This window comes from Neophocaena asiaeorientalis, unplaced genomic scaffold, assembly GCF_003031525.2.
Source record: "Neophocaena asiaeorientalis asiaeorientalis breed wild unplaced genomic scaffold, Neophocaena_asiaeorientalis_V1.1 scaffold76, whole genome shotgun sequence".
NCBI classification, from domain to species: Eukaryota; Metazoa; Chordata; class Mammalia; order Artiodactyla; family Phocoenidae; genus Neophocaena; species Neophocaena asiaeorientalis.
This window is the reverse complement of record NW_020173668.1, coordinates 171718-242227: the sequence shown is the minus strand read 5'-3', so window position 1 is coordinate 242227 and position 70510 is coordinate 171718. Positions and strand designations below refer to the sequence as shown.

General features: G+C 46.8%; 2 protein-coding genes across 5 annotated transcripts; both read right to left on the bottom strand.

Moving 5' to 3' along the window:
• Positions 1 to 23940: 23940 nt before the first annotated feature.
• ETV3L (ETS variant transcription factor 3 like) lies at positions 23941 to 29339 on the bottom strand. 2 transcript variants are annotated; one of them, XM_024748306.1, is made up of 5 exons: positions 29276 to 29339; positions 28945 to 29182; positions 28500 to 28689; positions 27977 to 28097; positions 23941 to 24410 (listed from the first exon to the last, which is right to left on the bottom strand). In XM_024748306.1, the coding sequence occupies exons 1-5, from the start codon at positions 29337 to 29339 to the stop codon at positions 23941 to 23943; spliced, it is 1083 nt and encodes a 360-aa protein (XP_024604074.1). The 2 variants fall into 2 exon arrangements, with proteins under 2 accessions (XP_024604074.1, XP_024604073.1); XM_024748305.1 differs by having other exon boundaries at positions 28945 to 29339.
• A 19764-nt stretch (positions 29340 to 49103) lies between these two features.
• Positions 49104 to 63164, bottom strand: ETV3 (ETS variant transcription factor 3). 3 transcript variants are annotated; one of them, XM_024748219.1, is made up of 5 exons: positions 63093 to 63164; positions 61072 to 61130; positions 60242 to 60479; positions 58865 to 58980; positions 49104 to 53293 (listed from the first exon to the last, which is right to left on the bottom strand). In XM_024748219.1, the coding sequence occupies exons 2-5, from the start codon at positions 61115 to 61117 to the stop codon at positions 52158 to 52160; spliced, it is 1536 nt and encodes a 511-aa protein (XP_024603987.1). In that variant the 5' UTR covers positions 61118 to 61130; positions 63093 to 63164; the 3' UTR covers positions 49104 to 52157. The 3 variants fall into 3 exon arrangements, with proteins under 3 accessions (XP_024603987.1, XP_024603988.1, XP_024603986.1); XM_024748220.1 differs by having other exon boundaries at positions 61072 to 61127; positions 63093 to 63131; XM_024748218.1 differs by lacking the exon at positions 63093 to 63164 and having other exon boundaries at positions 61072 to 61150.
• Between the last annotated feature and the right edge of the window lie 7346 nt (positions 63165 to 70510).

Here is a 70510-nt window from a genome sequence, read left to right as displayed (position 1 = left end):
CGCATACCGCAAAAAAAAAAAAAAAAAAGAATACATGTTGTATTATATCAAATTCTTTTTCTGCATTGACTGAGATGATCATATGGTTTTTCTTCTGTATTCTGTTGATATGGTGAGTTTTCAGTGTTGAACCAACCTTGAATTTCTGGGATAGACTCCACCTGGTTATGATTTTATATATTGTTTGATTGGATTTGCTAAAATTTTAAGAATTATTACATCTATATTCATGAAAGATATTAGACTGTAGCTTTATTTCCTTGTAATGTTTTGTCTGGTTTTGAGTAATGATGACTTCATGGAATAAACTGGGAAGAGTTTCCCTTCTCTTCAATTTTCTGGAACAGTTTATGTGGAATTGACATTATTTCTTCTTTAAACATTTCATAGAATACCCCAATGAAGCCATTTGGGCCTGGAATTTTCTTTGTGGGAATGTTTTAAGTTACAACTTCAGTCTTTTTAATACGTATAAGGCCATCTGGATTGTCTATTTTTTTTGACTGAGCTTGAATAGACTCAGTTTTGTAAAGAACTTATTCATTTCATCTAAGTTTTTGAATATATGGGCATAAAGTTGTTAATAATATTCCTATATTATCTTAAAAAGATGTATAAAATCTGTAGTGATGTCTACTTTCTTTTTTTTTTTTTTGCGGTACTTGGGCCTCTCACTGTTGTGGCCTTTCCTGTTGCGGAGCACAGGCTCCGGACGCGCAAGCTCTGTGGCCATGGCTCACGGGCCCAGCCGTTCCGTGGCATGTGGGATCCTCCCGGACCGGGTCACGAACCCGTGTCCCCTGCATTGGCAGGCAGACTCTCAACCACTGCGCCACCAGGGAATCCCGTGATGTCTACTTTCTTATTCCTGATGTTTGTAACTTCTTTTTCCCAGCCAATCTGAGTACAGGTGTATAAATTTTATTAGTCTTCTCAAATAACCAGCTTTTCGGTTTCATTGATTTTTTTCCCTATTGTTTTTGTTTTATTGATTTCTGCTCTGATCTTTATTGTTTCCTTTCTTCTGCTTACTTTGGATTTCATTTGCTCTTCTTTTTCTAGTTTCTTACAGTTGAAGTTGAGATCATTGATTTGAGATCTCTCACAGAACCTGACTATACTGGTACTCTGATTTTGGATTTCTTGCCTCTGGAATTGTTAGAAATAAATTTTTGTTGTTGGTCTTCCCTGTTGGCGCAGTGGTTGAGAATCTGCCTGCCAATGCAGGGGACACGGGTTCGAGCCCTGGTCTGGGAAGATCCCACATGCTGCGGAGCAACTAGGCCCGTGAGCCACAACTACTGAGCCTTCGCGTCTGGAGCCTGTGCTCCACAACAAGAGAGGCCGTGATAGCGAGAGGCCCGCGCACCGCGATGAAGAGGGGCCCCTGCTTGCCGCAACTAGAGAAAACCCTTGCAAAGAAACAAAGACCCAACACAGCCAAAAATAAATAAATAAATAAATAAATAATAAAAATAAAGGAATTCCTTAAAAAAATTTTTTTTGTTGTTGTTTAAGCCAGTCTATGGTAATTTTTATAGCAGCCCAAATTGACTAAGACAGTTTCATTGACTTTTTCAAATTCTCTGTTTTATTTATCGCCACTCTTTTGTTTTTTCTTTCCTTTCGCTAGCTTTGTGTTTAGTTTGCTCTTTGTTTTCTAGTTCCTTACAATGTACAGGTGTATATTTATGATTTCTTTTTATCTCTCTTACTGGCTTATTAACTATAACTTTTTGTTGTGCTATTATAGTATAATTCTTAATTTTTATCGTTGACTAACTTCAAATGATATTATACCACCTCACATATAATAATCTCCCAGGTTTTATGCTATTGTTAGCATACATACACTTTACTTCTACATGTGTTGTAAATCCTGTAATATGTTGTAAAACAGTGAATTGTCTTTTAAACTTATTTAAATAATAAAAATGGAAGTTTTTGTATTTATCTACATAGTGACAATTTCTGGTGCTCTTCATTCCTTTGTGTAAATTGAAATTTTATCTGGTATCATTCCTTCTGTCTGAAACACTTCCTTTAACATTTCTTGTTGCTGGTGTAGGTGATGTGCTTGGTGTAATTATTTTCTACTTTCTTGTGCTTGGGGTTCATTGAGCTTCTTAGATATGTGGGTTATGGTTTTAGTTAACTTTGGAAATCTATTGATTAATTATTTCTTCAGATATTTTTGTCTGTTCCCCATCTCTTTCTTCTCCTTGGAGACTGTATATTAGGCCACTGAGATGTCTCACAGCTCACTGATACTCTGTCTTTTTTCTTTTCATGTTTCATTTTGGATGGTATCTAGTGCTATTCTACAAATTCATTAATCTTTCTTTCTGCTATGTCTAATTTACTGTTAATCATATACAGTGTATTTTTCATCTCAAACATTGTAGTTTTTTTTGCAAGAAGTTCAGTTACATTCTTTTTAAAATTCCTCGTATACCTATACTTAATATGCCCAGTCTTTCTTCTAGCTTCTTGAAATATGAGATGCAGTCATAATAACTATTTTTGTGTGTTAATTCTATCATATGTGTCATTTCCGGGTCAGGTTCAGTTGATTGATATTTTTCCTCATTATGGGCCTTAATGTCCTACTTCTTTGCATGCCTGGTAATTTTTAATTGGGTGCTGGATATTTTTGTATTCCTATATATATTCTTAAATTTTGTTATAGAACACATTTAAGCTTCTTGGAAGCAGTTTAACCCTTTCAGGTCTTGCATTTAAGCTTTGTTAGGTGGAACAAGGACAGTATTTAGTCTAAAGTTGATTCCCTCCCCCTATCCACAGCTACTGAGGTTAGGTCTTCTGTGTACTCTGTACGACGGCCTAGGAACTATGAGATCTTTCACTTTGGCTGGTAGGAACAGGCACCTTTCCTGGCCTTGTGTGAGTTTCAAGGATTCCTCTTTCTAATCCTTTCAAGTAGTTCTGTCTTCAATCTAGGATATTATCCTCCCACACATGCACTGATCTAAACTCAGCTGAATACTTAGGGGGGGCCCAGTGCAGCTCTCCGGAGTCCTCTCTTTGTGCAGCATTCGCCTTCTGATATTCTGGCCTCTGGCCTCTAGCCACCTTGCCCTCCAGGACTCTCAGCTTTGTCTCCTCAGCTCTGGGGCACTACTGCACTCCACCTGGGCTCCCCCTCCCTGTGCTTTGGCCTGGAAACTTTGTCCGGGAAGTAAGCTGGAGCAACTAACTAAAGGACTCACCTCATTTGTTTCCCATTTCCCAGGAATCACTGTCCTGCATTGCCTGGTCGCCAGTGTCTTGAGAACTGTTGTTTTATATATTTTGTCTATTTTTTTAGTTGTTTCAGTTGAAACAATGGAATTCAGTCCCTATTATACTTTCTTAGCCGGATGCGGAAATTCTGGCTTGCCTTTTATTTTCAAACTTAAACCCCGACTCTATACTTAAAATTTGAAAAATTTTCTCATTGGTGGAATTAAATTTTAAAGGAAGGCTTGTCATGCTACCATTTTTTTTTTTTTTTTTGGCAGTACGCGGGCCTCTCACTGTTGTGGCCTCTCCCGTTGCGGAGCACAGGCTCCGGACGCGCAGGCTCAGTGGCCGTGGCTCACGGGCCCAGCCGTTCTGTGGCATGTGGGATCTTCCTGGACCGGGGCATGAACCCATGTCACCTGCATCGGCAGGCGGACTCTCAACCACTGCGCCACCAGGGAAGCCCCATGCTACCATTTTAGAAGGGAGGATTTTCAGCCTGTTATGGGCTCTTGAGCCAACTCTCTGGCTTTGAATTTTGGATCCTGCAAGATTCAAGATTCAGGCTGTGTGGCCTAGGGAATGTTAATTAATTTATTTATGGCTTATTTACTTATACACATTTTAAAATGTGTATAATAATAATACCTTCCTTATAAGGTTGTTATGAGATTTAAATGAGTTAATACTGCAAAGCACTGTGCATTGCCTAACACGTAGCAGGTGATTATCACATGTTAGCTAGTCATATGTATGAAGAGTGCAATCAGATAAGCTTGGCTAGTGTGGGCTATAGATTGGTGGGAAGTCATGAGAAGTGAGGTTGGTAAGGTGGATGGGTGCAGCGGAAGAAGGCTGCAAGATTGAGCTATTGGGTTTAGGTGAGATAGAATAGACCTATAAGCACATGAAAAAATGTACAACTCCTAGTAAGGGGTATAAATTAAAATAAGATTATGGGAATTCCCTGGCAGTCCAGTGGTTAGGACTCCGTGCTTCTACTGCAGGGGGCACGGGTTCAATCCCCAGTCGGGGAAATAAGATCCCACGTGCCATGATGAGGCCACCCCCCAAAACCAAACAAACAAAACAAAACACAAATACAATAAGTCTGTTTACCTATAAATATCAAATTGGCAAAGCATTAGAAAGATGAAATTATCTATTGTGGGCAGGAAGGATTCCATGAAATAAAAACTCATATTGAGTGAGTGAAGTAAAAATTAATTTTAACTTTTTGGGGGACAATTTGGTAGAATGAATAAAAAGCCTTAAAGTGGACATATCTTTTTTCCTCAAAGTTATTGAGGTATAATTTACATATAACCCTGTGTACAATGTGATGACTTGATACACATATATAGAGTGAAACGTTTACCACAGCAAGGTCAGTTAATGCACCCTTACCTCACACAATTACCATTTCATTGTTGTTGTTACGGTGGCGAGAACATAAAAGTTCTACTATTGTAGCATTGTCAAGTATACAATACACTATTGTTAACTATATCACCATGCTATACATTAGATCCTTGGAACTTATTTATCTTATATCTGAAAGTTTGTACCCTTTGATCAACATCTACCCATTTCCCCCACCCCCCAGCCCCTGGTAACCACCATTCTACTCTCTGTGTCTATGAGTTCAGTGTTTTTAGATTCCATATGTAAGTGGAATCATACAGTTTTTGTCTTTCTCTGTCTGACTTATTTCACTTAACATAATGCCCTCGAGTTTCATCCATGTTGTCGCAAATGGCAGGATTTCCCTCTTTTTAATGACTGAATAATATTCCATTGTATTGCTCATATCTTTTGATCCAGTAATTCCTCAAGGATGTTCATGGCAGCAGCATTGTTTATAGCAAGGAACAGTTGGAAAAATGCCTGACGATACGAAACAATTAATTGAGTTACAGCCCAGCTATATCCTGGAATAGTATTAGGTATCCTAACTGTGTAAAACAAAACAAGAAACAGAAAAATATTTCTACACACACACACACACACGACTGTTAGGCAACACTCCAAAATATTAATAATATTATTTCTGGGAGATGGAATGACAGGTTATCTTTCTGTCACCCAATTCCAAAGTGGGAGGTGGGAGTGGTTGGGTTCTACACACCAAGTAATTATCTGACACCAGCTGAGTGTCCCATAATTCATTTCAATTCCGATACTATCTATCTGGAGATAGCATCAGATTCCACAGGTTAAGGGCTCAGTCCCACAAGACTGCCCTCCACTTTAGATGCAAATTGCAAGTCTGGGTTGTCACCTGTGCTTCTGATCAACTGGCTATAAGTCAGAGGTTCCCGTGACCCCCTCCTTGGGTGTTACTAACCTGCTAGAGCAACTCACAGAACTCAGGAAAACAAGTTACTTACTAGATAACAGCCAGATGGAGGAGATGTAGAGGGCAAGGTGTGTGGGAAGGACCTTGGAGCTTCCATGCTCTCTGAATGCCACTCTCCCCACACCTCCACGTGTTCACAAACCCAGAAGCTCTTTAAACCCTGTCTTTTCAGGGTTTTATGGAGGCTTTATTACATAGGCATGATTGATTAAGTCATTGGCCGTTGATGCTTGAACTCAATCTCCAGCCCCTCTCCTCTCCCTGGAGGTAGTGGGAGCTAAATGGGGAGACTGAAAGTTCCAACCCTCTAGTCACATGGTTGGGTCCACTGGCAACTAGCAGCCATCCTTAAGTGTGGTCCAAAAGTCACTTCATTAACATAACAAAATACATATTTGTTGCTCTTATCACTTAGGAAATTCCAAGGGTTTTAGGAGCTCTGTTCCAGAAACCGGACAAAGACCAAATATATGTCATTATAAATCAGAATATCACACAGGTGATTTATATCTTCTTCTTTATACTTCTCTGTTTTTTCAAAGTTTTCAGCAATAGCCTGTAGTAATTTAATAATTAAAAAATCTAATATATTTAAAAAATGATTTTAATTTTAATATAGGACAGCAGGGAGCCAGCAAGATCATCTGGTGGAGAAGGAAAAGGGTAAATACAGTATTTAATTCTAGCAGCAGTATGGAAAGTAGGATGGTTAAGACACAGATATTCTGATGACCACTTCTTTATATACTTGAGTGAGTTTCACTGGAAGCTTTTGGGGAGTCCTGCACAAGGACCTGCACACAGAATGACCCTTCCCGCCTGCATTTTGAGAGGGACGTCACAAGGAGCTGCTGCTGCCTGCAGCTCTCTGCTGGCAGGATGGGCTCCCTGCTTGGTGGTTTCTGAGAAGCGTGCATGGCAGCTTCAGGGAGAGCCCAGCATGGCTGCCAAACTATTCTGATGCCTCCCTGATCCTCACAGCTGGTAAGCACATAGCAGTCAAACTGGAGAGATTCTCCACCAAGATTGCAAAGACTCCAAGAGGGGGAAAGACCTGGCCTTTTCTGAAAAGTGGGTTAACATGAAGGATAGAAGTGAGAGGCTGGAGGGGTGTGTCGTGAGATAGGCTGAAGGCTGAAGCTGGAAATGGGAGTCCCAGAATGAATGTGTGGGGCAGGCAAAAATTCAGTTCTGAGATGAATGAAGATGGAGGAGCAGAAATTAACTGGAGTAAAATGAGCATTGGATGAAGGGGGCAACTTTAATCAAATAAGAGGTAGTACTTGGAGAAGCCCTTGGAAGCGTCGAACTTTCCTTATGGTGTTACAAATCTTCAAGGTGGTGGTACCTAAATAAATAAAACAAATACCCCTCTCCCCCAATAAAAAGGGACTTCCCTGGCGGTCCAGTGGTTAGGGCTCCGCGCTTCTACTGCAGGGGGCACGGGTTTGATCCCTGATCAGGGAACTGGGACCCCGCATGCCTAGCTCTATAGAAAGGAGTCAGCAAAGAACCAGTTATCTGAGCAGAGGTGAGTGAGTGAGGGATATGGAGGCTATGGGTACAAAGATGGACTGTTAATAAAGAGAGCCACTTATGTGCTAAGCAGATGGACCAAGCTAGGTAAGCCAGGTTAGCACAGACAGCAAGGAGCACCCAGGTCGAGTCCATGGAGTTTAGGTAGTAGAGCTCAGCCCACGAGCCAGGGAAACACCTGGTTATGACTGAGGAGTGCAGAAAAGCTGAGCATTGATATGCGGGAATCCCAGCAGAGTGCTGACAGCAAAGGTAGGGAGTACTGTACTGGGAGGTGGGGAGCCACCTCTAGGCTGTCATCTTCTAGACAGGGGTTCACAGAGTTCTAGAGCTGTGAAATTTCTTGGAGACGACCCAATTTAATCCCTCCCCCTTTTTTTCCTAGAAGAGAAAATGGAAGCCCAAAGAGATGATCATGTCTTCCATCCTCTTGGAGACTCTTATCGTCTAACTACACGACTATCTACTCCTATTTGTTATATAGGGACTTGACATATAAGGAACTGGTCATATCTAAGATTCTGGAATCTTGCTCATAGTCTTTCTGTAACTTGTGGATACTACCATCATCTTGCACAGTTCCAGGGTCAAAATAAATGACTGTCCAATGTTCAAGCTCTTTACCTTCTAATGTTCAACTCCTTTTACTTTTGCTCTATACCATCCAGTTACTCTTATGGCCATATCATGGGCCTTATTATCACCCGATTCTTTACTTTGAGTTCAATATCCTTGGCTACAACTTCCTACCCTACCCATCCTCCAATTTCTCTAGTTAATCGGCCTAGATCTATGACCTATCACTTCAATAACTCACTTATCGACGCTCTCAAATGCATTGCTCTCTTGTAAACTTTAACCCAAGAGCAGCATATCTGTCCCCCTTTTCTGACCCTACGTCTGTTCCGCTGAGGACTGTGGGGAGTCGCCCAACCATGGAATTTAACACTAGTACAAATTCATGGTCTTTTACCATGAATTCCTGTGATCCTGTGTATTTCTGAGTGGTATCAACTCCTCCCCTCTTCTCCATAGCAACTCTTGTAAATCTCCCCACTTGCCTCAAGTGTTCCCCACCATATCCCTTCTCACTCTTGTTTTATGAGGGGGGGAAAAAAAAGATGGTTGATTTCTGGTTTCCAGTCTGGCACGTAAGGAGCTTAGAGTTAACATTCCATCTTAAATTTTAAAAAAGTAAAATCTGAACAAAATGCAAAACCAACAATTCTTAGATTTACCAAATAAGTGAAGTCACAGGGCAAACTGCTGCTCTCCCAAGTTGGAGAAATAGATACACAGATACAGAGACTCACATCTGACCAGAGCAGAAACCCATGAGCAGAAACTTCCATTGGAACCAGAGCTGGGGTAGGAAAACCTGATCTGTAATTGACAAATTGCTTGAGGCTCAGTGTGGACAAGTCTGAAAGTTAAAAACTGCAGGGTGACCCAGTCATGGGTGGGTGGGAGGCACCCATTTCTGTGAGTTTTGCCTCTAGGAGCCCTACCAGGACTTCACAGTGAGTAATGGAGAAAAATCCCTTTGTGTTCTGGCAGAGGGTTGGGGGTTGGTGGGTGGGGGGGAGGAGAAATACATTAGAGGAGTCTGTCCATCTTAATAAGGTGTGCCCTCAGGAGAAACTACTTTACCGGGGCTTAAGCTGCTAGGGTTTTAACAGAGCCTAACCTATCTGGGGGAAGGGAAAATATCCAACTCCAGCCCCCTTTAGGGGAGGGAAAACTTGAGAAGCCCTGGTGAAGTTCACAGTCCAGGGGCACAGGCTCACTAAAAGACGGAGACCAAATCATAGATCTATAGAAAAACTCCCCTCCCACCAGACCTTACCACTACGTTACTAAAGGCCTGTTTACCTCAGTTCCTTTTACCCAGGGCATCATGTCTACCTTTCAACAAAAAATTACAAGGCATACTAAAAGGCAAAAAACACAGTTTGAAGAGACCAAATAAGCATGAGAACCAGAGTCAGATATGGCAGGAACGTTGGAATTATCAAACCAGGAATTTGAAAACAAGTTATGGTTAAGATGCTAAGGGCTTTAATGGAAAAAGTAGAAAACATGAAAGAACAGATGGATAATGTAAGCTGTAAGATGGAAATTCTAAGAAAGAATCAAAAAAGAAATGCTAAAGATCAAAAACACTATAACAGAAATGAAGAAGGCCTTTGATGGGCTCATTAGCAGATTGGACACAGCTGAGGAAAGAATCCCCACGCTTGAGGATACAACAATAGAAAAGCAAAAATAAAGAAGACTGAAAAAGGTGGAACAGAATGTCCAAGAGCTGTGGGAAAAAATATAAATACGTAACATGCATGTAATGGGAGTATTAGAAAGAGAAGAAAGAAAGGAACAGAAGCAATGTTTGAAGTAATAATGACTGAGAATTTCTCCAAATTTATGTCAGACACGAAACCACAGATCTAGGAAGCTCAGAGAACACCAAACAGGAAAAATGCCAAAAAAGACTATACCTAGGCATATAATATTAAACTTCATAAAATCAAAGATAAAGAAAAAATCTTGAAAGAAGCTGAAGCTGGGATTGGGGTGGTGGAGAACACCTTACCTATAGAGGAGCAAAGATAAGGATGACATCTAACTTTTCCTCAGAAACCATGCAAGCAAGAAGAGAATGGAGTAAAATATTTAAAGTGTTAAGAGAAAAAACCCACCTGCCTAGAATTTTATACACTGCAAAATATCCTTTAAAAATGAAGGAGAAAAAAAATGAAGGAGAAATAAAGACTTTTTCAGACAAGCAAAAATTGAGGAAATTTTTTTCACTAGACCTGCCTTAGAAGAAATGTTTTAAAAAGCTCATCAGAGAGAAGGAAAATAATATAGGTCAGAAACCTTAATCTACATAAAGAAAGAAGAGCACTGGAGAATGAATAAGCAAAGGTAAAATAAAACCTTTTATTTTTCTTATCTTAATTGATCTAAAAAGTAGCCTTTTGTTCAAAATAATAATAATAGCAACAATATATTTGATTATGTATTCATGTATATATATACACACACACAAATATGTATATATGTGCTTATGTATAAGTGAGATGAATGACAGCAGTGATACAAGGGACAAGAGAGAGAAATTAGGAATATCTTATGATTATGAGGTATTGCACTACCTGTGAAGCAGTTTTTTGTTTGTTTGTTTATTTATTTATGTATTTATTTATGGCCGCACTATGCGGCATGTGGGATCTTAGTTCCACAACCAGGGATCGAACTCATGCCTCCGGCAGTGGAAGCGTGGAGTCTTAATCACTGGACCGCCAGAAAGTGGACTTGAATTAGTTGTAAGTATTACATTATAAACTCTAGGGCAGCCATTAAGAAAAGTAAAAAAAAGAAATACAATTGATATGCTAAGAGAAGAGAGAAAATGGACTGATATAAAATGTTTAATTAAAACCACAAAAGGCAGAAAAAGTGTGGAAGACAAAAATAGGAACAAAGAACAAGGGCAACAAATAGAAAATATGGTAGCTATTAATCCAACTATATTAATAATCACTTTAAATGTCAACGACTTAAATACACTAATTAAAAGACAAAGATTGTCAGAGTGGATCAAAAAACAAGACCCGGGCTTCCCTCGTGGCACAGTGGTTGGGGGTCCGCCTGCCGATGCAGGGGATGCGGGTTCGTGCCCCGGTCCGGGAGGATCCCACGTGCCTCGGAGCGGCTGGGCCCGTGGGCCATGGCCGCTGGGCCTGCGCGTCCGGAGCCTGTGCTCCGCAACGGGAGGGGCCGCGGCTGTGAGAGGCCCGCGTACCGCAAAAAAAAAAAAACAAAAAATAAACACAAGACCCAACTATGTGTTATATAAAAGAAACCCACTTTTTTTTTTTTTCTTTTTTTTCTGCACCATGCAGCTTGCAGGATCTTAGTTCCCTGACCAGGGATTGAACCTGGGCCATAGCAGTGAAAGCACTGAATCCTAACCACTACACCACCAGGGAACTCCCAAGAAACCCACTTTAAATATAAAGAAATATATAAGTTAAAAGTAAATGAAAAAGATTCACCTATTTTCCTGTTGTATATGTCTCCTTTGTTGACAATAAATTATTTTTTATTAAAAAAATTAATGGTTGGAGAAAGATATACCATGTTAATACTAGTCAAAAGAAAGTAGAAGTGGCTATATTAATTTCAGACAAAGCCAACTTCAGAGCAAGGAAAGTTGTCAGGGCTAAAGGGGGTCACTACAAAGTGATAAAGGGGTCAATATTCCAAGAAGCCATAACGATCTTTATATGTATGTACGCATCTAACAACATAAAGTAAAAAATACATCAGGCAAAAACTAATAGAACTGCAAAGAGAAATATATGAATCCACTATTATAGTTGAAGACTTTAACTCCCCTCTATCAGAAATGCCCAGATCCAGCAGGCAGAAAATCAGTAAGGACATACTTTAACTCAACACCATCATCAATCAACTGGATATAATTGACACCTGTAGACTACTCCACCTAACAGTAGCAGATTATATCTTCTTCTCTAGCTCACATGGAACATCCACTAAGGTAGACCACATTCTGGGCCATAAGACCCACCTTAACAAGTTGAAAAGAGTAGAAATCATACAGTATCTGCTCTCATATCCCCATGGGATTAAACTAGAAATCAATAACAGAAAGATAGCTGGAAAATCCCAAAATACTTGGAAATTTAACAACATACTTCTAAATAACACATAGGTCAAAGGAGAAATCTCAAGGTAAATTAAAAAATATTCTGGGGACTTCCCGGGTGCTCCAGTGGGTAAGACTCTGTACTCCCAATGCAGGGGGCCTGGGTTCGATCCCTGGTTGGGGAACTAGATCCTGCATGCATGCTGCAACTAAGAGTTCAAGTGCTGCAACTAAAAAGATCCCACATGCCAAGACGAAGATCCTGCACGCTGCAACTAAGACCCGGCACAGCCAAAATAAATAAATAAATATTTAAAAAACATATTCTGAACTAAATAAAAATACAGTTTATCAAAATTTGTGGGATGAAGTGAAAGCAGTGCTTAAAGAAAAATTTATAGCGTTGAATACATTTATTAGAAAAGACAAAAGATCTAAAATCAATAACCTAATCTTCCACCTTAGGAAACTAGAAAAAGAAGAGCAAATTAAATTCAAAATAAGAAGGAAAGAAATAAAAATTAGAGCAGAAATCAAAGAAATTAAAAACAAGAAATCAATAGAGAAAATCAATGAAATGAAAATCTGTTTCTTTGAAATGACCAATAAAATTGACAAGCCTCTAGTAAGGCTAACTAAGAAAAAAAGCGAGATGTGGGCTTCCCTGGTGGCGCAGTGGTTGAGAGTCTGCCTGCAGATGCAGGGGACATGGGTTTGTGCCCTGGTCCGGGAAGATCCCACGTGCCACGGAGCGGCTGGGCCCGTGAGCCATGGCCACAGAGCCTGCGCGTCCGGAGCCTGTGCTCCGCAACAGGACAGGCCACAACAGTGAGAGGCCCGCGTACCGCAAAAAAAAAAAAAAAATGAAAAAAAAAAAAAAAAAAAAAAAAAGCGAGATGACACACATTACTAATATCAGAAATGAAAGAGGGGACATCACCTCAGAACTCATGGACATTAAAAGGATAATAAAGGAGTATTATGAATGGCTCTATGCCAACAAATTTGATAACCTAGATGAAATATACAAGTTCCTTGAAAGGTACAATCTGTCAAAACTCACACAAGAAGAAATACACAATCTGAATAGTCCTATATCTTTTAAAAAATATTGAACCTTATAGGGTTTTGGTAATAATTTAATGGTTTATAACTTTAAAGTTATTAGAATATTAGCTGGCATATAGTAAGCACTCAACAAATGTTAGTTATTGTTATACTATTAGTATAAGCTCATGAACGTAGGGTCTGTATGTATCATGTTCATTGTCCAGTGGTGTGCTGGAGCCAGCTTGTACCAATTGTGCCCATTTCTTTCCAGTTCCACATTCAGAGATGTCACAGAGCTTGATATTGACTATGGTGGCAGTATTTACACCCTGGTAATTGGCTAATGCTTCAAATCAGGGATTTTTTCAGTTTGTTTTTGGAGAGCTGGTTTACTAGTATGCCATTATCTAGTCCAGTGCCTAGCACTTAGTATGCACTCAGTAAATATTTGTTGAATGAATAAACATATGACCACAGTCCATATGTTTAACTATTTCATTAGGCTCTCTTCAGTCATACCTTTAACTGAATAAGGCTCAGTGTGGAATTTCTTATCATAGGAGACCTTTGCTGTGTGCATTACTGGGGTGTTACTTGGGTGGTACCTGGCTGCTCTCTGAAAGCAAACCTTGGCATTCTTTCCTTCCAGTTCTGGTTTCTTTGAGACATTTGACAAAGGGGAAGAGGAACAGGAGGCAGAAGACCATCAGAAGTGACTCATCCTGATAAGCTGGGCTGGTCGAGGGTCTCAGGAGTCAGCATCCAGTATGTGTGTGTGGAGCCTGCTGTAAGGCTGCTACAGCCTTGGGTTTTGCAGCCTTGAGATTTCTGTGAGGATGTCAGAGTGAGTGAGAGAAGGTCATGAGACTCAGTGTGTGTACTAGGCCAACAAGAAAATGATGTGTGGAACTGATGGTAGATGTTTGAGACCAGCTGCAGAAGAGCCCCGGATTATGTGAGGGCCATGAGAAGGTAGGGGTAGGGCGTGGAAAGGGAAGGTAGGAAGGAGGCAGGCTCTTGTTGAAGAGGATGCCTTTAGAAGGCTTTTGGGGGGAGGGTTCAGATGTGGGACCCTCCTTATTACAAGCAGGTATAAGATCATGTTTCAGTCTAATTGTCATTTTCCTTTTTTCAGTCTCCTTTCTTCTGTCAAATGATGGTAAAACTTCATCCTCCCCCAGTGAGTATGTATTGGGGGGATGTGGGTTTGGGGAAGGGAAGGTATGTGACATATTTGTCATTATAATTATTAGTAGTACTATAGGATGTTAGCTTCACCACAAAAATGACATTATTGCTTTACACCTTACAATAATAGCACATGCTTTTACAGTTTTTATTTGATCTTCCTACTTGATCCTACGATGTAGTTATGGCAGATATTATTTACTTTAAAAATTTATTTAACTTTAATATAAATAATACAATCTTGTAGTTTAAAAATCTTAAGTATAAAATATTTGCAGTGAGAAATCTATTTTCACATCTGTCCTTTAGCCACGCATTTCCTTCTCCCCAATAGGTAACCTTTGTTATTAGTTCTGTTTATTTTTCCAGACGTTTAAATGAGTTGACCTAAAACAAATAGACTGCTAGATATCTGGCCAGCAAAGATGGGTTTATTCAGGTTCAGCAGAGAATGGCCACCTTGGCAAGCCATCTGCAAGTCCCGCCAACCGCAAGGGAAGGAGAACAATTTTTATAGAGAGGAAAAGGAAGTTGAGAGGGCTATTGTAAACAAAAACTCCATGGCTTTTCATTGGCTAAGTTATTTCCAGGAAAGAAGAGGGGTCTTTCTTCTTCCTATTGGGCTCTGCTGTTATCACAGGGAGTAAGAGCTCCCCCTTCTGGTCTCCCCACTCCATTTAATTGAGGTTTCTGTTTATCAATTTTTTACAAATGCCTAATCAAGTAAACATGAATATGTTTCCCCCTTTCTAGACAAATGATAACAACCCATGCATACTGCTATGTACCTACTTTTCCTCTTAAAACAAATCTTAGAGGTATTTCGACATCAGTACACAAGGGGCTTCTTTTTTCTTTTTGTCTGTGCACTGTGTTCCATTTTATGGATATACTATAATTTGTTTAACGCTGCGGGTGGACATTTTGGTTGCTTCCACTATTTTGCTTTTGAAACCATGCTGCATCAAAGTCCCTTGTAATTTTGCACCTGTGCGAGTTTATCTGTATGGTCCCTGTTTCATAGATGGGCCAGCTGAGACTCAAGGTGATGCAATGACAAGTCCAAGGTCACAAATGATCACTGAAGCAAATTCTACGGCCCAGCCACTGTGAGAGTTTCCCACTACTACAACATGGAACCTGGGTTTTAGTTCAGCAGCAGTTGTTTCATGCTGCCATGGCCAGGTCCTGCCTAGGTGCTAGCCCTGTAGAGATGGGGAGGGACCTATTTGACCCTGCCTACGGGATAAAAAAGAGCCTCTGCAGAAAGGTTAACTTTTGTGTTTTACTTTTAATAATATGAAAAACAAATGCGACGATCGTTTAGGATCAACTGGGTGGTGTTTTATAACCTAAATTTGCCAAATGACTTCAGTGTCTGCATTTGCCTTTGTCTTTGTGGTGGGTTGGCACCAGGTAGCGCTGCTTTAATTGTCTCAGCTAATGAGAAGAGAACAGAAGAGGACTCAATATGTAAATGAAACATTTGTGCCTCCGGGAGGCCAAATGTCTCCCAGCAGGCTGAGAGAACAAAGGGTTAGCAGAAGTTCCAACAGAGAAAAGTGGTAGGAGAAGTGAGTCATTGCACGCCTGCCAAACTCCAGGGACCCTGCGCTGGAGGGATCAGTTCCACAATCACATTTTGGGCAGCAATTAGTTTCAGCAAACATCATCTGTCACAATAAATTAATGTTATTATTTTTAAATGTGTTGGTTTTTATAGTTTTGTTTCTATTTAATTGGTAAATTGCTATTGCTTTTATAGTTTTATGTACTGTAAGTATAAATTTATATCTAGTTTTATGCCTATATCTATTTAAATGGCATTATAATACAGATAAATTACCGATGCTGGGGGTACAAAGACCTTTTTTTCCTTTGAGGGGAGCTACTGAAGGGTTTTGAGTCTCATGATCAGACTGGCTTTTTAAACAGAACGTCCTGGCAGTATGGATTATGGATTGGAAAGGGACAAGCTTAGGCTCTCCAAGAGGCTGGTGGGGGCCTAAACTAGGTCAGTGTAGCATTGTCCAGAAAAGAATAGATTCGAGAAATGTGTAGGGGGTGAAACTGGTAGGATTTGGTGACTGACCAGGTGTAGGAAGTGAGGGAGAAAAAAGCTTGGCCTGACACTCTAGTTTCTACTTGGTTGTAATAGGCTAAATTGTGGTGTCATTAACTAAAGTTAGAAACTGAGAGAAAAGGGGAGTGAGGAGCAGCGCTGGATGATAAGACAAAGAATTCCATTTGGGACGTGATACAATTGAGCTGCCTATGGGACAATGAGGCAGAGATGCTCGGTGGGCAGCTGGACCAATAAGTCTGAAGCTTGAGTCAGAGGTCAGTGCCTGCTGTGCAGATGTTGTGGTAGTTAAGAGAAGACGAAACTAGAACCGTCTAGGAAGCATGTGTAGGATAAGCAGAGCAGTGGCCAGTGTTTTGCAGAACACTGGAGATGGGGGAGCAAAGGGGAGCCCAGAAAGGAGTTTGAAAAGGAACAGTCTTAGGAATGGGAGAGTTGAGAGGGGATGGATCTTAGCAACTAATGGAACAAAGGGTTTTCAACAGTGTTGCATGCAGAGGAGAGGTTGAATAAGTTAAGGACCAAAATGCGGTCACTGGATTTAGTAATATGGAAGTCACAGAAAAACATGGCACCAGGTCCCTTCCTAAGCCCCAACACAACCTTGGAATCCTTCTCAACGATGTGCTGCCTAATTGTGGCCCCAGACAGTTAACTGGAGTTGGCACAAGAGTTGACACCTGCCTGACCTTCCTTGTTTGGTACCGGTGGGAGGGGTTACATCACTGGGGAGACAATCCATTCCTAGGACTGGAAAAAAGGACCGGGGGCAGGGGAGGGAAGCCTCGAGCGGGAAGTGGAGTAGACCGAGAGGAAGGGAGTGGGATATAGGTAAGAGAAGATTTAGAACAGATGCTAAGAGCTGACCTGGGATCAGAAAAAGACTTGTGAGGACCCAGATGAGGGCAGCTACATGGTAGCACCTTGTCCTGCAGTTGTGGGATTTCCTCCATCAATCCATGGCAAGCTGGGGTAGGAAAAGTGAATGGGATTGATTATATAGGGATTGATACCCAGGATTTGCTGTTCCAAGTGACCCAGGACAACTTATTCTTGGGGACCTTGGAACCTTCAACTGAAAAACAGATGGGTTGGACGCATGATCTCTCTGGCTTCATTTCTAAGTTCCTGGCAATGGTCCACGGTAATCGTGTTGTTTGGGTCTCATTCCATTTGGATGCAAAACCTCTGGCCCAGAAACCAAACCTTACCCATTGCTTGCTTTCCTCAGGCTGAACTTTCCAGGTAATTACTGCTATGTTCACTCAATTTTCCCCTGGTGGGTTGCTCTGACTGGTCTGAGTCTCTGAATGGTTAAGGACAAAGCAATGAAAGAATTATAAACAGTATTAATTGTGATAGTATTAACATTTCAAATGGAATGAATAGCTCCCAGTCACGTGACCAGATACATTACTTTTATAGGTAATTATGATAAGTAATTAACACTAAATAAGTGATTCCTAACCTGGTGCCTGGAACATTTTCTTCTTCCCTTTCCTCAAAACCTTCTGAAAAGTTCTCCTTTTGACTAACCCTACTTCCTACCTTTATCCTTAACGGGCCATAATATGAATTTAAACTATCTTTCAAATATTGTATTAGTGAGGTAGCCTTTGTTCCCAATTTTTTTTTTTTTTTTGGTACACGGGCCTCTCACTGTTGTGGCCTCTCCCGTTGTGGAGCACAGGCTCCGGAGGCGCAGGCTCAGCGGTCATGGCTCACGGGCCCAGCCGCTCCGCGGCACGTGGGATCTTCCCGGATCGTGGCACGAACCCGTGTCCCCTGCATCGGCAGGCGGACTCTCAACCACTGCGCCACTAGGGAAGCCCTGTTCCCAGTTTTAAAGCGGGAGAGTCTAAGTTATAAATGGCATACGAGCATAAAAATGTTCAGTTGCCCTCACCGTTTGAGACAAACTGAAGACGACAGTAATGACGTAACAGTTTACTCTTATTAATAAAGGTGGGGGAAGGTGGGGAGAGGTCATAGCTGCTGAGGGTCCAGGGGAGCTCATCGTTTTCATTTGGCATCATAGGCCAGCACTTGAAGCAGGACTATGGAGCCAGGTGGCTTGGATTTGAGTCTGGCTCTGCCACTTGCCAGGAAAGTGACCTTGAACAGGTTGTTTTACCTCTCTACTGGTGTCCTTATCTGTAAAATGGGATGATAATAGAGTCTACCTCCAAAAGCTGTTGTGGATTTTGGATGAGCTGACGTATCTGAAGCACTTATGACACAGCTGGCTCGTGGTAAGCGGTGTGTAAATGTGGCTGCTTGAAATATTATCATCTTTTTGGAGGACAGTTGAGCAATATGTATCTAAAGCCATTGAAATGTCATAATTTTTGACCCAGTTATCTCACTCCTGGGAACGAACCTCAAAGAATTAATTTAAGGAAAGACAAAGATTGTAACTATGGACAAAAGTTTTGAAAACATTTTATTTACAAAACAAATAACAAGAAACAACCGAAAAAAACCCACCGAAAGGGTAATGGTAAAATCTATGTTGTATGAACCTGATGGAATAGTCTGCCCTAGTTAGTAAGGCAGACTACAACTAGTAGTAGTCTACTACTACTACCAGGCCACTAATAGTCTGGTTAAGATGATCAGCATTAATTACAGGGACTTCTCTGGTTGTCCAGTGGTTAAGAATCTTCCTCCTAATGCAGGGGATGCAGGTTCTATCCCTGGTCAGGAACTAAGATCCCACATGCCATGGGGCAACTAAGCTGGCATGCCTTAGCTAGAGAGAAGCCTTCGTGACTCAACAAAGAGCCTGAGTAGTGCAACTAAGACCCAACGCAGCTAAAAAAAACAAAAACAAACAAACAAACAAAAATTAATTACAAATACATAACGAAGTGTTTAATGTTGGATGAAACAAGAGATCACAAAATTGTGTATCTGTTTTGATAACTTTATAAACAATTGGCACATGTTGCTTGGCTTTCTGTGTTTGATAATTAGAAAGGACTTCTTGAGATTTACTTTTAGGTATTCTATTTTATTTATCTTATTTTATTGGAAGCAAGTTTATTTAAAGAGACACATTCCATACGGATAACACAGTTCATCTCAGAAGGTAAGAGCGGCCTACTTTTAGGTATTTTCCCTGGTGGCGCAGTGGTTGAGAGTCCGCCTGCCGATGCAGGGGACACGGGTTCGTGCCCCGGTCCGGGAAGATCCCACATGCCTCGGAGCAGCTGGGCCCGTGAGCCATGGCCGCTGAGCCTGTGCGTCTGGAGCCTGTGCTCCGCAACGGGAGAGGCCACAACAGTGAGAGGCCCGCGTATCGCAAAAAAAAAAAAAAAAAAAAAGTAGGTTGATTACTAAACAAAATTCACGTTTAAATTATGTGTTGCGCATGTATGCAGAAACCTTGCCTCTCCAGTGCTTGGTACTCAGTCGTCTGCTGTGACTGCCGGAGCCCTGACCCGGGCACACCCCACCCTCCTCTCCCCGGCCAAGTCACCTATGTTCCATGCAAGGCACTGGCTCCTCCCACGCTGTCTGTGACCCTTCACAGATGAGAGTGTCTCAGGGGCACCTCAGAACCTGGCAACACAGTGTTTGGCACGTAGCTCTCACTTAAGAAATGCTTGTTGAATTATATATACGTGTGTGTGTGTTCATATCTGTGTGTATGGGTGTATAAAGCATATACGGTACTTGAATTTTTTCTCCCCTCTTGGTCAGAGTCTTCATTAGGGGGAAAAAGGGAGAGGATAGGGATTCTCCTCATTGCCAGCAATGATTCAGGGCAGCAAATGCTTTGCTTCTGTTTTTGTTTTGAAATGTCCGAGGCCTCTTCCACATGCTAATCAAGTGTTCCAATGACAAAACACCTTCCATTTAACTATTGTGTGTTGCACCACCCTAAGAAAACCAGCCTTTATGGGGACACCATATTAATGCAAATCAGACAATTAGAGGACAGCACTAGACAATATGTAATCAAGCGACAAAATGTACACAAAAAGGAAAATGTTTGCTACTATGGTCATATTAAAAATTAAACAAGACTAATTTATAAAACAGAAATAGACTCACAGACATAGAGAATAAACTTATGGTTACCAAAGGGGAAAGGGGGCAGGGAGGGATAAATTAGGAGTTTGGGATTAACAGATACATACTACTATATATAAAATAGATAAACAACAAGGTCCTACTGTATAGCACAGGGAACTATATTCAATATCCTGTGATAAACCGTAATGGAAAAGAATATAAAAAATAATATATATAAATAATATACAAATAATATATAATACATATAAATAAATAAAGAATATATATATATATATATAAAACTGAATCACCTGAAAGTGACACAACATTGTAAATCAACTATACTTCAATTAAAAATAAAAAGAGGGGCTTCCTTGGTGGTGCAGTGGTTCAGAATCCACCTGCCAATGCAGGGGACACAAGTTCGAGCCCTGGTCTGGGAAGATCCCACATGCCGCAGAGCAACTAAGCCCGCGAGCCACAACTACTGAGCCTGCACTCTAGAGCCCGCGAGCCACAACTATTGAAGCCCGTGCGCCTAGAGCCCGTGCTCCTCAACAAGAGAAGCCACCGCAGTGAGAAGCCCGCGCACCACAACGAAGAGTAGCCCCTGCTCACAGCAACTAGAGGAAGCCCGCGTGCAGCAACGAAGACCCAACGCAGCCAAACATAAATAAATAAAATAAATAAATTTATTGAAAAAGAAGAAAAAATCACACAGGAATAACTTTTAACATTTCCCTCTCAGTAGATAATTTGCTCTTATTTCTAAGGAATTTTAAGGGCCTCTTGAAGTCTCAATCCATGTGATTATGGTGAGATGGAAAGAACATTAACTGATAATTAGGAAATTTATGTTCTGAATTTGGCTCTTCTGCATGTATGATTTTGAACAAGTCCCTTCTCTCTGGGCCTGTAAAATTAGGAGGTTGAACTTGATGATCTCAAAGGTCCCTTATGGCTACTAATGTCTGGTTCATGAAGCCTGGGAGTTCTGACGCCCTAAAACTCTGCTGGAACCCAAGTGTTCTTCTGTCCCTGCCTTTGGTGCAACAGAGTCCAGGGCCTGGGAGCAGGGGTTGGTGAGCTGGATTTGCTGTGTCTTGCCCTGGTTCCCACCCCTCCTAGAAGAAGGCTGAGCATCTGCTCCATACTCTTCTCAGAGGACGCTGATGGCCCCAGCGGGCTAGAGGGTGTGATGTCCAGGGTTGATGGCTGCACCCGACTGTACCAGAGGAACTGACAATCTGCCCTCTGTTTTCCCACTAGACCTGTGGATCCTGTGGTGAATAGTCCATGATTTGCAAATGGGGTTTGAAGTAGGAGAGTTCTTATAAAATATTTTTATCCTGCAACTCCCTTCCTCCCCTCGGAAGACTCGAAGGTGCCCATCACCCCTTCACCTCAAACAGCGCCCCCCATGGTTTCTACCCACCCAGCCTGGTCCCGAGCTCTGAACTCTTCGGATCACTGGTGTTGACTCTGGCCACCAGAGGGCACTCTTGCAACGTGTAAACCAACAGTTCTCTTCGCGTTGGTGGAGCCTGGGTCGCATCTTTGCCAGAACATCTGGACTTGCTGAAGCCTTTCTTAAGTGATTCTCAACCAGGCACGGTTTCTTCCCCTGGGGGGAACATTTCACCAGGTCTAGAAGAGGAGGCTGGGGGAGGGTGCTACTCGTATCTAGAGGCCAGGGATATACTAAACATCCTGCAATGCATAGGATAGCTCCGCACAGCTAAGAATTTTGCAGCCCAAAATGGTAATAGTGCCGAGGTTGAGAAACTCTGCTCTCCTTGAATCTGTTGTCTAAAGCACAGAGTGCACCACCTGGAAATTTATGTCCTCTGAAGCTGAGCTTTCAGTCTCCTGGGTTCACCTACTCTAAAAAGAAATTTTAGAAAAGTGACCACAAAGCATTTTTCATTGCCTGAAACGTGGGGGTCACAGCAACCACGAACTTCTGAAGAGGAGGAGGGGTCAGGCAGAGGACACATGGGGGTCCTTGTTATGGGACCCTGTTCCCGAGGCTGGCCTCTCTGAACAGGACCCAAACCCTATGACAGTGTGATCCAGTTCTTTGTGCCACAGCAGACAACACTAGCTCTTTGTCTCCCCAAACTGGACAGGATGATGGGAAAGCCCCAGGCTGGGTGTTCGTCCTTCTTGTAGGGCTGGGGATGGGCCTGGGCCTGTGACTTTGGGAGCAAGTGAGAAGCAGTTTTCACTATAGCTCCTAGGATCTCCTGGGAGCGACACCCTGAGGTCCCCTTTTTTGGCATCTGGGGTAAGGGAGGGAGACTGTGATGAAGCCCACTCACAGATCCTTTCTCCTGGCCTATACCCCGCTTGGAAGCCTGGGAGCTGGGTTCCTTTCTCATCTTAACCTTTCTGTGCGGTGAGGGCTTAGCCCTGCCTTACTCTGGGTCTCTCCTTCCCCAGTCCATCCATGAGAACATGCGCCTGCCCCAAAGGACTGAGAGGCAGTGGGTAGCAGAATGAATAGGGAGCTCTGAGAGAGGGATGCACCCCTACTCTTTGGATGAGGGCCAGGGACAAATGATGGGCAAAGGGACCCTCTGTGCCTCCTTAGTTTCTGCTCTCCATCATGGGAAGAAAGTGGAGACAAATCCTAAACCTGTAATTGGCAGCCTAGAGATAAGAGAGCAATATGGTTCCATTGCCTTGGCTCCTGGAACATCCTTTTCTTTGGGCCTTTCCTTGGTTGAGCAAAAGACCCCTCTCTATGTATCCCCTCCTCCCCCAGCCACCTGATGCTTCAGTTGGCTCTCCTTGTCATTCTTAGGACCTGGGGTGCAGAGGGAGAGGGACCCCTTCCAACTCCCTCCTTCATCTCCAGCCCTTAAAACTCTGCTCAGAGGTCCATGGCAGGGATCTGGGGGTCATTCTGTGAAGACCCGTGCTCTGCTCTTAGGTTCCTTCCTTGAGGTTGGTTTCTCACTGGCCAGGGCAGCTCCTCGGGCTACAGCTTCAGCCTTTCTTTCTGGGACATGATGGCAGCAGAAGGGAGGAGAGTGGCTGGCTTGATTCCTACCCTTCCTCCCAACCCCCTCTACCCCCTTCCCATCAGGAATCTTGGGTGCTGTTTAACTCCATACCAGATCAGAGGGCAGCAGGAACGCAGCAGGGGGTGGTCAGCCAAGAGGGAGGTTTGCCAAGGGCATTTTATTCATGGTCTGCCGTGGAGTATTACAGAGCTGAGAGGCCCGTCCCTCCTGACCCCACTTGCTTGGGTCTTGGGGAAAGGAGGGGATAGGAGCTCCCAATGTCGCAGAAATCAGAGGGATCGGAGAGAGCTGCATGGAGGGGCAGGAGAGAGAGGGGAGACCTTAGCCTGATGAGGGACAAGGGCCCCAGCGAAGAAAGGGGTTGCCCTGAGACTCGGAGAACAAAACAACTCCTGACCCTTCCCCAGCTTAGACTCTTAATTTCCCGTCTCATGTGAGCAGGGATAGGGTCTTTCAAATGATGGAAACCTATGGAAACCCCATTCCCTTTCTCCCTCAAAAAAAGTTGAGATTAAGAATGTCTCCTTCATCTGATTAGCAGTTTGGTGGGGGGGGCACTCTGCCTCAGTTTTCCCCTTCCCCACATTCACTTTTTCCCTGCGATGCCCCCCACCTCCTTGGGTGCAACTCCGTTCCTTCCGATCGTTCTACAATTTAAAGCTGTTTCCAGCCAGGGGAAGGAGCAAAGCCAGAAGGGAGGTAGATAAGAGGTGAGATAGAGTTTGGGGGATACCCCCCCACTTCACATCTTCCTCTCCCATTAAGGAGGATCCAAGGGCCACACTGCTTTGAAGTTCTCCAGATTGGGGGACACAGGACTTTCCTCTACAATGTAGGGTTCCTGCCTCTCTGAGGAGAAGCCCTCTCTGGGATCCATCGTGGCATCAGGCTTTACCTCCAGCCCCTCGGGCCTCAGGCTTGGGAGCCAGAGCCTCTCCCTAGCCCCCTGCGCCAGCCCGGCCAACAGAGGAAGGCCAGGAAAATGCCGGGCCCCTGGGGTCCCTGCAGCCCCTGCGGGTCCTGGGAGCAGGGTGTCCGGCATGGAGGACCCTGGGAAGTGTTGCCCTGTGGGGACAGGGGACAAAAAAGGCCCTGAGAGGTGGGGCCAGTCAGAGGGGACAGGGGGTGGCAGGGGAGGGGTGAAGGAGGCAAAACTGGGAAGCTCGTCTTGGGGGCTCCCCAAATGGCAGCAAGGGCTGAGCCGGCAGGGGGCTGGGGCAGAGCCAAGTCCTCGAGAGGGAGAGAGAGAGAGAGAGAGAGAGAGAGAAAGGGTCAGTGAGTCCCCACCGCTGGAGATGTCTCCTTTCTCTGCCTACTTCCCATTTCTTTTTTTTTTTTTGCGGTACGCGGGCCTCTCACTGTTGTGGCCTCTCCCGTTGCGGAACACAGGCTCTGGACACGCAGGCTCAACGGCCATGGCTCACGGGCCCAGTCGCTTCGCGGCACGTGGGATCCTCCCGGACCGGGGCACGAACCTTTGTCCCCTGCATCGGCAGGCGGACTCTCAACCACTGCGCCACCAGGGAAGCCCTCCCATTTCTTTTTGCTCCTGCTTGAAACCTTCTCTCCCCACCTGTGCACCTTCCTTTTTTCTTTGCTTCACATCTTATCGTAAATGTCCTCTCCTTGGGGAAGCCTCTGAGCCTTCCCAGCCTAAGTGAGAGCCCCTGGACTCCCCCCTCATCCTTCCTGGTACTCTCCTCCAGGGCCCTGTTGCTTAGAATCAGGAGTCATTTGTGTGATTGTTAATATCTTTGTTTCCAACACTGTGGTGGCAGGAACTGTGTCTGTTTTATTCTGGATCCCGGGATCCAACCCAGCCTGGCGTGTATTAAGTGCTCAATAAAAATGTGTTGGATGAATGAATGAGGATATTCTTTGCCATAACTCAATGGATCCATTCTTCACTCTCCTTGTCCCTGTAGCAAAGGACTCTAGTTCTATTCTAGCTGGGCAAAGATCTAGTTGTGTGACCCTGGGTTTGTCATTTAAATTCTCAGTCCTCAGTTCCTTCATCCACAAACCCCCTGCTCCCAGCTAAGATCCAGCAGCATCATGGGGCCTGCTGAGCTGTGAGGCCAAGCATGTGGGGTGAGCCCCAGCCTTCCCCTTCTCTGGCTGGCTCTGGACTATAGCTCTCCTCCTCCAAGAAGCCCTCCCTCCTTCCATTCCTTCCAAATCTGCTCTGTTTCCCCAGGATCCTGCAATAGGGACTCCTAGCCTGGGATCTCTGGGGATGATTATATAGAACTTCACACCACTTTCTATAGTTCAAAAAACCTAACTCCAGTTCCACATTTTTTCTTAGCAAGTATCAACCCAAGGTGATGACATCAGCAGGGCTATAGTTAGTAAAAACTGGAAAAAAAACGTAGTTATTACTTAATTCATCCGATTTATGTGGTAGGAACAATATTTCTGATGTTGGATCTGTGAAAGGGGAAAATAGTGAAAATGATCCTTCATGAGGAAAAGCGTGGAGACCCCTGCCAGGGTGTACCTTCTCCTAAGTCACTGTCCTTTTCTTGGGATGTGGAGACTGCTGTCTTCCCCCAGGAAGGTTGTGTCCCTTGGGGCTCCTGGGGGCAGTGTCCCCCCTCAGGGCTCCACAGCTGAGTAGGCGTGTGGAGAAGATGGTCCTGAGAGTCCTCCTACCCCTCCCCGCCCCTTCCCAGCACTGGTCCTGCAGCTTCTGCCCCTGGCTCAGTAGTCCTGGCCGCTCTTCTGCCCAGAAGCAGCTTCCTCTCTTGACACCAAGTGCGGTGAGTGAAGGGCTGGCACACCCTTCTGGAATCCCAATCCAGAAGTGGGCCTGTGGCTGCTGCTAGGCTCCCAGAGACCTGAAGCGGCTTAATGTGCCCCAGGACCCAAGCACAGGCAGGGCCTGGGCACCCGCAGAGGGCAGGCGGGTGCAAAATACCTCCCGCCAAGCGGCAGCTCGCCAGGGAATGTTTTTTGATTTCCCCCTCATAGTTTCCCGGAGAGAGCAGCTCTGTGCCCAAGGCATTCCCAGAACTGGGAAGGGGTGGGTGTGGGTGGAAGAACAGAGAGGTGTTCAGGTGCTGTCTTGCTGCAGGCTGCCAGACTTGTGGCCCTACGAGTCCTAGCCGGTCTTGGGCCGCCCTACGCCCACAGCCTTGGCTGCGCTCGTGAGGACCCAGAGCCAGGTGCCCTGCATTCTCTGGGAGGTGGGACCTCTGGGCCCTCAGCTGCACTTGGGTGGGGTGAGGGCCATGGGTCTTTGTTCCATGAAATTACCAGAAGTGGAGGGATAGGTCTTGGGCCTCTGCAGAAGAACCTTGTGTTGGTCAAGCGTCTCTGTTGATCTTTTTCACAGAAAATCTGACTTTGCTTCTTCCCAGCTTACAGTCCTGGAAGAACTGGCCTCTGCCTGCATTTTTGCCGTGTCCCCCTCCGTCACCACGTGCTGTCACACTGGCTTCCTCCCGCTTCCTCTTTCCCGCCCCAGGACCTTTGCACACCTCATTCTCTCTGCTTGCCATGCTCTCCTCTCTCCCTCTGAACTAAGCTGGTACCGATTTACATTTTGGGTCTCAGCTCAAATGTCACTTTGTCAAGGAAGTCTTCCCGGCTGCACCCTGAACTTCCCTGTAGCAGTTAGCACAATTATCATTACTTATCCACTTGTTGGATTATTAACTGAATGTCCGCAAACCCCCTCTTGTCTACAAGCTCTATAAAGGCAGTCTTGCTCACATTGGCACCCCTGGCCCTAGGACAGGGCCTGGCACATTCAACAGGAGCCCATGAGCTATTTGTTGAAAGAAGAAATGAGTGAATAAGGGAATGAATGGGTGAACTTTATCTTCCCAATCTCTCTTCAGTTGGGCCTCCTTCTCCACCCATGGCCCTTGCCTTGGTTCTGTCCCCATCGTCCTCTGCCTAGATGATCTTCAAAGCCTCCAACATCAGTTGTATGCCTCTTCCACCACAAACTCTACATCAACCCAAGTCATCTTTGCAAAATGAACAACTGGATGTGCCTCTCCCTCTGGGTCCCTCCTGTCCACAGGATCAAGTCCAAGCCCCCTCAGCATGGCTTCAGAGGCCCTCCGTGACCAGATGCCTGTCTGCCTCGCCAGCCTCGTCTCTCACCCGCCTCCTTGTTCCCACTCCCATCACGCACCTTACTCTCGCCATGTAAGCTGCCAGCAGATCTTCAGATTTACTATACTCACTTGCAGCTTTTTACTTCACAAATGCTGTTCCCTCTGCCTGGGCATCTTTCTCCATCTTCTTCACCTGCTCAGGTGTAGCCTCCTCCAGGAAGCCCCAACTCACCTGCATTCCCATAGCACCTCGTGCTTCCCAGAATCTCAGCACTGGTCACTGACCATCCTCCCATCTCTGTTCCCTACTGATCTCCGAGCATCTTGAGAGCCATCTTTCATCTCTGGGTCCCCACACTTAGTAAATAGCTGGTGAGCAATAAATGTTTGTTGAATGAATACATGACTTATCCTTTGATTCATGCCCCCTCACCCATGTGCTCAATCAAAAGGGTCCTCCCGGGGGCTTCCCTGGTGGCGCAGTGGTTGAGAGTCCGCCTGCCGATGCACGGGACACGGGTTCGTGCCCCGGTCCGGGAAGATCCCACATGCCGCGGAGCGGCTGGGCCCGTGAGCCATGGCCGCTGAGCCTGTGCGTCCGGAGCCTGTGCTCTGCAGTGGGAGAGGCCACGACAGTGAGAGGCCCGTGTAACGCAAAAAACAAAAAAGGGTCCTTCCCTCCTTTGCTTAAGATTCCCTGAGCCCACCCCAGTCCTGACCACTCACGGTGGACAATGCTACTGCTTCCCTTCTTGTCCCTGGAGGCCTCTGGTGGTCCTTGAGGGGTCCGCTGTCCAGCCAGCTGCTCTGCCATGGCCCAATGGGTGGACAGCCTGCTATGCAGGAGCTGGGGAGTGAAGAGAGCAGGCTCAGGGGTTGAATGGACCCTCCCTGGCGTGTATTCCCCAGTATATATTGTTTGTTTTAACGACCAGTCATTAAAATAATGAAATACTCTCATAATGGTTGCTAAGTCAACACTGCCCACATGTCCTGGACCTGCCCCTGAGACCCCGCCACCCCCTTCCCTGCCATCCTGGCACAGAAGGAGTTGTTCTCTCTCATAGGCAGGTGCTCTACTATAGGGATCGTTAAATATGTAGGGGTGATTCAGAGTATCACCCCCACCCCTGGGACACTCAGGGACTAAGGATGCAGGGGGAGAAGAACATTGAAAGCTGATGGGCCCCTGAGGCAGAGAGGCAGGTTCCGGTGGAGCTCTGGGGACGGGACCGGCTTTCATGCCTACCTCACTCTGTACACCCATGGGCACCAGGGCTGGTCGAAAGAGAGCAGGGGCTCCCAGCAGCAAGTGGAGGGATGGCGGTGCCCGCACCTCCCACAGAGGGTAGTTGACTACGATGAGCTTGCTGAAGTTGAACTTGTAAGTGAACCTTTTGCCTTTGGTCTTGTGCAGGATCCTCTTATTGTAGTAATATCTGGAGATTCCAAGGTTGAGAATAAAGGGTTGGCCCAGTGGCAGGGAGGATGCAGTCAGAGACGCAGCCACATCCCCCGTCCCCAGGCTGCCAAGGCAAACCCCAAGCTGTTCCTGGATAACCACTGGACATCTCACCATACTCCAGAGCACTTCCCAAGCCTTGGAGGGGCGGGAATCTGACAGGGGTGCCAGAAACCACGGCTCTTTTCTTTGAACTCTGCCCTGTCTGGCCACGTCGGCTGCCTCCTCTCACCTGAGGGCCCGGCTCAGCTTGTCATAATTCATCTGTGGTTTGCACTTCCTGCGGCCCCAGAGGCGGGCCACCTCGTCTGGATCCTTGATGACAAACTCCCCGTACTCTCCCTGCTGCCAGGCGATGACATGGCGGAACTCCTCCTTCTGCAGCAGCTCCAGGATGAAGTGCCATAGCTGGATCTGCCGGGAGCCCGGGGACGACTCGGCTTTGCAGGCCCAGTCGGGGAAGACCAGGCCTGGGGTGGAGAGGGGAGTGAGCGCCGTCCCACTGCTCCCGAGGCCTCTGGGGCACTGCTGGAGCGCAGCTGGGACACCTGGCGGAGGCTCACCTGAGATCCAGAAGTTACAGGAGGTGATGGCAGGGATGCCCTCATCCAGGCAGCTGCAGTGCATTGTCCATTCCGGGGGTGGGGGGGCAAGAGCTGTGTCTGGGTCTTGGGGGGAAATGGTCCCTTCTTAGGAGGAAGCTAAAGAAGGCAGGGGAGAAGGAGGTGAAAGAGGAAGGAAAGAGAGAAGAGGGAAGAGACTAGGGGAGGAAAGGGAGACTGAGGCAGGGGAGCAGGGTCTGAGGCAGGAAGCTCCCCCCTAGCCAGGCTGGGCCCAGTCTCCTCTGGGGACCTCCTCACTGGCCAGGGGCTGACCCAGGGCTTGGGGCTTGAGGCTGAGCCGCTTTATAGATGGGGAGGAAGGCAGAGGGTCCTAGGTCCTGCCGCCGCTGAGGGATTTAGACAACGACACCTTTTCTCAGGGCTTAACAGGATTGGGGTTTTTTCCCAGGAGGAGACAAGTGAAAATGTAATTAATCGTTGGCTCTTTCTAAACCTTGAGTGTGAGGAGTTGGCAGATACACAAACCCGCACTTTTATAGTACTTAGAACAATTTTACATTTGAGAAGAGGAGGGATTTTTGTGCGTTTTATTCACTGAGGAGTCTCGAGTGCCTAGCAGAGCGCCTGGCATGTCATGGATGTTCGAGAAATGATTGTTGGTAGAATCAATGAATGGTGATGAATTTATCAAGGGTGTCACTATGTGTTTAATATCTGTCTTCCCCTTCAGAGTGTCAGCTCCCTGTGGTCAGGAACCCTGGCTGTCTTCTTCCCTGCTGGCTCCCCGGAACCCATCCTAGCCCAGGGCCTTGTACTCACAGGGGCTCTATAAATATTTGTTGAATTAATGAACCATGGGCAGGGAAGATGGAATCTTGCTGGTTCCCAATTTGGCTTGGGGGTGGGATGGGGGTGGGCCTTGAGATGGGGGGAAGACTGGGGAACGAGCCCTAGTAAGATAAACTTGCCTGATGCCGGTGAGGGGAGGAGAGGAAATGTCTAAGTCACAAAGCCTTCCGGATGGAACTAGGATGGTGCGAAAAGCTGGCTTCTACTGTCACTAGTGCAAGATGAACTGATAGGCCAGAGGATGAAGAGGGATGGGAGAATGAGAGGCCTGCTCCTGGGGCTGGGCCCAGGCGCAGCGAACTACTTGCGCACAGGGGACTGGCTCATACCACCTGGGCTCTGGGTTTCCATCTCTGATGCAGTTGGCATGAGGCGAGCGCTGTTCTCAACCAGAACTTATTAGGCCGTCAGGTCTGGCGGCATGTGGGGGCTTATCTGGAGTAGCCTCCACACTTTCCAGATGAGGCTCAGAGAGGGAAAGTGACTTGACAATGGTGTATGGTCGTCCCACCCTCCACTCCTAATTCACGGCACTTTTTCATACAGCGTGCTGCCTTAAGGCTTGAAACAAATCATCTGTAGCCGTGCTTCTCCAACTCTAATGCGCATAGGAGTCCCCTGACGATCTCTTTGAAATGCAGATTCTAATTCAGTGGGACTTGGTGGAACCTAAGACTCTGCATTTCTAACAAGCTCCTAGGTGATGTCAGCGCTGCTGGTACCCGGGCTGTACTTTGAGTAGCAAGAATCCATGGGAAACAGCATTAAGGAGCTGTGGGTGTTGGAAAGTCAAGGAATCCCGAGGAATCCCAAGAACAAGGTCCTACTGTGTAGCACAGGGAACTACATTCAATATCCTGTGATAAACCATAATGGAAAAGAATCGGAAAAAGAATGCATATATATGTATAACTGAATCACTTTGCTGTACAGCGGCAATTAACACAACATTGTAAATCAACTATACTTCAAAAAAAAAAAAAAAAAAAAGTCAAGGAATTCCAACCCTGCCCTCCTTCCCCCCACACTAAGAGGTCACTGGGTCTCTGGCTCTCCTTTCCCCAAGGAACACTCAGCTCCAGGTGGGCCAGTGGACAAACCTACAGCCCGCTGGGGGCAGGTGTGTCCAGGGGTACCCAATCTGGCCCCAGCAGAGAGCGTCTCTGGAAATTAAGGCAGACAGGGCTATGAGTAGGTCTGTGCCCACTCTGAATCTGGGTGAATAGGTTTTCCCACCCATCCATCTGTCTCTAAACTGATAGCTGATATTCTGGAATCTTCTCTCCTTCTTTTCCTCCCCTGAAGCAGATGTCCCTACTCCTCTCCCACCTTCCTTTCCTGCTCTGTCCATTGGGAAGTTCCTCCTTTGTCTAACCTCCAGATGATTGGGATGTCTCCTACCTCATCTTAGGAAAATGGGTGGGGTAATAGGGGGAGCGGAGGTGAGAGATTCCAAAGGAGGACTGTTCCTTGGAGGAAGCAGATAGAATTCCTAGGGCTGCGGTGCCTCCTGCTGGATCTGATGATGTTTCCTGGTCTGGAGGGTTTGAGACCTCAGGGTAGATTTAGAATCTGGCAAGAAGAGAACAATAAACCCGCCGCAGAGCAGACACTCAGGGCACTCTGCACTGTGCTGAGAAATTGACACACCCTGAACCTCACAGGAAGTATCAGATGAGGTGGAGCTCAGAGGGGCTGACTAACTTCTCTAGGGTCACACAGCTCTTAAGTGAAAGAGTGGAAAGCAAGAACTTAATACAAAATACAAAATTTATAATATTCAGCCACCTAGGTAGGCTACCAAACCCTCTCTCCTGCTCCCTCAAAGAACAAAATCTAAAATATGAAGCCAAATATGACGCGCAGGCTCAGCGGCCATGGCTCACGGGCCCAGCCGCTCCGCGGCATGTGGGATCTTCCCGGACCGGGGCACGAACCCGTGTCCCGTGCATCGGCAGGCGGACTCTCAACCACTGTGCCACCAGGGGAACCCCTGATTATTATTAATAGAATTAATCCCCTTGGCCCACACAAGTGCTCATTACAACACACGTAAGTTTTAGGTAATTATTTAAGAAAAGCAATAGCGATAACAATGATAAAAAAGAGAGCCTTAACCTAGATGTTGGAGCCAAAAGAAACGTCCCAAGCAGATTTTAGGTTTTAAGAGTTTAGTTAATATGAGCTGGGCCCCTATCATGAACCCAGCATTGGGCTTGACTTTTCTTTTCTTATGTTACTTCATTGAATCTTCACAACCCTTCGCGGTGGGTGTTATTATCTCTGTTTTGCAAGCTGAGGAAATTGAGGTTCAAAAGATTAGAAGACTTGCATAAGATCCCAGGGCAAGTGGTGGAGCCGGATGCAAACAGGTCTGACTCCAGGCTCTGAGCTGTAATTAGTCAATCAGGGCAGAAAAGTTGAGGATGAAACTTGGGAGCAGAGGCAAGGCTTAGGAGGCCCTGGGTCCTGAAGGAGGTGCTCCAGTCTAAACCTGAGAGGTGGGCTCTTGGCCAGAAAAGTGATCAACGGTGGGGGTCGGGGGGAAGCCAGAGGATCGTCAGATGGGCAGAGTGGAATACAGAGAGGTGAGGAGGACAGGAACACGCCCAGGATAAACAAAGGTCAGAGCTCAAGACAAGACTGCCTCTCTGCAAAGTAGAAACTTGCATCATAAGTCACTTTGTCGTTGGCCCTTCTAAACTGCTAAAGTGGATTGTCCCCATAATCTGATTGATTGGACACAACGAAGTCTTCTCAGTGACTGCTTGATTGATGAGTGGGAAAACGGACTGTTTATAAATTCAAAGGCGGCCAAAAAGAGGGCAAGAGGGTCGGCGAGGAAGAGAGTGAATCAGAGAGAATGAGACAGAGAAATAGCATCGCGGAAATCGGGGATGCTGTGGACACAGGTGAGGTTCAGATACAGCCCTGGGAGACTGAAAGATCTGAGTGGAGAAACCAGCCCCGAGGAGCAATGAGGGAAACACAGAGATGGCAGTGTGGGGGGATGTGTGTGTAATATTTTCTGCTTCTTAGCGTCGAGCAAACTGCTCATCCCCGCCCCGCCTCCAACCAAATCCCCAGTCTGATTAGAAGCCTCTGGTCTCTCCCCTTGATCTCAACCCCAAGTGGAGAGCGGTTAGTCCTGAGACCTCCCTTAATGCTATTAGCGAAAGCGGCTTAGGATGGAGAGCAGGACCAGCTGGGGGCCTCAGAAGGGCAAAGCCAACACCTTTTCCCTGGGGAATTTGGGGGAGGGGCAGGGATCGATGTCCTTCTTCACCAAGGGCATCTTGTCCCTTCTTCTGCCAAACCCAGACAGCCTAGGGCAGAGAGGAGCTCTTCTGGACGCTCCCTGGCTGGGAAGCTGGCCAGCTAAACCCCATCTCCCTCCCGCAGCCTCAGCTCTTGCTGCCATCAGCCCACACCTGGGAGAGGCGCCTCCCTCTCTGCCACTGCCCCAGCAGGGTCCACCCTACTTCCCCTGAATCCCTCCTTCCTCCTCCTCAGCCCTGAGCCCCCTCTCCAGGCTCCCTCTCAACCTGCTCCCATTGCCAGTGCCCCCTCATCGGGTCTCAGATCTTTATCGCCTCTTCACCCCACCCCCACCCCTCCAGCCCCTTGCAGACTTGTCTCTGGCTCTTGTCTCTGTGGTCCCTGGGGGCCGTGGGATTTTAAAAGGTTTGTGTTACTCCATGGAGTCGAAATCCAAACCCAGACAGCCCCATGCTCCACCCCCAGACCTGCCAGGAAGGGCAGTTAAAAGTCATGGGGAAAGTCACAGACCCCCCCCCAAGGACCCAGGGGTTGGGGAACAGGAATTGGGGTGTCAGGAGACCAGCTTCCAGCATCACACCCACTGCTCCCTTGGTCTGGCCCCTCCAAGTCTCTGTTTCACTTTGTTTGACCTTTAATCTTCAACTGTTTCCTCCTTTCTTACAGTTTCTCTCCTCTCCCCTCTCAAGTCTCATTCTTCCTTGTTTCCACTTCCTGTCTACCAGGCTTCTCTTGTCTTACTTCCCTAGCTCCTTTCACTTTCTTTTTTCTCTGTTGTCCATCCTTTTCTGTCTCAGTTTCCGTTGGTCTCTCCATTCCTGTCTTTATGTCTTATGTCTACAGATCATACTGTCTCCTGTCTACAAATCCAGTGATCTGTCTGTCTTGCCTCCCCCTGTGCCCGTTTTCCTCCTTAGAGGGTGTCCCTGCCTCACCACCTCTCACCCAGCCTGCCCTCTGTTGTGCTGTCTCTGTCACTCTCTCTCTTGGTCACTTTCTGTCTTACCTCTTTCTGTCTTTCTCCTGCCCTCCTGTCTCTCACCTATGCTTCAGAGATGGAAACTAAAACCCAGGCCCCCAGCTTTCCGACCCAGGCTCCTCCAGTGCCCCTGTCCTCCCCCCAGCCCTCCAGCGGCCCCTTGCCCTCTCTCCCAGCACAAATTCAGTGTCAGTTCCTTTCATCTCATTCCCATCAGCTGGGCCCCAGGGGATCCCCTTGACTGGACACCCCCTGATCCTTCCCTTCATCTCCCCACCCAGGGGACAAGAAATCCCCTCCAGTAGGTGGCTGAGGAGTCTGGCCAGCTTCAAGGAAGTGAAAGCTCTCAGCCAAGTGCTGAGCTGGGATGAGCCGGCAGGCCTGTCTGGGGCTGAGTAACGGGGGGTTGGGGTGGGGGGGCGGACGGACGAGGAATGCAGCAGGCAGCGGGCTTCCCAGGGCGCTTTCACCAGCTGGGGGCCTCTGACGCTGTCTCGCTCAGTCGCCAGCCCTCAATGCCATGTCCGCTTCCAGCTTCTGCCTCAACCCTGGCCCTCGTACCCAATCTTACCAAGAAGCCTGAATTCACCTTCCACTAAGGGCCAAACCGGACTCGAGACTCCATCCATATGCCCTGGACTCTCTCCCCACGGGGCCCCACTGCCCTCGAGCAGGGTCAGAAGGGGGTTGGAGGTGGAGTGGCAGCGGCACCACCTTCTTCCCAGTGCTTGCCCTCTTGTCTGTTGGGAAGAAGGGTAAGACCTTTCTCTGCCATAGAAGCGTCACCGTCTGTGCCTCTCCAGCCTCACCCAGCCCACCTCCGCCCCAGCTGTCACGGGGGTGCGCCTGACACGGGGCACCCAAGCTCTTAGATTTCAGGCTTCTTGGACCTCGTTCTTTGGGAAGAAGCCAGGAGTCTGAGAAAGTGAGGGAAGCGGATGGATGGGGCAGAATCCCTTCAGTCCACCAGAGATGTCACTTCATCCCAGCCCGGCGCAGGTGGGAGCACAGCCTTAACTCTGCCCTCGCTGGGACCACCTCCTACTCCTTCCCATGCCCGCGCTGTGATGCCCACCCCCTCAGTGTCAGTCCTCCCCCCACTACCCTTCAACCTGGCCACACGGATGGCAGCAGTGAGCTCTCTGAGCCGCTGAACTCCCTGTAGGTACAGACAACAGGGCACGGGGATGGCTGAGACTCTCATTCGTTCAGCCCCAAGAGCCTGACTTGGCCCCATTTATCGCAGGAGTCTTCTCTGCCCCAGTGAGCCGACATCTGACCCCAGCTGTGCCCCATCTGGGGAGAAGAGCCTGGTGCCATGCCAGACCTGCTGTCTTTCTGGGGTCCCTGCCTCTCTCTGCCCTGACTGCCCTACACCTGCCTCTGCGCTGTCCCACACCTGGATGGAAGAGCCTGGCCCCTCCTAGGCAGCTTCAGTGTGGCCCTCGGGCTCTCATTTTCACCCCGTGCCTGTGTCTCCTTTCTTTTCCTCTTCCCAGTTGCTCTGCGACTGGCTCCACAGCTGGGGTAGGGGTGGGGGAGGAGAAGGGCTGTCCCTCTGGGCAGCCCCAGCAGCAGACCTGCCACCAGAGCCCCTTACCTTGGTGCAGCAGCTTCTCCGGGCTCAGTCCAGCGGCTCCTTCTGGCGCACTCCTCGCCCAGCGACCCCTCGCTCATCGTGCGCTGAGTTAGGGTTACTTAAAATGAGAGCGGGATCTCCAAGCTCCCAGGGGAGCTGATGTGGTTTTTTCAGACAATAGCATTAACCCTTCGGAGGCCAGTGGCACCACGGCCCTGAGCCCCCTCCACCTCTGTGGGCGGGTAGGGTGGGAGGGAGGGTCTTCCACTGGGTCCTTTGCATCCAGAGCCTTCCTCTGGAGCAGATGGCTCCTGAAACATCTGACCAACAGGGAGACTGGTGAGAGGGCTACACCCGCTTCAGTTTTAGGAAAAGGGACACTGAACTGCCGGGAAGTCCTTCCAGCTGTCTACTCTTCCAACTATAAGTCAGCCCTACTCTCATAGAACGTCCTGTGGACATGAGTCCAGGCCTGGACAAGAACCCCCTCTTCATAACCTCTGACTCTTAACACTACCGCACTCCCTGTTTTCCCCTCGGAGTCCCAGGTCCCACCTCGGCTCGCATACTGGTGTTGAACCCTCATAATCTGTAGCCTTCCTCCTAGTCTCAAGTACTACAATGAAACTAATAGTTTACCCAGTCACCTTTTCTCTAAGGTTTTTAAAGCACTTATTATGTCTCTTTCCTCTTAGGGCTCTAGAAAACAGATTTTTCCTTTTCTTTATAAATACTACTTAAAGTTAGACAGCAAGAAGAACTGCCCACTAAGTCATAAACCAGACAGGAGAAAGTAACTGCAGGGGCATCAGATACCCTGCTAAATAAATATCAGGAACAAGATAAGGTGGTAGAATTCCGGAACACACGGGGGAGGGCATGGAGAATTTAGGTAACTGACCTCAGGGGAAACTAGAGGAGAGAGGCTGTCAAAGACCAGAGCCTCTGTTTTTAACGTCCTGGGGACCAAGGGACCCTGGAGCCTGTTGGGTCTGTGTCCAATCTCCCCAATCCCTAGTGGGGAGGAAAAGATTGATGGCTGTCATTGGGGAATCAATATGATTTTCTTTTTTTTTTTTTCTCCTTGACTCTGGGAAGCCAAGTTTCTCTCTCCCCCACTACTCCCCCCATCATTACACAGCCCCTCCCAGCCTTGAGCTGATCGAGATGGGAATGGAGGGCCATGGAATTAAATTCTGGGGGTTGTTTTCTGGTTAAATCAACCGAAGCTAACATGATGGAAAGGTGAGAGAGAGAGGCTGATTGCTGGAAGAGACAGGAGCTAGGGGCCACGAAGAGAGGGTCCTTGTTGGGGGAGAGGCAGGAGGACCGGGCTCCGAGCCCATCGAGGGCAAAAAGGAAAGAGGTTACAAAGGGAGGGACGGTCCAGAACACTGTTCCAGGGAGTTGGATGCAGGGAGAAGGGAGGAATATTAGCCAGGACGAGGCAAACTTGATCTCCATAGAGGACAGAGAGCTATAGCCAGGAAGACTGAGGTTAGTGCCAAGACGTGTTACTCCAGGCATCTCTCTCAGATGTCACTGGTGTTTTCTCACTGGAAGGGCTGGCTCTGCCCCTTTGCTCACCTTCACCCCATCCCATTTCCTTCATTTAAGGATTTAGGACCATGTGAGTTCAGAGCAGGAAGATGCCAAGGTCAAGGAGAGGATTCTGGGGAGGTAGAGCCATTCCGTCCTCCCCCTCCCCCACGAAGGCCCCATTGGAAGCGCAGGTCGTGGCACAATCTTTAGTGGGAGAACTGGGACCTACACGGTGGGCCTGGACTCCACAGGTCCTTCAGACCACCTGCTGCCTCCACAGGCTCTCCTGGGAGGGTGACATCTGACAGGCCTCCAGGGAGGGAGGCTCAAGGCTTTTCTCCTGTCCCACTTCCTGCCACTGTCCCAATTCCCAGGAAAGTCCCTCACGTTGCTAACTTCAAGTCCTTGTGAGAACCAGAGCAGCTGCTTCTGAGACTGTTAGGGTTTCACCTTTTCTCTTCTGCTGCTCCACACGCTGTCCCTGCCCACTTCCTCTCACATGCCCGTAAACCTGGTCACAGCAGTCCCCCCGCCACCGCCCCTACCCTTTCTGTACAATTCACATTTTGATGGCTGGCCCTCGTAGGGGAGGCTCGGTGTGGGATTAGGAAGCTGGGCACTTGGCACAGACATTGGCTTCTAGGGTGGGACCCTGAGCCTCTCTGTTTCTTCCCTGAGACACAGGCAAATGGCCTAGTGCCCTTTGGGGAGGGGAGGTCCCCTGACCAAATCCGGCCCTTTCCTTTGCTCTTTTGAGCATCTCTGTGTGCATCCGGTGCCTGGTGCGGTGCCTGGACACGAGGCTGCTCTACAGATGATCGCCGAGTGGATAAACCAACAGGTACCCGACCAGCTCCCCACACTAGCTAATCCAACTACCTTAAGTTGCAACAGGAAGCCTCAGCATTTTAAACTGCCTTCAAACCCACAACTTCGTATCTAGTAACTGTACCTGGCCTGACGCAGCCCCCTAGACGACGCTGACACAGTAATGGGGCCCATTGATGCGGGGGTGGAGACCCCCATCCCTGTCTGGGGACAGGAGTCAACAAGAGGCAGCCCTTCCCACTCTGCGGCTTAGAGCTGGCTCTGGGTATCTCCCAGGGTCACTTGGAGAGGAGTCTCTCAGGGCTGATCGGGGCGCAGGGCGGGGCTGGGAGGAGCCCCTCTCCTCAGCTCCCCTGCCAGCCCCCAGGGTGTGATGGCACAGACTCAGGCGCACAGACTGCTTTCACAGCAGCAAAGCCAAGGATGCTCTATCTGAGCTGCAAGTAGACTTTTCCTGTTCTAGTTAGTGGCTATTTTTCATACTTGAGTAACCAGCACGATAGGCTAAATTCCTAGTCTGTCGACACAGTCTGACATACTTTGTATCAAGACCTCACCACCCTGAACGGGTCCTCTCAGGTCTCATTTGTGCCTTCATAACCATCTGACATTAACATGGGCAGGACCGAAGACCCACAGATGGGAGATCAGGCCCTGGGGAGGGTTTCCCCAGGCACTGTAGGGGGTGAGGGGCTTGCCAGGTGGGGTAGAGATGAGGAGGTGGTGTTATCTCCTCCATGAGGAACAGCGAGAGGGAAAAGAAAAAGACTTCCTCACTCTCTTCTTGTTCTTCTGCCAGGACCTGGCCTGGGGTGGTGGCAGCCAGTGCAATGAATGAAGGTGGGGGACTTGGCTGGTTCCAGGAGGGTCCGTCTGGCCAGTCCAGGTGTGACAGAAGGAGACTATCCCTTGATAAGCACTCCTTGCCAGCTGTTGGTGAAAGAGGGATGGTTCCCACTGGCTCATTCCCGTGAATCCCCCATCGCTCCCCAAGACTGGGTGGGGCCCAGTGCACCCCCATGGGGGACTGATGGTGACTGAGACTGGACCCAGAGGCGGGAGAGGAAGTGAGGGGAGGGAAAAGGGACACGCCTGAATGGAGGGATAAGGTCCTTAGGTGACCGGAAAGGGGGGAAAGAAAAGGAGGTGCCAGGGGAAGCTTTTGGAATCAGACTCAGGGAGACAAAGAAGAGGCCAAAGGAGAGGAAGAGGAGGAGAGGGAGTGGGTGAGGCAGAGGGAGGAGGTGAGGCTGGGGATGCGGGAGGAGGCGGGGCTGAGGCAGCCTGGGATGCAGCTTTGGGATGTGGGGGCAGGGGAGGGGAGCCGCGGGTGAGTGTGTGCAGCCAGGGGCTGTGGTGTTGGTGGCGACTCTTCATGTCCCATTAGTGGCAATGGAAGGTGACACGCGGGGATCGATACCAATCGAGGCAACAGACTCCCAGTAATAAACCCATTTCACTCACACTTCTCCACCCCCAAGAGAGGGAGCCAGGGCTTCCCACGCCCGACCCCCTCTCCAGAGAGGCTGCTCTCAGAGCTGTCCCCAGCCCTGGCACTGGCGCGGGGGCAGGGCCCGCCAGGCAGAGGGAGTCTTCAGCAGGGAGGAGGGGTGTGCTCTCTCTATCTGGTTCTGTGAGCCTCAGGCTGAGGTCCCCTGAGAACTTCAGGCTGGGCCCACCTTCTCCTCTGGGGCTGAGCCCAGCCAACACCCCCAATCCTGTGAGCATTTCCAAGGCAGAACAGGGAAAAGCTCTGGAATGTGTGGATTGGCTCAGTCTGTGGGCGCAGGTGAAGGCATCTTTGTGCTCCCGGGTCTTATTCGCGCCTCTGTGTGGGCGTCTGAATATGTGTCTCTGTGTCTCTGAGGAGTCAGACAGTGAGCGTCTCTCTGTGGATGTCTGTCTCTACGACCGTGTGTTTTTGGGCGTAGGCGTTTGTGTCAGTTTTTGTGTTTCCGCCGTGCGTTGTTGGTGTACCGTGCGTGCCTATGTGTGTCCACACACACCTGTCTCGAGGAATGCGGGTGTGAGGCGGGGTTTGTCTGTGTGTGAATCTGAATGCGGGTGTCTGTGTTTCTGTGGGTGTCTGCTTCTGGATGTGTGGGCTGTGTTTTTGTTTTAGAGACTGTTTATGTCTATCTCTGTGTATATGTGTGTGTGTGTGTGTCTGTCTGTCTTTGTCTCTGTGGACACGTGGGAAAATGCTGCTGGCCTTTTTGTATTTGTACTCAAACCCTGCTCCCATCTGGTTTCTCAAACTGGGCCTCATGCGGTATCCTACCTTCCAGGTAGGGTGCCCCACTGTCCCTGGGACAGAGAGGTTCCCCCAAACACAGGACTTTTTTAGAACTAAAACTGGAACAGTGTCAGGCAAAACGGGACAGTTGGTCACTCTTCTTCCAAGCCCGGATACAAGGAGGCCAAAGTGAATGAATGCAGGTGTCAAGGAAGGAAGGATGAGAGAAAGATGGGGCGTGGAGAGTTGAAGGAGAAGCTGGAAAGGTTGAGGCATTTGAATGGAAGAGGAACCTAGAAAAAAAAAAAAAACGCTGTGGGAGCAGCAGGAGGAATGCTGGTTAGACTCAAGGAGGAACTTCCCCAGAGCACAGAGACGGGACTCTGGAAATTAAAATGAGAAAGAAAAAGGATCAGTTGCCCTCTGCTCTGGAAAACTCTGGTGAAGAGTTGGGTTGGGCTCTGTGGAGGACATTGGCAGAGAGTGATGGTGCTTGCCAGCTCATGGAAGGTAGGATGTAGCCAGATGGACCCTGTGGGGCTCCCACCCTCCTGCACACCCCGCACTGCTTCCTCTGGCTCCTCACTGGGTGGGATGAGTTTGTGGGGCTCAGATATGGGACCCCCCGCCCTCAGAGCAGATGGTGTCTGGACGCCCTGCTTTGAGTCCTTTCCTCTCCCCACCTGGTGGGCTCCCTTCCTCAAAGGGGACAGAGTGAGCCTGCAAGGCCCTGGGTGGTGTGCATGGATCGGGTGGGGGATCCTGAAGGCTGTAGGAGGGAGAACTGGTTTATAATGTCCTAGAGTCTCTAAGCTCTGTGGGGAGAGCCTGAGCCTTATCCATCATGTTCACCATGGAATTCCCAGTTCCTACTTCAGTGCCTGGCACACAGTCTCAGTAGAAGTTTTGAAAATAGAGCTCCAATGCTAAGAATTTTCACACCCTGGGCCCGCTCTTGACAGTGCAGGCGCCTGTGCAAGACAACAGGTGGACAGCTGTCCCCTAGGCTCATACTCAGGAGGGTGCGTCCAGGGTGGAGGCGCATACGTGCCTGGACACAGCTCTGGCCATCGCACAGGGAATTCCAGGGTTCCAGGAATCCAGAGTGTGTGCTGGAAGGAGGCACCTGGTTGCAGGTGGATGGATCCCCTTGGCCCCATAGACTTCGCACCAGGCTCGGGGAGCTCCTGCTGGCAAATGACAGTCTCAGTATCTGCTACCACTCTGCCTGGCTGGTCTGTGAGCTAATCTGGGGCTGAGCTTTGCAAGATGGCGAGAGAGCTGAATCTTGCCCAGCATCTTCCAGCATTCACTCCCCTCCCGGGACCTTGTCTATAACTTTTGTGGGGGTCTTCTTGTCCTGCCCTCAGATGGGTCTTGTCCATTCTCTCAGACTGGAGGCTTCAGGAAGACAAGAGCCATTGCTTCTCAGATTGGGGGCTCCTGGGAGGAACAGTCTGTGGACTCCCTGGGGAGTGGCTGAGTCTCCTTCCCTAGTTTTCCTTCCTCCAGCTGAAGGACAGGCTGCCTGAAGCCTGAGGTTAGGGGATTGGGCCAAGGCCAAGGATGGGGAGAGTGGGAGAGGGTGAGGAAGGTGGGCAGGAAGGACACACATTGGGCCACAGAGAGGGCAGGGGACAGACTGGCAGGACACATAGTTAAGAGCAGCCGGAAGGACAGAGGCAAGACTCTGCAGACTTAGTAAAGGGACGTCCAAGAGCCTGGCTGAGGAGTTGGGGTTTCCAGGTCTTGCAGGGGAGGAGGATGGGTGGGGCGGTGAGAAGAGACAGATTGAGACCAAGGCCTATGCAGCCTGTTTCCCCCAGCTCTTATCTGGACCTCGGAGAACCTGGGGTGGGCAGACATTTCCACTATCGAGCCAGGAAGGGTTTCTTAAAAGAGAATTTAGGGGCTCCGAGGGCAGGCTGGTCTTACGTTCCTCTATCCACCTCTGTCCCCCTTCCCAAACACCAACCCGGGGCAGGCTAACCAAACCTTTATGTTCATATATATACGTATATATATTTATTCTGTGTTAGGGAGCCTTGTGTCAGGCTGATAGGAAAAAACACGGGGGAGAGAGATGGGAAAGTCAGGAGAATGCGGAGCTCAAATGAGACCCGAGATAAAGCAATTACCTGATCAATACGGGTGAAATTGAGTAATCTAGCGGATCAATACCATGGGCAGGAGGCTGGGCGGTTGGGTGGGGGGGGGGCGCTCCCTGCTGTCAGCCCTGCTCCCCTGCCCACCCCTTCTGCAGCCCCCCCCCACTCGCTTCAGTTCCCCCCACCCCACCTCCTTGGGAATTCATCTCTAGGTCTTCCTTCCACCGCTGCCTCTGCACTCTGTCCCCCAGAGAATTACCCCCTGCCCCTCCCAGCTTCCAGAGAGTGCTCAGGCCCCCGGCCCAGGACTCCATGTCCGTCTCATCTCCCCCCACCCATGCCCTCTCCTCCCTTCCCAAACTGCTCCACTCTCAACAGTCCTTCTAGGTTGATGCCTCACCCTCTTTCTCCATCTTCCCCATCCCCACTCTGGTTCCCCCTTGGTGGGGTCCACAGCCCAAGCCAGTTGGATAGCCAGCTGCCCACATCTCTGTCCTGAGGCCAAGTGTGGATAAGTGGTCCCCCCCAACCTCAAATCAGGTAGGAGCTATCTTAAGGACCAGAACTAGGTTTGCAAGGACCAAGCCTTCCCCATCAGCTTTGACCTGACTGCTGGAGAGGGAGTTGTGCCTCCTGCTTCACTGTTGCTGGCAATACAACCTACCTACTCCATCTGTAGAGCGCTCCTTATGTGCTAGGCGCTGGCTGAGCTGGACTCTGCGGTCAGGAGGCTAGGAGGAGGACCCTGGTTCTTGCTGATCCAAAAGTGGTGGTGTGGGTGCTGCCAGTGAAGGGCACCAGTCCATCTGAGGACTGCCTGTGTTTAGAAGGGATCTTGGGGCTCTGCTTTTTTTTCCCCAGAAGGGCTGTGGAGGAGAGTGAGAAACTCCCCCAGTGTTGTGGGGGCATCTGAATTCCTGCCTGCCCAAGTCAGTACCGAAAATTCTCCGGTAACCAGAAAAGTCACAGCTCGCTGGGAGATGAAGGGAAAGGCTGTGGCATTGTGGGGAGAGCCCTGGAGCAGGACCCTGAGCCTCCTAATTACCTGTCTTTGAACTGGAGGTTCCTGATGGGTTAGGAGTGTCTATATTTGACTGCAAAATCCCAAGACAGAGTCTAGCATCCAGCAGGCACTCAGGAAATGTTAGATGAACAAATGAATGAATATTGTCACCTGGCCACAATCTGCCTTGTGTTTCAGTTCATTATGTTGGCTTGTTTCCCTCAGTAAACTGAGTCTCTGTGAGTCTCCAGAGAGCAGGGACTCGCTGTGTCTCCTGGCACGTGGCCATGTCAGTTTCAGGAATGAATGACTGACTGAAAGCATGTGTGCCTCTCCCTCTCTGGCCTGGAGGTCATTTCAGGGGAGCTCACACCAGTGATGATTCCATAAGATTCCCTTAGAGAAATCAGGGGCCTCTTTAAAGCAACTCAATCCCCCATCCCTTTCTTCTAGCCTCTGTGTGTCATCACTGAGGGGCAGGGAGGTGTTTGCGAAAAAGCATGGAGCTTGGAGTCAGGAACTCTGGGTGAGTCCTGGTTTGGTTACTCACTAGCTGTGTTGACCTTGGGTGATTCACTCAACTTCGTTGACCTTTGTTTTCTTCATCCCCCAAATGGGGATAATAATAGTAATAAGAATCCACAGAGGGCAATGTTGTGGATCAACTCGTGGATCAAGTAAGTTAAAGCAAGTGACAAGAACGTACAAATGTTACTTGCAGTTGGTCACCAGAAGTCCAAAATTTCAACATGGGCGATAAAGATTTTTCCCAGCTTGGCCAGGAGTGGGAGAACTAAAGCAAACTTCCTTTACTGTGATATTCTGAAGACAGGCTTACACCGCAACCTCAGTTTCCCCTCCCTTTTCCTTCCAGTTAGTTGCCTGGAGGTCAAAATCATACAAAGAAATCTCTACCCCACTCTCTGCCTGTTTAAATTACTCTTTGAGGGATTTGGAGGAAAAAAACCCCAGAAGGCCAAAAAAGACACACTGGAACAAAGGGCCCTGAAGCCCGAATCATGTTTGCAAGGCTGACCTCTGTCTCCTGGACAGAGGGGTCCCTCCATCCTCCTCCCTGGTCAGGTTCCTGCAGAACGTGGGGTGAGAGGTCAGAGACGGCCTCCCTCACGGACCCTTAGCTCTCTGGGACCAAGGTTGTAAGGTTCTCACTGTTCTCCTAAACCAGTCTTCGGGCTGAAGCTGGGATGGAGCCAGCACCTGACAACTGGGGCAAGGGGCAGTGACACTGGGGCAGACACCTGCTGCCTCTTGGCTCTAGACCTTCACTTCTCAGTCCTAGCCCATTGTTGGGCGGCACCCTCCCCATTGTCTCCCTAGACCAGATTCCCAGATCCTGGAGCCCCGGAGTTTGGAGATGTGGGGCTTCTCCCCTCAACCTGGGCCCTGGGGGTCAGGGTGGGGCTCGTCTGCATTCTGGGAAGGCTTTAATCTTTGATCTTTATCCCTCCGTGACCGGTCCTCGCAGCCCAGCCCCAGGAGCCTGTTTGTCCAGAGATAGAGGCCCCCTCCCCTGGGCCTGCTGCAGGTGCTGGCTTTCCTTCTGCACTCCTGATTGGGACACAAGGCCTGACTCCTGGAGGAATGCTAAGGTTGGGGTCCCCCACACCACCCCTAATTCTGCATGTCTGATTAGAATAAAGTGTCTTCACCCTTGTCTCAGAGATCCAAGGCCATGAATGGGCAAAATATGGGATTCAGACTCATGAGACAGGTTTGAATCAGTAGGACAGGTCACCCACTGTGGACCCCTACTTTCTCATCAGTAAAACAGGGATCATAGTGTTAGGGGGACCACTGACTGAAAACTGCCTGCCCTGGCCAAGCCCGATAGTAACCACTTGCATGAGTTATCTTACAACAGGAGGTCCTGGTAAGGAACGTGGAACTAACAAGCTACCACCAACCAGAAGAATTTGGGAAAGGTCAAAAGGAGAGAGGAGACACCAGTCCATATGTCCTATCAACCTCCGAGAATCCTTCTCACTAGAATCTATTGGCTGAGCGATGTGCGCGCCACCAGGAAGGACCCTGGGCCAGAATGATTGTCCAGAGACAACCCGGAAACTAAGCCCATCACCATAAAACCCGAGACTGCGAGCCACGTGGCAGAGCAGTCCTCCTGGGTTCCCTTACCCTGTGGCTCTCTGCCCCAGCGCCCCTTCCCAATAAAGTCTCTTGCTTTGTCAGTAAGCGTGTCTCCTCGGACAATTCATCTCCGAGGGTTAGACAAGAGCCCACTCTAGGGCCCTGGAAGGAGTCCGCCTTCCTGCAACAATAGTATCTTACCTCCTCTTGAGAGGGGGCCGATGGAAGTGATGTGAAGGCAAAAGCCCTGTACAGAGTACAGGCGTAAATATCTCTGTCGTGTCATTTAAAAAAGGACTTTGAGTACTAAATGCTTTATGTGCATCATTTAATCTTCAGAACCATCTTCTAAAATAGAGAAATAGAGGCACGGAGAGCTTCCATAATCTGCCCAAGGACTCACAGCCCGTAAAATGGCAGGGGTGGGACTATGGGATTAGAGCCAATTCCACTTTATCTCCCTTCCTCAGGGAGTCAACACACCCAGCTCCTGAGAGAGGAGGGAAGCAGAAGCTGTGACGAGAGAGGGGTCAGGGGTGGTGGAGTGGGGGGATGACTGAGACAGCAGTCTTCCTTCTGTCCTCAGTATTCCAAACTCGCGCTCTCTATCTGGACAATCAAACCTCCTTCATATATCTCTTGTTATTCATTTATCCAGCAAATACTCATCAAGCGTCCTCAGGCTCCGGGCAGTGTGCTGGGCACCGGAGAAAACAAAACGACCCCTGCACCAGCCCTCAGCTTCTGGACCATCTTGTGAGAAACCGGACCGGCAGAGCACTGACAAAATTGTCTTAGGGTGGTGGCACCGAGGTAAACACGGGCTGCAATAGCACACAGACGAGTGCCCAGGAAAGGCCCCTGGAGGCAATGACGTCTGAGCTGAGTTCTGGAAAAGATGTAATTGGTCAGGTGAAGTGGAGGAAAGACGTCTGTCTCCAGACGGTGAGTTCAGCAGGGCCAAGAGGCCTTATGGCATGAGTGGTTAAGAACACAGGTGTTGGGGCTTGAACCCCGGTCATACCAGTTAATGTCTCTGTGATTTAGTGCTCCCCTTGATGAAATGGGGATTAATACAAGTAAGCCCTTAACGTGCCTGGCACGTGGTAACTGCTGTCTCTGCGCTGGCTGTTATGGTTGGAGCTTAGGTTTTACGTGGGCTGACAGAGTGTGTGTATGCATGTTTGTGTGGTTAAGGATGAGGCTGGCAGGGTAAACGGGAGCCAGATTATGAAGGGCCTTCTAAACTAAAGTAAGGACTGTGAACAGGGAGATAATGGGGAGGCTTTGAAGGGGTTATTCCCTACTCACTCATGTCACAGGCTCTGAGACTTACTTTCCCCTCATCCTTCCTCCCCCGTCCCCCACAAGTGTTCTCACCTTGAAGCTCCATCTCGTTCCTCACTGCTCACCACCACTCACTCCTCTTTGCTCAGAATTTGAATAATTGCCATCCAATTCTATGCACTGAATGGTCAACATTGGGTGGCAGAACCGGTGGCCTGGAATCCCGAGCTCAAAACTATCACCAGTTTCATTCCTAACACGTCTCACTTTGCCTTCAGCAGCCTGAGGAAGGAAAAGAATCAGGAGGCTCTCCTAGCAGGTGGGTCTGCACCCAAGTCCATTCATTCATTCTCAGCCTGATTTGGGTTGCTTCAGGGAGTCACCCAGTTAGCCTCTGTCATTTCACCTTTTCCTGCCAAAATGAGTTAATAGTCTTCTTAAGCAGAAATGTTAATTTGACAAGCTGGCCTTCGTGCTCCTCTGTGGTCTAGCCCAAACTCTTTTGCGTAATATTGGGGATGGCCATTGCTAGCGGAGTAAAATGTAAACTCTCCATGTCTCCTAAGACCCTTCATAATCCATCCTAGTTTGCCTCTTCAGCCTCACCCCTCATCAATTTCGGCCTTTCTGAACTCACAGGACCCTTCCATAGAAGTCAAATTTAACACCTGGCTGTGATTCTACCAATGTTGTTATCTTTAGAAGATCACTTTGCCTTATCTCAAGAGTAAAATGAGAATACTTAGTCCCGCACCATTTTCCTTAGGGTGTGTTGTATGATATGATACTCAATACCCCATTAAGATCTCCTACTCCTCTGGATTCCTGTCCTCTACTGGGAAATACTAGGTTTCCCTAGCACTGGCTTGTCATGTACTTAAAAACGAAACAAAATCAATAATCCCCAAATCACCTTTACTGGGTTTATTATTCACATGGCTGAAAAGTCACCCTTTTAGAGTGATTTTAATTCAGTGGCCTTTCTATTCAAATTGTTGTACCACGATCACCACTAACTCCAGAACATTTTCATCACCCCAAAAAGAATATGTGACCCATTAGCAGTCACTCTCCACTGCACCCACTAACCTATGTTGTCTGTGGATTTGCCTATTCTGAACATCTCATGTAGATTCATACAAAGGGTGGCCTACTGGGTCGGGCTTTGCCATGTACTCTTAATGAATCCTCAAATCAATCTTGAGGTAGAAATTTCCCCACTAACTCGTGTCCCTGGCTTCAGTTGTCCTTTATCTAGCAGCACCTATTGACTCAAGGAAATTGACAACCTCCAAAGCTGTTAAGGGGCCTACCCTCACCGTGTTGGCCCCTGCACAACAGGAATAAAAAGTGTGAGGTGGGTGAGCTAGCACGCACGCGGCACATTCTCTGGCACGACCACCTTGGCTTAGTGTATCAACAACAAAACCAACGCTCCGCAAACATTACTTAAAAGTATTTTTTTAAAATTTTATTTAACTTTAATTTCTGAGGTAAAATACTTTTTTTTTCTTTCAACTTCCATAACAAAATACAGAGCTATCAGATACCCCTGGAAAAAATATGTATATTATACATATATTTCTATAACATTACATCATATATATATAATATATATATGCAAAAGTTTGAAGACTTTATAGAAAGCGGAACATCTAAAAGGCACTGCACAATGGAGTAAGATTACTTACATTTTATGTACATATACACACTTTATTCTGCTTAAGCGGATAACTAGTGAAGTCATCTTTCACATGTGAATTCCCCAAAATCCCTGCATCGCAATTTTATAACTCAAAGAATGCCTAAATATTTCAAAACAAATTAACTGGTAACTTTTTTTCCCCCAAGAAGAAACAAAAAAATGGAACAGTTCTTGAAAGATTGGATCAAAGTTTTTTCTCTTTTGAACAAAATTTAAAAGTATGTTCCATTACTGTCTACAAAACAAAAAACACAAACATAATTATGGAATAAATAAAAAACAAGGGACAAACAGCCGACTGACTCTACCCGCTTGGTGAGAAGTGGTTGCTTCTGAAAGTTTCTTGGCCCACTGAGGACTAGGGTGCAGTAATTCCCTGTTAGTTAGCGAGCTGGGTTTAATGCAGTGCAGCTTGAAAACTGGGGGTTGAAGGGACTTAGTGAATTGTTTATATTTCACTCCTAGCCGTTCTTAAAATCCACTTAAAAAAAAAAAAAAAAAAAAAAAAAGAAAAGCTCAGCAAGGCTGGATGCCCTGAAGAGATCTCTACTGTTTTCTTCTCTAGAGTCAAAAAAGCAAACAGTTTGAACAGGTTCTTAATACATGTTCAAGATCTGTATCTGCAAAATGTTAAACATTTGGCACAGCAAAAGGTGGAAAAAATGGGGAGGCAAAATACGTCTGGTGTTGTCCCCCCCTTTCCACCTGCTGTTCAGTGATGAGATGCTCGCGGAAGAGAAAGGCCTGGCTTTGTGCCAGGCTGGTGACAGGTGCTGCCCAGAGTGGGCTCCGGGAAGAAAAACTATCTCCCACCCCTTTGCTCCAGGAAATATCAGTGACCTCCACATCCCCTGGTCCACTTCCCGGGCAAGCCCACGTCTGGCTCTGTGTAGGACCCTCCCCCCAACCCCAGTGTGCAGTGCAAATCAACCAACAATTTACTGGTGGAATGGCAATCAAAGGAAACAGTTAAACACCAAACAATTTCTTAAAGCCAAAAACAGTTCTCATGGAGTTGAACATTTTTTGAGTGTGTTTTTTTCAAGTGTAAAAGCTGTGACTTTTTATTCAAACAGAAGCAGCATCTAGGAATTAATTCTGGCACTTGGGTTCTAGGGGGTTACAGGTTTGCATCACGGATTTTTCTCCCTCTTATTTTAAAGGCCTCATGTTTCTATTCCTGAGTTCATACTGACACCTGCCGGCCCTCCCCTCTAGTGGACAGAGACGGTGGGCAGCCAGCCTCCCTGGTTAGATTGGGCAATGCCAAGCAGAGATGCCTCTTCCACCTGCCTGGGCTTGCTTTCTGATTCGAGGTAAGTCGAGGTACAGAGAAAGAAACCGACAAAAACACAACCAACCAAAGGCAGCCTGACCGAAGCCTGAGTTGTCAGGGACCATTCTCCTAATCCTTTTCCCAGGGAAAGACAAGTCACTCACGGAATTTGAATCAAACAAGGGGGAGGACAATTGCCGAAAAAGAGCATGATGGACTCAAGTCCTCTTAAGCCACCTAACAACTCACCCACCGGCTCGAACCTCTCCTGGGCCCCTCTCTCACGCACGCACTCCAGTTTAAAATAGACCCCCCCCCTCCACCATGAGAAGACAACCCTCAAGTGCCTCTTAGTACACTGAGTTCACCTAGGCTGAGATGGAGCCAGGAATCTATCTCTCCAACTTCTAGACAACATCCCCGTGCCCACTCCTTGCCCCTATCAGAGACGCAGTTATTTCTTCTCTCTGCTGCTCGTGGATCTGAGCCATGTTCGGTATTTCTGTATACTACTGTGTACTTACATGTGCGCACACGCACGCACACACGCGCGCGCGCACACACACACACACACACACACACACACACAGTTGGCCGTGGCTTCTTTCTCTCTGCCCCTAATCCAGGCTCCTTTTGATTCATGTAAGATCAATACTTTCCCATTCCTTTGAAGTTGCTGGAAGGGAATTTCCCATGAAGAAACAATTCCTGGGGTCTCAGGCAGGACAGTCAATTGATCATGAGAATTAGTACAATCTAGGGGAATGGGTATGGCAAGAACGGCAACACCACAACAGGACAGACAACCACTGCTTCACTTACACCAGGCCTCTTGGCGGCATCTGTCTCCCTTCTGTGTCTCCTGTCTACCGCTTCTTTCAGCTTCCTAAACATCCACTTGTACTCCCAGCTACCTTCTGTGTTTCCAGGTATCACCTGCCCTTAACTCCCACAATCCTGCCTTTTTGCTACCTATCCCAATACATCAAGGGGGGATGATTAAATACCAGCTTAAAATTTAACCATCTTCCAACACTCCTGGATTATCTGAAAAGACGTCTATGCCCTTTTACAGGTTTACGTTGACAGACCCGTATCATGTTGAAGTATGTTCATTGTTAAGGCTTTGACTTAAGAAGACGATAAGAGAACCAGACACTGCAGAAAGACATCTTCAACTCTGTCACGTCTCTCAGTCAACTCGCTCAGTCACACGTTGGTTTGGCTCCCCAAACCCACCATGAAGAAAAAAAAAAAAGAGCATTGTTGTGTTTTTGTTTTTAAAGGCATTGGGTTACATCCTCCTGCCCTCCTCTTTCTTCCCTGAACAAGAGTTTATAACTCCTCATGGCTTCTTAAAAGGTGAAGTAGGTGAAATGTCCAAGAAATTCACAGCAGGGCTTCCTGTCTCAACAACGTAGCTGAAGGCTCAGCGCCTGTGCCTTGCCAGCCCCGCTCTAACTGGCAGTACATTTCACGTTTCCTGAAAACATTTTATAAAAAGGAAAAAAAAAAAAGAAGCCAAACAACAACAAAGGGAAAAAGAAAAAGAGCAACACCTGAACATCCTCCTGCCCCCGTAAGACTGAGATTCTTATTCCTCCCCTGAAATAATTATAAAGAAACATTTCAGGCAAAATACTTAGTATTAATGGTCTCTCACTGCTCAACCTCCCAACCACGCCCCTTTCCCTTTTATGTGTATGTCTCAGAGCAAAATAAATTCATTAATGGCTTTCCATATATAAATACAATAGAAAAGAAACAAGTCTGGAACCTGAACTATCATGGGACCCAACAGTATCTTGGCCCTCTGGGAGTTTGTCAGAAAGTGTAAGCCTCAACAGGAAACAGAGGCTCTTTCTTCTTTCAGTTCAATACCCTTCCCATGTCCTACTCACCAGGAAAAAAAGTGTGTTCACATCCCATCTAATTTACAACAGAAGATACCCCCATCCTATCCCCCAAACATAAAAATACAAGTCTATGCCCCTAGAAGGATCAAACCAGCCTAATTCCCTCCCCACCCCCCACCCTGAAATCCTGCTACATAAATACATGTATGTTTGATTATAGTATAAACAGCTCCCAATCAACTTCCAGTTCTAAGCGTCAGCAGCAGCCGTTGCCAAGCCCCGGGGTCCTGACCCATTCCAGAGGAACTTGCCATTCTTACTCAGCTCCCGGGCTTCAGGGTCATCATTCCAGCGCCGCTTCAACCGAAGCTTGGGGGGCATCAGGGCATCTTCTTTCTTCTCAGGTGCACCGGGCTCTTTGCCAGGCCTGTCCTCACTGTCTTCAGTCACCTCTAGGGGTTCTTCACTTGGGGTGCTAACGGGTACAGAGGGCCAGACAGGCGGTGCAGCCGGGCGGGCAAAGATGGTGCCTTTTTCCTCTTCTGTGGTCCTGCTTGGCACACTGCCCTCTTCTTGAGAGCGCTCCTCCTTTTCTCGTGCCGACTGCCTGAGACTCTCAGGATCCTTCTCAGAGGCTGGTTCCACCTTAATTCTCGGGGGGACAGGAGCCAGCGTGGAAACAGTGACAGGCGCTGCCTCCTCGCTGCTCTCCACCCTCTCCCGGTTCTTCCGCCCAACAGGTGGGGGCTGCAGCTTGATGGAAAACTGGGCTGACTCCTCAGGATGCATCTGGCACTGCAGCGGTGGAACCATGAGCCCTGGGTAACGAGGAAATGTCCGCGGACTCAGATGGTAGTTGAACACAGAACAGGCTTGAGAATGAAGGTAGTGTTTCATTTCCTCAGGGTTGAAGGAGAAGCAACTGCTGCTGGTGAAGGGGCTCAGGCCTGGCGACGGGCTATAGGAGAAGATGGTGGGAGTCAGGGAGAGGGCTGGTGAAATGGGGACATTCAGGACGCCTCCACGGCCGGGGATGGGAGAGATGGCGAAGGGACTATGGGGGTCAGGGTACATCCCTGGCCTAGAGAACAGGGGAAGCATGATGTCAGGTTTGCGCTTCTGATGGCCAATCCCTCCGCCGACAGCATTTCGGGAGGACATGAGATCCACACCCCGGCGCCAGTCAGCGGCTGAGCCATCCTCCAGCTCCGAAAGCTCCACCTTTCTATCAGTGCCAGTGCTTGACTCCTGGCCAGAAGCAGTTAGGGAGCTAGCAGAGAACCGCCCTGGCTGCACATCACTAGTTGGAGAATGGGTGTCCAGAGGTGGGAAGTGGAAGCGGGAAGAGGCTGTTGGCACTGGTGGCGCACTCTGGGGAACCACACCTGTGAGGGAGGAAAAGACAAAAGGCCACTTTGGAGGTCCGGTCATTCACTATCAGCAATTTTACTCATGCTAAACAAGTACAAGATGTTGAAGAGCAACAGAAAATAAACATTCCGGCTGGACTGAATCCCTCAGCTGCCTGTCTCCTCAGCTTCCTATACTCAGTTTAGTTGCCACCTTTCTCTAGAGTCTTACTGTCTTCACAGTACTCATTACTATCCAAAGTATCATTCACTTGTCTATCTGTATTCTAAAACATAAATCCCACGAAGGCAGGGACTTCCTATTATTTGCAAGTAGATTTCCAGCAGTTCAGGGCTTAATAATTAGTAGGTGCTCAATAACTGCCAGTTGAATGAATGAATGGCTATTACAGCCTTCTCCTCTGCAACTCTAAACACTGTATATATATCACCTGCTTTAACTCTCAGCTTTGCAAACCATCTTTTCTTTTTTTCATAATTTTGGCCATATCTATAAAGTAAGCAAGCAAACCAAGAGCAATGAACGAAACTGGGAACGGTATATATGTAAACAATGCATTAAAAGGCTGAAGACCCTGCACCTCACCTATATGAACACGAACAAGACCACACTTTAAGAACAAAAACATCACAAAAAGAGGCTATGTTTGTTAAGGTAGGTTCTCATGGTATACCTTTTATCATTTCTGATATACAGTCATTACTTTGTAGAGATTCAAAAATTTTTAAACCTCTCCAATCTATTTTCTATTATACATATTCTGTATAATGATCTCCACTACCATCCTGCTTTCAAGCACTGAGGATGCTGCGAGAAAGTCGAGTACCTACCTCTTTCCCCAAATTCACAGACTAAAAACTGAAGCTCTAGGCAGAAACCAACACTGTGCTACACGTGTCGACTTCAGAGCCTCACAAGTTCTCAACTCCCCCAAAAGGTCCTCCTGACAATCAGAGCATAAGAGAGGTATGAGGGCTCAGGGATCCTTTGGGCGCCTGGGAGGCATCAGGGGCTCCTGATGATGTCAGGAGGGCTATTTTTACTCTGAGGGAAGGATAAAGGAGAAGAAAAAATAAGAAAAACCCAAATAAGTGAAGTGTGGTGATCCAGGAGAAGAAACAAAAAAGGTGCACGAGATACGATGTGGGTAGGAGTTGCTTGCAGTCTTCTATTCTTGTTATAATTGAGTCATCCTCAGATAGGACTCTGGAGTCGGTAGGTATGTGCAAGACTGCAGCTTTCTTGGCACGTGTGCCTGAGTAACACTGTGCAGAGCAGCATTTCAAAATGATGTTCCGCAGAAACTGGTCTGCAGGTCTTTTTTCTAAAACCACTGATTTAATTGCACAATTAGGAAAAACAGATGGATGACCTTGAATATAATTTGAGTAGAGTCAAGAGGGTCTCCAAAGCATCACTTCTACTAGCTTATTGCAATGGCTAAAATTCTATTCTTTTTTGATTCTCCTGGATCTTTATTTTGTATTAAGAGCACATCTATTCAAAAGCAAAAAAACCACTTCTATGTGTTCTGAAGGACTGAATAAGTATAATGTGTGTGGGGGAAGGGAGGTGGTAGAGAAGGTCTCGTCTCCTAAACAATTTAGTTTTCCGCTTTGTTTTTTCTAAACTGGAGGATATCTCAGTCCCTACAGAGGCTAAGGTATACTGTAAATCTGCAAAAAGGAGACAGAATACATAGCATTTTCCAAATGCATTTAGAGGGAGTGAAGGAAGGCAATTTGGAGGTGGCATTCTGGATCCCTCACCTCCGAGTAACTGCAGCAGCCCTATTTTTATATGTTGTATCAGTATGTTGAGATAACAAATCTAAGATTTTGTCTGAAAACTAAGTTTGCTGCTAAAAGAAGTATGAATAACACTGCTTTGAAGAAGACAACCTTCGTGGAGCCACTATGAAATCAGAGTAGTAGGGCTGGAAAATGTGGGTTTGAATCTTAGTTCCAGCACCTTCTACCTTGTAGCCTGGTACAAGTAACCAACTGGTTTTTGAACCCCTTTAGCAAAACGGAATAAGGCCCTTGTCTAAGTTCAAACCCCGGCCCTACCACTTAATAGCTGTGTTACTCTAGGTAACTTACTTACTTTTCCGTGCCTCAGTTTCATTACCTGTAAAATGGATAATAACAGGACTAATCCTCATGCTATGAAAACTACAAGAGTTAATATCTGTAAAGTCCTTCAACTGGTACCAGCGCATAGCAAACTGCATGTGTTTGTTAAAATAAATAATTTTTTATTAGACAATAGTCATGATTAAAAAAGCAAAACTTTAAAAGGCATGTATCATTTAAATATGGACCATATATTAGATAATAGTATTAGAGCATGTTAAAACTTCCTGGGTATGGTAATGTTATTGTGAGTAGAAGGAGAATGTCCTTGTACTTGGGAGATACATACTGAAGTACACAGGGATGAAGTGTCACATCTGCAACTTAATCTCAGAAGATTTAAAAAGTATATGGAAATATAAAGCAAATGTTTATCTATTGATTAGTGAATCCAGATAGAGGATATATGGGTGTTCGATGTTCAATTTTTTCCTCAATTTTTCTGTAGCTTTAAAGTTTCCTAAAATAAAGATAAAAAAACTGGGGTGGGGTGAAGTGAGGTCTCAAGTCCATCCTTGAACTGGTCTGCTCTCTCCCCACACCCTGACAGGCAGCATTTTTACTAGTATCTTCTGTGTATCTTTCCAAGGTTTCCTATGTAAGTACATTTAAAAAATACATTTTAATGTAAATATTAAAAATACATTTAAACATTAAATATTAAAAAAATAATAAAAAAATTTAAATGTATTGCTTCTATTTTTAAAAACACACAGTTCAAAATAGCCCAACTGTATCAACCCACCATCTAGACAATATCTCTCTAGCCTCCAGGATCTTAATCCACATAGCTCTGCTTCTTAGAGCATTTATCACATTCCACATTGTATTCCGAATTGTGTTAAACCTCATATATCTTATCTCTCCTGCTAAATTTTAAGTTCCTTGAGGGAAAGAACTCCCCCATTATCTTTTTCTTTTTCTTTAGGGCTTAATACATTATCTGTTGAACAAATGAATGAATCCCAAACCAGAGAAGGAATGTATGATCTATTTCAATAGCTCAATCTCTCAAGAATTGTTTCCTGAGAAAGTGTCCAACAGATAACTGTATTCAAGCCACTCTGATCAATCTTTGACTTTGCTGTCATCCTTAATTTTTTTTTTTTTTTTTGCGGCACGCAGGCCTCTCACTGTTGTGGCCCCTCCCGTTGCGGAGCGCAGGCTCCCGAAGCGCAGGCTCAGCAGCCATGGCTCACGGGCCCAGCCACTCCTTGGCATGTGGGATCTTCCCGGACGGGGGCACGAACCCGTGAACCCGTGTCCCCTGCATCGGCAGGTGGACTCTCAACCACTGCGCCACCAGGGAAGCCCTGTCATCCTTAATTTTATCATTTGTAAAATGAGGGTACTGAGATGTATACTTTATTTGGCTAGGAGATTTGCATGAGTTAATTCACAAAAACACTAGGCAAAAGTACCTCCATTAAGTAGATGTTCAATAAATGTTACATTCCTTTATCATCATAAAAGTTAACCTGAAACATCTGGTCTATCTGGGTAAAAGTTCTCTATGAACTAATGACTCTAGTTCTTTGGGGTTATCTGCAACCAGGATGTAAAAACGAAGTAGTATCCCTAAAAGTTTTGCTTTCCCCATGACTTTTTGATTAGGATCTTGAGCTTAGTTAAGGATCAGTGTTGGTTCAACCACCTTCAGGCACAATAGGTGGTGCTAGGCCACTACTGTTAGGTTTCTAGACCAGAGTCTTCATATAGTGAGGGTCCAGATTTCCTTTCCCTGGAAAAGCATATTACTCCCAAGGGCTGATGAATGCCCCATTCCAGGCTGTCCAAGTGGCTGGACTTGTGGGTTTTCAATAGAAAAAAAAATGGGTCAAAGACAGAAGAACAAGACTCACACACTCTGGTATACCCAGCTAGAGTCAAAATTCCTCTAGGTACACAGGAGGGGGGTAAGGGTGAAAAATAGAGGAAACAAGATTCCAGTGGTTAGAACAGGTTTGATTTCCTAACACCTCTCCCTCAGGCACAAGGAAAGAAAACAGGTTGTAATTAGAGAGATGCATTCCAATACCACTTTTATTTTTTTTTAAATGCATGCCCCAGGGACAGAAGGGAGTGGTTACAGAAGAGATGGAACTGTAATGATAGCAGCATCAAGCTAAAACTGCCCTAACTTGTTGTGTGTAGTAATTACATATCTGCCACGGATCTCAGCATAATATTCTCTCAGCCACACCCCTGCTCTAATTTTTCAGGTTTCTTCCAACTTTTCTCTGAGAAGTTGTAATACTACAGAATCACAATCAGATTTCTTTGCCTTGTACAATGCCACAAGGACAGAGCATTAATGGACTGCTCAGAAACTAGTTAAACACAATCTATTTTCTTAGGCAGGGGTCTGATTTGCATCTTAAAACAAACAAACAAACAAACAAACATCCTTATCAGAGACTGCTTTCTGCATCCCTGAGAGGCAGACCCAAAACCTCTGTGAGAAGCTGTAATGGAAACCCGTCCTGTGGAGAGCCTAGAGGGGAAGCCTTGCAGCACTTCAGAGGAGAGAAGGTCAAGTAACCCCAGAGTCCTGTTCTCTGAGGCGCTGTTGGTGCAGATCAAAGACACTGCTTTTCACTGCAAACATATGAACCTCCTTTCTGTGATCAAGGATGCTGTGGTTTTGATGATATTCACTTGATAAGGGTGAGCTTGGTTGTTTCATAGAAAATCGGAAGTGTTTGTAGAAGCTAGTTCTTGTCTATGAAAGAGCCACTGGGCAGGGTGTTAAACCTCTGAGTCCTGAACTTAAAGATCAACACAAACCTATGGAACACCATTCCTAAAGAGGACAATGCAATAATATCTAGGAGATGACAAATAATATGCAGAAAAAGGAACCAAATAAACCAAATCTATCTTGATGCTGCAGAGTCTATCACTTCCTGTGAGATGAATGGGAAAACTTGAGCAAGAACGCAGAGGAAATCCAGGGGATCATATTACTTTGGTGTTTCTAAATACCCCTTAAATGTGACAAATCCTAGACCTGGGTTTTTTTTTTACACTGAAGGTCTATTTCTGATCATTTCTACAACTGTCCATTCAAGGATAACTCAAACATGTGTGTCTCAAACTGAATCCTCCTCCAGAAATTTACGTTCATATTTGACTCTAAAAGTCCCATCAACTCCCTAAATCAACATATGCTTCTGGAATCCTGAACCCCTGCTGGGATCACCTTTCCTTTTCCCAGTCACACTGAGCAGATAACAGAAACCATGGGTGTGTTTTCCCTTCATAACGTACCTATGTCCTAGATTTCGGTTTCTGAGGGTCCAGAAGAAAGCTTCTGAGAGAAGCAACCAACTAGGCAGGGTATTACAGCATTATATACTGGGACTTACGTGATCACATATTAGACCTGGGTTTTTAAAATTCCTTTTCAACTCAAAATTTATTCCCCACCAAGAGAGGTTTGCATCTTACCACTTGACCGTATGTTGATGAACGGGTAGTTGGGCATCACCAGCTTGTTGAAGTTAAATTTATAAGTAAACCTTTTCCCTTTTGTTTTATGAAGGATCCTCTTGTTGTAATAGTATCTGTAAAAACAGGAATGCACGTCAATTTATCTTCTAGCTACTGACAGTTTTTGATATACTTAGGTAACCACTAAGATCAACAATTCTTGCTGAGTATTACTTGCAAACATCACTATCATTCTTTTGCAGCCTTGCCCTTAGGTTAGAGCTGGGAGACCTAAGAGCATACTTTTCCCATTCAATTTTCAACTAAATTCTAGTCCTTTACAAAGACAATCTCACTTTGAGATCCTGAGCACCTATCCTAGCCCCAACCACCTTTCTTCTCTCTCTCTCTATGGTTTCAATTCTTTAGTCCATTTCCTTCCTGTTCCACTGTATGTCACTGCCTTGTTTCTCCTTTCTGCCTTGCCCAGGTGGGGGCAGACAAATCTCTTGGGAGACCTGATGTGGTTAGTCTGGAGGCCTAAGCTCAAGGCATAGACAAAGGAATGTAGAACTGTTTTATGGTGGCAGGTCAAACAATGGTACACCCTGATCTGGAAAACAGCAGTCAGCCTGGCCTACTTCACTTTCAAAAGGAAGTGAGAGGCTCCAGCAACGCTGCTGCCCAGATTTTACGTTCAGGGTCACTAACAGTGAAGGAAGGCAAGGGGATTTCAATGTACCTAGAACCCTGAGGCTTGAATCTATTCAGTGGCACAGGTTATAAACTGGCCCCTGGAGGGCTAAAGGGTTATGAAATGTAAAGACTGACAAGGGGAAAAGAAAACCTGCGAAAACTTATAATGACCAATCTTTAGACATGCTGGAGCAACCTATGAACTGACAACTCACTGAGCTCACTGACTGGTTCCTGAATAGCTAGGGCACTACCATGCGGTGAGTGCTCTCTTGTGTGCTTGCTTCATTCTTTTTCTAGTTTCTTCCAGGAGAGCCTAAAAAAGAGAAATTCTAAGAGATTTCTAACAGGGAAGTGTAAATTAATCATTTGGATTATAAATGAGCTCCAATCCAGGTTTCACCACACATTCTCGCCCACTACAGAGCAGAATTGGCTGTCAGGATCCAGTGCCAGCCACGTTGGAATTCCCTCCTACATATAACCAAAGATATGCCTTTTCTCCTCCTGTGCCTGTGCTACCCAGATTCAATAGCTCCCACTCCCACTTTAAAGCTACACCTAAAAAAAAAAAAAGCTACACCTATTCACTAGTGTAGTCTCTTATCACCTGATACCTTTTTTATCTAACATTCACCAAACTACTGAAGTCTCCTTCCAATCTGTTAACACAATGGATTTGGGAATCCTTTCCCTCACCTCAGGGCCCGGCTCAGCTTGTCATAATTCATCTGTGGTTTGCACTTCCTGCGGCCCCAGAGGCGGGCCACCTCGTCTGGATCCTTGATGACAAACTCCCCGTACTCTCCCTGCTGCCAGGCGATGACATGGCGGAACTCCTCCTTCTGCAGCAGCTCCAGGATGAAGTGCCATAGCTGGATCTGCCGGGAACCCGGGGACGACTCTGTTTTATAGGCCCAATCAGGAAACTGATACCCTTTAATATGAAAAGCGCAAGATCAAGGTAGTCAGGAGCTAGGAACATACATACCTGTATCCCCAACCTCACATTCCAATGCTCAGAATCTCTAGAGTGCTGTGCAAACATGCCACAAACACCCTTTCGGTCAGCTGGGGCTAACCACAATAGCCGAGAGGAAAGCAGAGAGAAGTTACCTTTCCTTGTGGCAATCATTAAATCTGATAAGAGCTGGGCAGCAGCACCCAGGTGTCTAATCTCTTACCCTTTCAGATCTTACTAAATCTCATGCCTGCTTTCTGTAAGGACATGAAAGTTCCAAAGGGAACAAAAAGGAAAGATAATGTTTTAGGAAAATACCACCTTACCCTCAAGGTTGGAATTGTGTCTCTAACAGGAAAGAGACTCTAAAGCTCGGGATAAGGGTGTGGTGACCAGACATGTTAACATTCATCCATAGGAAACAAGCCTACGACTGTCCTAGCAGTATCTACCCTGTCAAGAGGCTGTCAGCCACGGTCTGGCATTTGTGAACCAAGCCCAAGTGGAGAGAAAAGGAACCACTGAGGGACATTCCAGGTATGTCAGAAGATGATTAACTTCTGCTCACCTCCACCTCCTTCTGGCTTTTCCACGATGCTACAGCCTGCTTTCATTTTCACCCTCCTGCTGAGAGATACAAGCCACATCAATTACTTTAAGGTGCTATTTAGTTATTATCCTCCCAATGTTTTCTGGCACAGCCTTTCCCCAAACTTCTTTTTCCCTGTCTTTCCCTCCTTATGTAACCCTCTTTCTTCCAAACATGTCACCTCCAAACTGCTAATCCCCAAGTCATCAAATGATGGTGCTCAAGTCATCAGCTTCAAAGGCCATAATTATCTCCCACCTGACTTTAAGCCACAAATTGTAAACACTGTGTTTAATATTTGCTTTCTTCCTCCTGACCAGTCCTTCAAATGTAAAAAAGAAAGGGTATGGTGAAATGAGTCCAAAAAAGCAGCCAAAACAAGTCAAACAGTTTGTCTTCTATTACTAGACAGGCCCAGATGCCAAGATACACAAGTCTGAGTTCACCCAGATGTACCAGTTTAAAGAAGAGTTAAAAAAAAAAAATCCAAAGCCATCTGATTGCCACTCAAGAATGAACATCTGATTTTGATTTACTTTCCTGAATTATGTGAGATGGGAGAAGGAAAACTTCTCCCAGTCAGAAACTGCCCCTTCCTCCTTGAAACAACACCCTGGGATACATTAAGTAAACACACCATATGTACAGTTACTCTATACAAAAACATACACACACACACACACACTCCCCCAATTTTTCTTTGAGAAAACATTTTACATTTTCTCCCTTTAACAGGAAGAAAAAAAAAGCAAGCATTTCTGGGAAACTTCTGTTCAACAAGTGGAGGGAGTCTGGCTGTGATCTGAATTCATTCCACTCAGATTTACAGTTCCTTAATAAATTTCCTGTTCCTAGCAGCAAGCAGCCTGTATCAGTCAATCCTTTAACAAAAAGGAGGGAAGGGTAAAACTGCCAGAGGGATATGCGGGCAGAAGGCAGATCTACCCTCAGCCAGGCAGTTCCCCAGGGTGAATGACAGGCCCTCAGTACCAACATTAGCAGGAGTCTGGAGGCAATGTAGGTGCCTTAGTGACCCTAGGGTGGGGTGGGTACAAATTCCTAATCTTGAAATTTCATCTAACCTAGGATTCCTCTAGATCCTTTGAATCTTTTTTCTCACCATACACATTAAGAAGACCAGCAAGTTTCGGGCTATGAAACTACCAGGGAATGAGGATGAGATACATACCCCAAAGGAAGGAAAAAACAAACATAAACACAGACACAGAGTTACACACACAAGATACACAATAACAAGGCCCCAGAGCTGAGGCAGGAGTTTCCTCTCCCGGCTGCTTCCATCTCCGTGACAATGAGAGAGGAAAAACACTAATTTCCCCACGGCTCCAGGAAGCTGCCCTGGACGCTAACAACTAGATTGCTCTGTCGGTTCGCGAGGTCTTTATTCTGCCACCGGAATGCCTTCACCCACCACGACCCTGCGATCCAAACCCCGCTGCAACAATGACTTGCCCAGGAAGCTCTCTCCCGACATCCCAACTCCCCGATTTCACCCATAAAGGCCTCCCTCCCAGGGGCCCGGAGGCGCCTCTCCATGCCTTAGGCAAATTCATTCCGAGGACACTCTGTCCAAGTAGGATCACTCATCTCAACTCTGCAAAGCCCGGCAGGCCCCTCGCCTCCCTCGGACCGCGACCATTCCCCAAAGAGTGAGGCTTGCAGAGTCTGGTGCCGCGGATCCCCCGCTGCAGCTCCCGCTCCCGACTTCCGCAGTCCCGGGAGCCTCCTTTCTACCTGCCTCCCGGCCGGGCCTCCCTCGCCCCGTGGCCTCGAAGCTCCGCGGAGCCACCGCACGAACACTGCCTGGATCCCCGTCGCCCCTCAGCCGCGGGGCCCCCTCCCTCCCCCGCCCCCCGCACTGGGGGAGGCCCGGCTGGGTTGGTACGTGGCTCGCCGGGCGGCCCCGACCGCAGGGACGCCGTCCACGCCGAAGCCAGGGGTTCTGCCCAGAGGAACCTGGCGGCGAGGCCGGGACTCACCTCTCCCCCGCACGGTCCGTCTTCGGTCCGGTCTCCTCCGCGGCGACTCCGGCTCCTCCTCATCCACCCCAGCAGGAAGTGACCTCCTCGGCTGCTTTCGTCACTTCCATCCTCAGCGGAGAGGGCGGGGGAGGGGGCGGCGCCCTCCTGCCGGTCTCGCAGCAGCGCCGCGCCGCGCCGCGCCTCACCCAGCCGTGTCTCCCTTTCCTTTCTCCTTTCCGCAGACGCCGGCTTCCGCCCGCACCCAGCCCTCGGCGCGCGCTCCTCCTGCCGCGCTGCCCGCGCAGCCACCCCGGCGCGGCGCGTGCGTCACGTTGCGGGGACACGTTAGGCACGCTCGCGGCGGGCGGCAGGGCGGGATTCGGCGGGACTCGCAGGGGGAAGCGGCTCTAGAGGCCAGCTGGGCTGCTGGGGGCTTTTCCGCCGGCCTGGTGTGGGCTAGGCGCTGACCCGGGGGTCACGCCTGTCGCGGGAGGGGACCTCGCAAGAACCCACGGGAACGGGCCCAGCGCCGGCATAAAGCTTACCCCAGACCGCTGAGAGGGGGTCCCCCGTTTCTCCGTAAAAGGGCCCTGCGACCTCCCAGAGAGGAGCGCCTTTACAATGGGAAGAGATACCCGCAGACCTCAGAGGTCGTTCGCTGCCATCTAAGAAAAGAGCCTTTTCAGATACTTACAAAAGAATCCGCGAGGCTTTCTGTGAAGCGCTTTGCTTAGGCATTACACCCTCCACCTCGCTCCGTTAGGGGAGTGTGACGTTTCCTCGCTGACCCCCAACCCCCTGCATTTAGTCTTCATTTGTCCACATCTAAGCAGCTTGCAAGTTTTCTCCCTAAGTCATTCAACTACATCTCTCCTCTCTTTGTCTTCCGTCTTTTGCTTCTGCTCAAGCAGTTATAAGCATGTTATCCAAAGCATTTTTTGTTCTTCCTTTAAGGTTCACTAATGGTAAAGGATCTCAAACATCTACTTTATCTCCATCCCCAGCCCCATATGCCTGAGTGATGTCCAGGCCTGGTTTCACTCCAAAAGGAGAAAAAAGGGAGGAGTGGGGATCAGTAAAGGTGAAGTAAATTAAAATGAGCAATAAGAGTGCCAGAAGTGAAATGGAGTTGAAGGACAATTTGGGATAAAGGAGTAAACTTCTTTTTGTACTGCTGTTGTAAAATACCTTTATATCCTGAATGCCAGGAAGAACATGAAACATCACCATTACTTGTTAGAAAAGTTGGCTTCCAGTTTTGGGTTTGCCACTAGCCATTCTCCAGTTACTGTAAATTAACTAGTAAGTTGGTTCCCTCTGGGCCTAAAGTTGCCTTTCCTGTTTAAAAAGAAAGGATAATAGCATTGGTGATACAAGGTCTTTTCTAGTGAGAAAATCCTATGTAGGTGAATAAAATGAGGAAAATTTAAGTGCTCTCATAGACAGGACCACTGTAATAGGGAAGAATAAATTACTTTAACCTTTGTATCCTATTGCTTTTGCTACAAGTTAATCACTAAAGGGATGTTGCCTATAACCTTAAATTATACATAATCGACTATCTCTGGGAACTCTGCCTCCCATGTAATGAGCGTTAAGCTAAAATACCTTTCTTTAGCTCACAGGAAACCTCCTGACCAGGTCCACCTGGAAACGGCTGCAGGAAGGAAGAAATTAATACATCCTGGAAGCAGGACTTTACCCCCCTCCCCTTTTAGTATAAAAGAAGCATGAATTCTAAGTCAGGGAAGATGGTTCTTTGGGACACTAGTCCACCATCTTCTCCATCTGCTGGCTTTCCAAATAAAGTTATTCTTCCTTGCCCCAACATCTCATCTCTCGATTTATTGCCCTGTTGTGCTGAGAGCAGTACAAACTTGGACTCGGTAACACTACCAATATTTTTAACTATACCATGAGCTCTTTGAGTGCAGGAACTTTGCACTTCTGCAATGTTCTCCTTCACCATGGCACTGCTGCCTTCTTCAGCCACTGCAGACAGGCTTCACAACTTGGAAATTCTTGTTCCTGAAATGTGGAGAGCATGAGCTTTCTGAAAGCACAGGGGTGGAAATGCTCAGATACAGTCTGGGCGTCAAGACAGGTAATCTCTCTTGAATTTCCACTTGCTCAAAGCCCTCTTTGTCCACTGACTGCCTTCTACCCCCTTCCTACCCATCTTTATAATTGTTCCATATGCCTAAGGATACATTTCTGTTTTAAATCTCACACTGTTAGGTCTGCTCCTGCCACAACACAGCTAATCCACTGCTTCTTAAAAAAGAGAAAAAAAAGAACTCTTAAACATTATTTTTCTTCCAAAAAACGCTTTGTGAATTGGTGTGTGCGTGTGTGTGTGTGTGTGTGTGTGTGTGTTCCTTCCCTGGCTCGCTTTTCTTTATTTCTCCCATTTTCATTTATGCACTTACATTCTCCACATCGCAAACTTAGCTAGCCACGTATGTGATATAAATGCTTTCCTCTCTATTCTTGTCATAGATCACTATGGTAGATCTACTGTAATAGATACCGTTGTATGTCACGTACATATTTGTTCTTCTTAGTGTGTTTGTCTTAGATTGCAGGCCCTCAGAGGTTAGAGCTGCAGTCAGTAGGTCCCTACGGTGCCCAGAGCAGTTCTGTGTCATCATTTGAAATGCTTAATGATGATTATTTCCTTTTCCGCGAATGTGCTTCTGAGACTGGCTTCTTCCCACCTCCCTCATACTCAAGTCTCCCAGTAAAAATCAGGTAGCTTCTTTTCCCCAAAGTGTGTCCTCACTAAACTTGGATTCAGAAGACTTGAGTTTCCATCTCAGTTCTGCTCTTTGCTAACAAACTGTTTTCTGACTAGCCTCTGAGTTTTGACCTCCTCATCTGTAAGGATATCCTTGCTGAGGACAGAGTGTAACAGCGTCTGTGGAGCGCTTGTCCACTATGAAACCCTTTATAAAGGTCAAGGATCCCGATTACTCTTGCTACCACCCCATTCCCTACTCTGTTCTTGGTATCAAGAACTCAAACTTTACTTATCTCCTAATTTCACAAACTTCAAGTGGAGTTAATGTTTCAATCTTGGGTAGGAATCTAATGGAAAAAGAATTTTGCCTTGAGAATTAGGCTTCTTGAGTTTCTCATCTAGGCACTATTTTATGAAGGCTACACTGAAGCAATACATTTCAACCACTGTGTGCCTTGGTTTCCCCATTTATAAAATGACCATGACAAGAACTTCCAGAAAGAAAAATACTGTAACATTAAGACTATTTACATTGATGAGGTCAAAGACTGAAGGCTATATATGAAATCAACTTATTTCCACTCTGTGTGACTCAGTTTCCCCTTCAGTAAAGTGAAGATAAATGATTATAAGAGAATAAACTTTGACTACATATTATTTGCATTTACCACATTGGACTCAAGTAGCTCATAAGATTTTGTGTTTTGGTTTATTTTTCCCATTAACTCAAAGCTGTTGTGAGGCCAGAGGAGTTAATGTCAGTAATATGAGTGGGGATCCCCAGATTAAAGGTTAAGTGAGTCCAAAGCAGAAGTAACTTTGCCCAAAGTCACAGCTCAGCCAGGAGGAGCAGAGAGCCTGACTGTTATTTAGCAGTGACTTATGGACTCAAGGACTCTCCCCGATTCCACGTCCATCACAGTCCACAAATACCCCTTTCTCTCATTTCCCTTTTTTAGGTCTTGGTTCCCTCATCTCAGATCAGCACTGTGGAGAGGGTAGTGAGAGATCACGAAGGAACAGAACAGGAGAATAGGATTAACATGAGGAAATGACCACTTAAGCTATTTTGGCTTTTTTTTTTTTTCCTGGCAGCCTAGGAGAAAGTTTCCCCTAAACAAATGTTTGATTGCCAGAATCTTTTTCTTTCTTTCTTTCTTTCTTTTTTTTTTTTTCTGGGCCACGGCGCATTGCCTGGCTGTGGGGTCCTAGTTCCCGGACCAGGGATTGAACCCGTCCCCAAGACAGTGAAAGTGTGGAGTCTAACCGCTGGACCACCAGGGAATTCCTAGAATCTATTTCCTAGAATCTATTCACTTATTTCAGAAAGCCTGCCGAAGTTAATTGGAGCAGAGGCCTAGATTTCCTGGTCTTAACTTATCTAGGATGTTTTTTTTCCAAGACCCTCGTGTATTTGTTCCCCACTTATAAACCCTGAGCCTTGACCTGTTTGCCACATAAACCTTTTTGCTATCTTTTGTATTTATTCACTGTTCATATCTGGCTCTCACTGTATTCTCTTTATGACTGTCCACATCATTTGTCATCTGAAGAGGGCAGAGACTGTGTCTATCTAATGCTCATTATATAATGGCTAATAAAAATGATAATCACTGTAGTAGACTTGGGGTTCATAGTCTAACAAACACCAGTAATGGTTGTTGTGAAAAATGGAGCGAGGCCTCAGATCCTATTAATTAACAGGCAATCACCTTAAGAATATTTTTAAAAGCTTTCCTTTAATAACTGTGCACACATTTTTTGAATGTGTAGAATCTTAGAGATGGAATGAATGTCAGAGGTCATCTATCCCATCCTCTCTCTAAGTGCTACCAGCCTCTCCTGGAACCCTCACGATGATGAGAAGGTCACTGCTTTGCCCAACACCTAGTCAACCTAGATTTTTAAGATATATTGTAAACTACATCATATCCACAAAAGAGTATATGAAAATATACGTGTATCAGTTGAAGACAGTAATAACACAGAGTACTTAAGTACCTACAACCCAGGCAGAGAGTACACATTTTTTGAATGTGTAGAATCTTAGAGATGGAATGAATGTCAGAGGTCATCTATCCCATCCTCTCTCTAAGTGCTACCAGCCTCTCCTGGAACCCTCACGATGATGAGAAGGTCACTGCTTTGCCCAACACCTAGTCAACCTAGATTTTTAAGATATATTGTAAACTACATCATATCCACAAAAGAGTATATGAAAATATACGTGTATCAGTTGAAGACAGTAATAACAGAGTACTTAAGTACCTACAACCCAGGCAGAGAATAGAAATTACCATACCCTAGAAGTCTTCTTTTGTCCCTCCTGATTCATTCAAGTTCAACGTTTAGATCACCCTAATTATAGAAAGTTCTTCCTTATATGGAGCTGAAATGTGTTCCACTGACATAACTACCCGTGACTCCTAGTTCTGGCCACTGGGGCTACACAGATTAAATTTAATGTTTCTTCCATGTGACAGCCCATCAGCTCTTTGAAGACAGGTATTATGCCTCCCTAAGTAGTTGCTGGAAAAAAACAACCTTAGTTCCTTTTCTCTCCAAATGTGGCTTCAATAACTAAACACAGTCCTCCACAGACCTGGTCTGAGCAAAGTAGAGAGTAAAACTATTCTCCCTCCTTGATTTGGTTGCTCTCCCTGCCCCCTCTTTTTTTTTAAGGTGGCTTTGGATAGGATTGACTTTTTCAGAGGCCGTAGTACACTGCTGAGTAGATAGCCAAAATTCTCATGGCTTTCTTTTGGGAACTGTTAACCCAGGACTCCTCTGTTAAGTAGTTTTAAAATCTAAATGCCAGACTTTACGTTACATTAATTCTTGTCAGTTTTATTTGGTTGGTTTTGGTCTGTTATTCATTCCAGCCTGTCTATATCATCTTAATTTATTAGAATATATTATAGTGTAATTTTGATTGAATTTGGAGCAAGTGTGAAAAAAATGCAGAATACGCTGAAACGCCAATGTTAAACTACTCTAAACACAGTCAAATATTTTCTAAATGCTTCAGAAGTCACTGCAGTGTCTCCTCAATTATTATACCTTTGATCTGCGAGATGCCAGTTAGCGGAGTTGCAGGTAATGGGATTTCAAATAGCAGAGTGCTTAGTGCATGAGACTCTGGCAGAGAATTAAAGCCACTGTGGAAAGCAGAGAACATCAAAGCAAAGCTAGTCATTATGTTGGCAGGAGGGAGAGGGGAGTGGGAGTTCATGTACAGTAGTTGGACATCATAAGGAACTGGGAATCTATCATATTTTGGCATCAATTCAGAAGGCGGAACTCCTAGATACATGTACTGCCAGGATATTTTTCTCTCAACAATAGATTATTGTAATGGGCTTGGCTAATGTGCTTGCAATAGTGCATTAAGACCAGGTTCATTGGCACAATTAAAACAAATCACCATCATTATAATAACAGGTCTTGATTTTGCAGCAAAAATCTGGGCTGCTAATACTTCAAGGAAAGAAGAAAAAGCCAAAACTTGGAAGGAAAACACCCTAGCATGCACGTTCTTCTCCTGGCTGTTAGGAAAGCACCTGGGGCACAGAGAACAGGCACCGCAGAAGCACAAAGACACACACAAGTGCCATCTTGTCCAGCTTCTACGTTATGCAGATGCTGTTTGCAGACCAAGTCCTCTCCTGCCCCTACATGTCAGTGTGGCCCAGAACAGTGCTAGTTTCTCTTACAAACCTTGTGGAAAATATTTTGCCCTAAGACTGCCCCTGAAACACTAATTGAACCTGAACGTTTAAATTGAACCTCATTACTTGAACTGCGTGAAGGAGATGTAGGTCCCTTGGATCTGAAATAGGGCGAAAGGAGACTGAACTCACGGTTACACAGTCTCATGGTGCCAAACTACACACTGCCTCTGGGAACCTGGTTACTTGTGGCAACTTTGAGTTTTCGCCTCCCTTGCTCCACACACCTTAGCTGCCTGGGTCCCTTCTCCTTGTTGCAGAGAGGGAAGTTGGAATTAGATGGAAATCCTCAGAGGCTTTCTAACATTGGGGAACTGCCACTAAATCAGTCACTTATCCCTACAACTAATGCCATTCGTTAGCTAGGTGCCTGGCTCTTCCCTATTCTGTAGAACATGGAAGATCAGATACTTGGGGATCAGTGCTTTGTGGGGAATTGTGACATGATTCCTGCAACTCCACAGAACCAAAATCAAACATCACATAAATAGCTCAGTCTTATATTTGTTAGTCTATCTTTACTTCTCAGATGAAATTGGTCTAAGCATTATGGGCTCATTGGCCAATCTCATCAGGATCATTCTTTGTTAGAATAGAATAGGTGATATAACTACCTGGTGATAAAGAACCTTTAGAAATACCAACAGAGCAGAAGGGATGCCCAGTTCTGGAAGACATTTTTCTAGAAAACATAATAACTTCTTAAGTACGTAATGATATTTTTTCAAAGCATTAAATATATTCTAATTTTTAAATATTTTAATTTTTTTATCCATCGATCATTCATTCTACAACAACTCATGCATCAGTCGCTATATACCATGCACTACGCCAGACTTTGGGGAAACAAAGCTCATGGAGCTTGGTCTCTTCTGATTGAAATAACAGTTCCATTAGCCATACTCCCTACAGATATTTAAAGGTGTGAACCACAGACAAAGCAAGCCAAATATATGAACAGAGTTTAA

What these genes read in the sequence shown, in the direction of transcription:
- ETV3 (XM_024748218.1), bottom strand. Translation starts at nt 61,150, where the DNA reads ATGTGGCTTGTATCTCTCAGCAGGAGGGTGAAAATGAAAGCAGGCTGT. An exon ending in AAAGCCAGAAGGAGGTGGAG is followed by an intron (nt 60,480 to 61,071) that starts GTGAGCAGAAGT and finishes TTCATATTAAAG; the next exon opens with GGTATCAGTTTCCTGATTGG. An exon ending in AAGCTGAGCCGGGCCCTGAG is followed by an intron (nt 58,981 to 60,241) that starts GTGAGGGAAAGG and finishes CTGTTTTTACAG; the next exon opens with ATACTATTACAACAAGAGGA.
- ETV3L (XM_024748305.1), bottom strand. Translation starts at nt 29,339, where the DNA reads ATGCACTGCAGCTGCCTGGATGAGGGCATCCCTGCCATCACCTCCTGT. An exon ending in CCATGGGTGTACAGAGTGAG is followed by an intron (nt 28,098 to 28,499) that starts GTAGGCATGAAA and finishes TTCACTCCCCAG; the next exon opens with CTCCTGCATAGCAGGCTGTC. An exon ending in AAGCAGTAGCATTGTCCACC is followed by an intron (nt 24,411 to 27,976) that starts GTGAGTGGTCAG and finishes CTCCCTCTCGAG; the next exon opens with GACTTGGCTCTGCCCCAGCC.